The 72089-nt window shown below is 43.2% G+C and overlaps 2 protein-coding genes across 2 annotated transcripts in view; one reads left to right on the plus strand and one right to left on the minus strand.

Annotated features, from left to right (window-relative positions):
• ASIP (agouti signaling protein) overlaps window positions 1–6403 on the plus strand; it is a gene marked incomplete at its 3' end in the record, with an annotated part of 7072 nt that extends 669 nt beyond the window's left edge. Inside the window, exons 2-3 of the mRNA XM_082007265.1 lie at window positions 4502–4563; window positions 6227–6403. Of these exons, the coding sequence (XP_081863391.1) occupies window positions 4502–4563; window positions 6227–6403 (239 nt within the window). The remainder of the gene's footprint in view (window positions 1–4501; window positions 4564–6226) is intronic.
• A 13297-nt stretch (window positions 6404–19700) lies between these two features.
• Window positions 19701–47077, minus strand: AHCY (adenosylhomocysteinase; the record flags this gene model as incomplete). The annotated part of the gene is made up of 10 exons (XM_082007464.1): window positions 19701–19832; window positions 22946–23140; window positions 28966–29083; window positions 30002–30089; window positions 30944–31151; window positions 34038–34150; window positions 40335–40487; window positions 42352–42427; window positions 45032–45222; window positions 47050–47077. 10 exons carry the CDS (start codon window positions 47075–47077, stop codon window positions 19701–19703), a joined length of 1302 nt encoding a protein of 433 aa, XP_081863590.1.
• Between the last annotated feature and the right edge of the window lie 25012 nt (window positions 47078–72089).

Here is a 72089-nt window from a genome sequence, read left to right on the forward strand (position 1 = left end):
TCTTGTGGCAGAGAAATCAACAGTTCTCTAAGGTATTAATATAACCTCACTTTACCTGTGTGCCGAGCTAGCCTCAACCAGGGAAAGAAAAAGAGCACTGCAAGGGAGAGCCAGAGGCCATCAATTTACCCAGGACAGGACCAGCTACGTCCCTACCGTTACCGGCACAGGAACTACCGTTACGATCTGGCCCGTTAGGGAAGAACCTTGTTCGAGCAATGCTTAACTTTTCTTCACTAAATTTTTTCCTGGTGTCTGCTCTAGCTCTTCCAATGTAATTTAAGCCAACTTTTTTTCTTTCAAGGTATTTGGGGATAATTAACTGAAGAATGTCATTCATAACTGTGTCAAATTTTTAATAATTCAAAAAATAAAGCTTCTCTTGTTTAGCTCCTTTCTACAGGCTTTTAGGACTTTCGCCTAAAGCAGGTTGGTTTCTTACCTTGTTTCCTGTATTTTCTCTGCACTCTTGCTCAGGACAACTTTTCTTTAAGGAGAAACAGTTGTCCCACACATGCAGTTCCAATTAAATCTGAACCTCTGAATCCTGAGTTAACTCAAGGTTGTTTAACTGCAAATTTATTACAGCTTGTGCTGTTCTGCAACCTCCCAAGTCATGTAATTTCATGGTCCTTGTGATCCTAGATGCCTTCAGTCTCACATTTCCAATATTTTTTTAATTCCAATTAAAATCAGAGATATAAAATACATTCCCCCCAGCTGATTTCTCTACCTTCTCACAAAAACGTGCCCTTGCCTCACAGCTGGCAGGTAGGCTATGTCATGCCACGTTGCTTTGCCAACAGACGTCCAAGATGGTAAAACTCCCCTAACAGTGTCAGGTCCTTTTGGTTTGGGTGGTTCTGCAAGGCCTCACAAAAACCCTTCCTCCCTTTCCGCCCCGTTTGGTTGTCTGCAAGAGACACCTCCTCCCGCAGGAGCGGAGCACCCGTGGACCCTCACCGCTCCGTGGTGAAGCCCGGCTGCGCTGCTTTCCCATTTTACAGCCAACAGAGAGGTGAAGCAATTAGCCAAGGTAAGAAAATAAATCCGCAGCAGACTAAGGGGCTGAATCTAAGCAAACAGCATGTCCTCCGGCTCTCCTTTACGCTCATTCTTCTCCTACCTGCATACAAACAGAATGAACATTTGACGCTGCAAATGCAAGAAAGAATTCAAAAGAGCAGATCTTGGCACAACACTCACCTCTCCTGCCGTCCGCTTGTCTTGGCTGACTGTTCCAAAAAGGGAACTAGAGATGCAAAACCACTGTCACACCACTGGCCAGGGCTGCACTCACTTTCCTGGGGCATTTACAGAGGTATCCCGAGGCCTTTCTGCAGCCCGTTTGTTCGAAGGCAAGAGGCCAGTCCGATCCTCCACTTCCCCACGCCTAAAGAAATTTGAAAAAATCCAAAGTGAGTAGTAAAACTGAGATAAATCATTCCTATTTTTCTCATCCAATAGAATCTGACCTAAGTGTAGAAATAGTTTATTTTGGAGCTGGAATGGCACATGCTCAATCCTTGCCGGTGTTATTTCAGATAGCAAGTAGCCACATTGCCTCTCTCTCTTATTATCTAAAATAACTGAATTATCACTTGGTAAACCAAGTATAAATAAATTGAAAGCGTGCGTTAATGCATTGTGTGTGAAAAGCATTTGAAAGTCCCTAGCCATGACCTCTCAAATGGGTGGAGGAAGGAAGATGCAGGAGAAAGGACACGGACTGACGTTGGTTTGGGGTTCGGGTTACCAGACCAAGGGACCTCCCAGCCCTGCTGATACCTCCCGCTGGGAGCAGGAGGATGGCAGCAAGCTCATCATCTTCACTGAAGTGAGCTGGGAAGACCCTCGCCTGTGGCCGGGCAGAAGCGGGAAGGACAGGGGCAGAGGTGGCTCCTCCGGCGCTGCCGCCGCTCCCTCCGCCTGCAAAGCCCCCGCACCGCTCGGGGCAGGACGGAGCCGCACATGGTAACACTTACTGTAAGACTGTCGTGGCAAAAGGCTGCCAGGCTGGTCTTTCCCATCGCCGCCACAGAAACAATTCATTTAGAGCAAATATTAAGAGTGCTTAAATAACCGCAGCCTTCTCTCCCCTCCCGATGCCGTCAATTTCTTCACGAATTACTGGTTAGAGTTTGTCAGGCTGACATACATAATCCATTTTTTTATAAGAATTTCTGGTCAGCTTGGATCAAACATTTTGGATAGAGCTTCCCATCTCAGTGACATTTTCTTATACCAAGACCTGTTCCTTCGGGTTGGCCACACAGAACAGAGGTGAAGGTGCTCACGTTACAGCTCGGTTTTTCAGCGTTGCTGTAGCCGTGCTTCCATAATAAAACTCATTTGCAGTCAGCTGTTTAAACACCTGTCAATCAAACACCGCGCTCATGCTCAAAAAGTCATATGCTTGGCTCGAATTCAATAAAGCCCAAGGCTGGAGTTGAATCCCGTCTTAAAAGGTTAAGGAGAGGACTTGCTGGCGTCAACCTGTAAAATGTACAATCATCTCATACATGTTTTTTATAGCACTTCAAGTCGCAGCTGTATCAACAGGAGTTAGAGGTGCGTGTTACCAATATTTTCAAAGCCTGTATTACATTTTCCCATATCATCACAGATGAGATCTGTAAGGAGCTGGGCAGCTGTTGAAAACACGGTAGGTAGAGCATAAGGAAAATGGGATGAGAGGCCCGTTGGGAAAAGCTGGTGTTTTACCCAACCCAGACTAACTACAGAAGAGACAATTGCAGCACTCGCCTGTCAAAAAGAAGCACCTCTACATTTCCATCTCATCTGCCCACTGGGCATCGTTTTCTTCTTTACCGAATTCCCTGGAATAATTAAAGTGCGTTTACAAAACGCCAACGTTTAAATGTCTGTCTGATGACATCATATACCCTTTAACTGAATATTATCGAAACAATTTTATAGGCGAAGCAACCCAGGCAATTGTGTACAATTGTACTATAGAAAGTTAAATTAATGTAGAATTAAATGGCTTACAAGCATCTTGGTTACCATCAGAAAGTTTCAAAGGGCAGCATGACAAAGCCAACGTAATCTGTCAGCTGGAGCTGGATCTAAACCACTAATCCTAGTTAGTGCAATGCCTTTTTAAAGACATGCTTTTATTAAGTGACAACTTTACACGCTCAAAATATAGTTTTGCCTCCCACTGCTTCTTAGAAATGTATAACCCTAACTAAAATGATGAAAGGATAACAAATTAAACCCCCCAAAACAGGCCAAAATGTGTATTCTCCATTCTGTAAATCCTGGCAATTATTAAATATTCAAAAAGATATTGACAGCAAATTCTGGAATAGACAAGGAGCCACCATTCATCAGTGGGCATTTTAACTTTTTTATCCCAATCATTCATTACATACCGGTAGTGCTTATTACAAACCTCACAGACGCAGAATGAAGGTATCAAAAATACCATAACAGATTAGGGAGCTGGGAAGTGTCTCACACTTCAACAGTCTTGCTGTGTTAGATCCCAAGACAAGTCTTAGTCATGGAGTTTATATATAGTAATAAATAGCATTTACACGTTTATATATTTAAATTTTATAATTATATATAATCATTTAATAATATTATATATAATTATATAAATAAATATATAATATTATAGAATACTATTTTTATATTTAATAATATATTAAAATCTATATTTATATAATACAGCTGATAATAACAACAACTGCAGTAAATGCTATCAGCCCTCAAGGGGTAATATAAGGGAATTCACAAATAGTAGTGATTTGATCTAAAGGATGAAAAAAAAAAAACATTGTTACACCAGGCATAGTCTGAACAACCCCCCCTAAATTCACCAGATCCAAGATTCAACTCTACAAATATGCACAAACCTTTCAAAGACACAGGCACATTAATGAAACACCTTTGCAAGTGACTGCTTGTAAAACAAGATGGCAGGTGAAGAAGGAACAAAGAACTGAAGAATGAATGGTGGCATCATACAGATGAAGAGTTTATGCCAAATCAGCAAAGAGTTTTTTGCTTGTGAAAACCAGCATGCACTTATGAATTCCTGCCAAATTTATGCAGGCAACACCACCTTTTACCAGAAAAAAATATGGAATTCTAAAGGTTTTTCCTATGTTTGTTCATCTGACTAATGTGCATAAGTACCCCTGTCTTTTACACAGAGACCTTCAATTTCATTTCTCTCAAATTATTTCCCTCGTTCGCATCTGACCGAACGACGTGTCAAAAAGCCCTCCTAAAATACAAATGTCAGTGCTCTTCTGCTTCGCACAAGCAACAGCGATGGCACAAGTTCAAGACGTGCTCCGCATAAGTGAGGATGGTTCCTAGAGAGGAACGTCTTCACTGCAAAACATGCAGCGATGAGGTGGCAATGCAGGTTATCTGCCTTGTCTCGCACAAAAATAGTAGCAAGCATCTCAAATAAATAACTGTAAAATTGATTTAATATTTTGTTGTGCTATTCTCTTTCAAGATTTAACGAAAAGATCCCAGAAAGTCAGCAGGAAAGAGGCAGAGAACAAGAAATCTTCCAAGGTAGGTGGTGGTCCAGAAAATGTTACCGAATTAGAACGGTTTATTACTTCTATAGTTTTCCTCAGCGCATTTATTTGCAAGGCTTTTACGGCCATTCCCCAATTTAAATGATTTACATACAGTTTGAAGTTCTGAACGCTGTAAAAACAGTTGCAAAACATTAATGGTGGAAAGGGAACTATGTGATCTTAGATCAGTTAGAGGTTATTGTTTGGGTTTGGGAGGTCTTGCTGGTTTTGATTTTTCTTTTGGTTTTTATAGTGCTTTTTTATGCAAAAGGTACTTTAACCTTAAGCTGGTTTAAGTATCTGTAAAATTATTTCGGCATCCACCATAAAGAGGTATCATTCCCAGTCACACTCGGTGGGTTAACTGTACAGGCTCGGCAGCCCAGGGGCACAAACTCACTGTCGGCTGATTTTTAACTGCAGATGCCAAAAAATTAAAGTAGAGGCGTGCAAATAAGTTGGGATTTGGTTGAAAATGTTAACTACTCATTTTATCATATCAGTAGATTCAGACCCAGAGGCCTCGAATGTGAAATATTACATGGGCTGGACGCCTATATTTTAAAGATTATCTAGAAGAGTAGAAAATAGCATTTTTACTTTATTTTTAATACGTCATGATAGCCGTTTATAGCCAAACCAGTCATTGTTGCAACCAAAAACATTTAGAGATCCTTCTTTCCCTTTCTAATTGATGTCCTGTGTGGTTAACCTTCCTTGAAACACTTCCTAAATTCACGGGATAACCCAGGTTGAAAGGGGCCTCAGGACATCATTTAGTTCCACCTTCAGCTCAAAGCAGGACATTCTCACCATCAACCCTTGTCAAAGTATTTTGGCTTAAAAGCTCCTCGAGCATTTAGAGACCACAGAACATTTTACCTTAAAATTGAAACTCCTGAGAAACTACCAAGTTAAAAAAGTGCGTAGGGTGCCTGGAGCTGGAGGGCTCCAGAGATTTTTCCCAGGTCCCAAGCACGTGCTGATCAAGCCAAAGTTTTCTGCCTTTCCAAATCACAGACGGAGAAGCAGCACGCCGTGGGTAGGTTGAGAGAGCTTTTTCAGCTCCCTTACCTGGGTCTGCAGTTAAGGATTCCCATGCACAAACCTGATGCACAAAGCATTACCGAGCTCCAAAGGCAGCTTGACAAACCAACCGTGTGATGTACAGCATTGCTCAGTCACCTCCTCTCTCAGCCTCACAGCTCAGGAAACAAAGTGGGTACCAGCCCCACAGACTGACGGGGAAGTTTCACTCCTTCATTTGAAAAGTTTGGGAATCCAAGGGTAATTCCTTACTTTGTCTTACTGATAATGTCGTCGTCGTTGCAGATTCTCCTGTCCCTTTCTTTGCTGCTGCCACATTCTTCCCTACAGAGCATTTTCCAACGCTCTGTCCAGTCATGGTTCTAATTGCCCAAAATATTGGGCTCATGAGGTTCACCATTTTGATTGGTAGGTTGGTCTCAAGCCAACATTTCTCATGATCCAGTCCCACCACATCGCTATATTGCTACTAATATAGGTCTCGTTGCTAGAAACCACCTACCCATTTCAAGACAGAAGCTCACGCATTTCACTTTCTTTGCACCTATGCTTTATTCTGACCCATGCTCATTTTACATTCATAGGAATTTTCATGTTTTTTCTTCTAGAAAAATGCTGAACCGAAGACATCTCCAAAACCAAGGCCCACACCAGCTGCTGACTGCGTGCCAAACTTCAAAACCTGCAAACCACACTTGAATTCATGTTGTAACTACTGTGCTTTGTGCAAATGCCGGATTTTTCAGACCATATGCCAGTGTCTAATGTTAAACCCCAAGTGCTAAGCCAAACTGGGAACATAATAAGGCTTCTGTCTTTAGCTTCTCAAGTGTATATTTCAAACTGCCCCATAGCAATCAAAGTAGAGAGCTTTGAAGCTGGCAGCTTGGAATTACTCCTCTTAAAATTAAATGGACAATTTTTTTTTCATGGGGTTAGTGCTATCATAAATGGTATGTTTCTTCAGGGAGCAGACAACCAGGGAGATTGACACTGAACAGGTATTTTTAGCAAAACTGACCTGCATTTTAAGAACAATTCTGGGTTCTTGTTGGTTTGGGGGTTTCTTGTTTGTTTGGGATTTGGGTTTATGTTTTTGAAGGGTCATAGTAAACACAAACTGCAATATTGTCTACCTGACACCACAAAACCTGCACCAATGGCTCACAAACGGCCACGCTAAAACAGGACTGGTTATTCCAGACCCAAGCTTGGGTTTGCCCACAAGGACAGCACAGCGCTAGCTTCCAGCACAGCCAAATATCATGCTGAAAACACAGGTTTCAGTGCCAACTCCCTTTTCACACGTGCAGCAAAAATCAGGATAAGAATTTATATAGGTTATTCTACCTGAAAAGGCAGATGCAAAATATTAAGGCAATTTTTTAATAATCCCCAGCTGAGCATCAGTACATCCACCTCCAGGGCTTTTAGTCATTCTACCAGTAACCAGTATCTTCAAGGCGTATAGTATACACACATATTTGAACCCTGAACGTATCTGCGCCTCATGACTTAAAAATCAGATTTTTTTTCCCCAGACGTATCCATAGGAAGAGTCCTCAGTCCTTTTTCTCCTGCTGCCAGGGACATACTGCACATAGAGCCCAAAAGCAGGAACATGTATCCAGGACTTCGAGGAAGAAAGGAAAGATCATCAAAAAACAAATGTGTATCCCACATGTACATCTTGAAGAAAACCATTACAAGCAATCAGTCTCTCTTTCTTTGCCCATTCTTATGATGGGCAACTCCAGCACCTACCCCAATCGTGAATTTAGGTGGCAACCTCCATGTGCTGCATGCAACCAGTGACCACTGTATCAATACTTAAAGACTCAGAAATAGCTCTGAAGGTATAGATGAGGCTCAAGGCAGCAACAAACAGGTGTCTAGAACACATCTATTCTCTTTTTCTTGAAGCTCTTTGGCTTAATCCTGAGTTACCCAAGATGGCACAGGAGAAAACCTGTTCTTGGTTAAACTGCCAGGATAGATGTGGTAGGCTCATAGTAGAGCAAGGAGGGAGGAGACCCAGCAGCTGTCCCCAATATCGAAGACCCTGCCAGACTCCAGCTCTTGCTTTTTACCTCCTCTGTTCTGTATCTACAATGTCCCTCTCCCCCACCCCGTACACTTTTTTCTTCTGTGGGCCTTTCTTGATTTTAGTATTTTCCCTTCATCCCACTGCTACTGCCAGTCACCACAGGAGCCATGTGCACTCCTGGGGCCAAAACCACGTCTTCCACGTTCGCTCCAGCTGCCTGCTAGATGACTGCATCAGTGTCCCTACCAATGCTTTTCAGCTTTCGCAACCAGATAATTTCTAACCATGGATTTCTAGTCCCAATCCTGAATTTTCTAATGCTCTGTGCGGGTGTAATTGAGAGGATATTTCTTTACTGATTTATTTCTATGCACAGCTGAGGGCCACAAATATCTTCCAAGCAGGTAAAGATGACACTCTAAAGGGGCTCAAGCTGTATGAACTTTTTTTCCCCTTTAATAATCAATCCAAAGTTCAGAGCTCAAAACATAGGTCAGATGTTGACAGAAATGTTTATTCATCTTAGATATATATAGAAGACAGAGATTAATCTAAGAAAGTGCCCAAATGATGACAGGATGTCAGTGTGTTCCTTATCTTTTATAAATACACCAGCTGTCATATATGATGCAAGCTTGAATTCTTTTAAATGTACATATGTATGTCTTTTAATGAAATATCCAGGCTCAGGAATCTGGAAGCCATTCAGTTATGATGGAAAGAGGATGAGAAGGAAGAATGAAACATTACAATGGGCTTAGGAAACATAATTTGGCCCCTTCTTTTACTGGGTAAAGATGTAGGTTCATGTCAAGCTCTTTCAAAATTCTCGTAACTCTAAGAAATTGTCCTTGGTTGATACTAAAATCATATCAATAATCACACAACTTCTCAAGTGGAAACAATATCATTTTCTTACCAGAATGTCCAGCTGGTCAAAAAAATTATATTTTACCAGGAGGAGGAGCAGGAGGTTAGGAAAGGGAAGGAAGGAGAGCCAGAAATCAAGCAAACAGCTGTTCTCTAGACAGCAGCTCCTGCTCCAGCTTTGCAGAATCACAGAACGGCTGAGGGTGACAGGGACCTCTGGAAGTCATCTAGTCCAACCCCCTACTTAAGCACGACCACGTCCAGACAGCTTTTGAATATGTCCAAGGAGGGAGGCTCCACAAGCTCCCTGGGCAACGTATGCCAGTGCTCAGACACCCTTGCCATTAATTAAAAAAAAAAAAAAAAAAAAAAGTGTTTCCTGATGTTTAACTCTCCCCAGTACGTCCCTGTCTCTCTTGTACTGGGGACCCCCAAACTGGACACAGCACTTCAGGTATGGCCTTACCAGTGCTGAGCAGAGTGGAAGGATCACCTCCTTGACCTACTGGCAAGAGTCCTCCTAACGCAGCCCAGAGCACCATTTGCCTCCTTTGCCGCAAGGGCACATTGCTGGCTCACGTTCAACTTGGCCTTCACCAGGACCCCTTTTCCTCAAAGCTGCTTTCCAGCCGGGGTGGGCCCAGCGTATATCCATGCCCAGTTGTTCCTCCCCAGGTGCAGGACTTCGCACTTCTCCTTGAATTGCAGGAGGACCCCGTCAGCCCCTTTCTTCAGACTGTCAGGGTGCCTCTGGACGGCCGCCACCCCTCCCAGTTTTGTGTCACCTGCAGACTTGCTGAGGCAACGCTCTGCCCCGTCATCCCACTCATGAACAAAGACGTTAGCCACAGCTCGCGGCCGCCAGCTAAGGAAACAGAAAGTGCCGAGACCCGCAATGAGGAGCCAGAGACACGGAAGCGGAACCGGCGAAGTAGAGGATGGCGCATGTATGCGATGAAGGAAAAGATTCTTTCATATGAGAATGACAGGATCTGTTTTTCAACACATATGCACATACTTTTTAATATAGCATTTTATATGTAGTGCATTTTGACAAATTTGATTTATTACTAAGCCTTTTTTGTAACTAGAATTGATTAGAAAGAGGTTATGCTTTCTTTGCCATTCATCTATCACACCAATGACATATATAATCAAGTACTCTGGAATTGCTATTAGCCTTAGTGACTTTACTTTTCTGGGTAAAGATCATGAGGTATTGATAGGATACAGAAATCAGTAAAACATGTACACCTAATATTTGCTTCCTCTATTTAGTTTGAACAGATATTTACATTGTGGAGTTGTTTTTAAGTGTAAGAGTTCCTAAGCGACCTATCTGAAATGTCACCAGCACACAGCTGATAAAACATATGCACGACAAAGAGTGTTTAATTTTTAGTTGTCACATACCAAAATGTCTGCACTGAAAACTTACTGGAATTCAAGCTTAAAGATAGACCCAGTAATGCTCCATGACGGAGTCATTTTGCTCCTAGAGACTAATGGAAATTTTACCCTAATTACAGCTTAGTAGGTTTAAGCACAAATAAATCACTATTGGCTTTTCTGAATATTGCCTATCTTGTGTGAATTTAAAACAGATACTGTAATTTCCCAAAGATCTGACATGATTGCTTATTGTTACACTCAAAGACCATAAAAACAAAGTTTATCCCAATGGATAAAATACAAATAGTAGAATTAACATCTTAACGACTATACCAAACTTAGCTTGGAAAACAATGAGGTGTTTAGAGCTAATTACTGAAACTGTCTGGGAGACCCCAGAAGGAAAACAAACAACTCCCCATGTCAGTCTTTAGGATCTTCTCACAGAAGGAAAGATTTGATGGAAGGTAGAACAACTTTTTCCAAGTTCTACAGATGAGTCAACAGTATCTGTGATGTTGCTTTGGCTGAGGATGATGAAAGATTCAATAGAGTCCCTCTGAGATGCAGAGATAGTGCTAACCTCATGATGAAATGAATTATAGGAGAACCAGATGTGGATTTGTATAACCAAACTGAGGAGCCGAGGAAGAACTTGTAAATGCCATGCCCAACACTAGCTCTGTGGGAGCTCTATTTTACAGTGCAAAAATTATATCATCTTAGTCCTACAGCAAACATGCTTCTCGGAGTATTGTGGGACGTGCTATTCATGAGACGCTGCAGTGTTGGGGTCACTCACTGTATGGGTGTAGACACTAAGTGACATCCAAGGCCAATTCAAAAAAGCATTAAATCATAACATTTTTCATCAAAGCATTTCAAGTTGAATTGGACCCTTCTATGGCCAGAAATGACTCTATAAACACACTAAATAGACCAGTTCAGCTTTTGTTCACAGCCAGCATCCTACTTAGCTCAGACACACATGACTCTGAGTTTCAGAATCAGGGCTGAAAAAGAGAATAACTAAAACCAGACTCCCCTAACAAATGCATAAGCACGTCACATTTTTTTCTGTCCACTTCTGAGCTCTGAACTGTGACCCTTCTGGGCAGGCTTTTCCACACAGCAATCTCCAACACGCAGGAGGAAACGTGTGGGATGGCCTGCTATCATTAGTGCATTGCAAAATCCCAATTGCCACTGTAATACCTGGAACAGATTGGCCACAGACACTTAATTTCCAAACCTGAAAGCGCACAGCAAACAGCTGCTCGTTCCCAAACAGAAACATAATCCTACAATTTTTGTAGTACATTTAATAGTTGAAAAGAAATAATTGCTTCCCACGTCAGAGGCGAACCTTCTCAAGCACTGTGGGGACGAGGCAAAGTCCCACGTCACTTTTGATGGGTGCCCCACCAAAGGCAACGAGGGAAAGTCCCCCAGCCTGCTAAAGGCTACGGTTAGGAAGTCACAACATAGTCACAGGAATGCAGCTGGGGGCACCAGAGGTGGGCCCACACGTGGGCAGTGCTGAGTCTTGGCCCCCCATGAGCGGTTCTTTTGTCACGGTCTGCACAATCTCCACTCTGAGCCGTTTCGGCTTCCGTTTTACCGGTACCCAGACTCCACTAGGTAGTTTTCAAGGGCATCATCAGCTCCCATCAGCGCAGGCATAATGCCAGTACATTGAACAATGGTGAGAAAAGTCTTATACCTAGAGAGAACTCGGTGGAATTTTCTTCCCCTTCCCCAAATTACCCCGATCGGGGGACCAAGACACCCAAATGTCAGCCTGGCACGCCGGGCTAGTTTAGGTTTTTCTGGTCCTCCAGAATCACACACGTGTCTTCTGCTTCTTGCACAGTTATATCTGAAGGAGGTAAGAGGAGGGATACAAAAATTTGCCCCCCACCCTTATTTTTTTTCCCCTCTGGTAACTGACTGCCACAAAAGGACCAGTGCAGTTCGTAAGTGCCCAGCGCCAGCTTCGACACATCAGGAGCACCCGTGCAAGGCTGGCAGATGTGACATGGGACCTACGGGAGACCCTTCCCATCTGGAGCGGCAGCACAAGGCCAGAGACACACTAGGCTGCCCAAAAGAGCAATCAGTCACGCTCAAAGTGCCCTTCTTAAATTTGTGGTGCCTGCAGATTACTTTCTGAGGTAATACAAAGATTTTATTGGCAAACTTCTCAGATGATATGCAGATGGCCAACATATGGCTCAGTCCCTCTCCCAGAAGAAAGGAGGTTTAGTCATTTCTGCAAGGTTTTTCAGTGAAATGAAAAAATACTACAATTTCTGCATGGCATATGCACATGTATTTCTATCCAGGAAATCCTTTGAGATGAAATCCTGGCCCGAAATGTGGGAACCCTAAAATGGCTGTAATACTGTCATAACACAATTCACATGTAGTGTTCATTTAATACATATAAAGGCAGGAAAAGACAAAAATATACCCTCTCTGGTGATCCACTTCAGGCCCCTTTGAATCAGTGGAAATCTTCTATTGGCTTTAATATACTTTATTAAACACCTTCATCATCAGCCTCTACCATCAGGTGGATTTAGCTAACAATAGTATTCTTGTGGTATCCTTGCTATTTTTGGCAGTTTCCTCAATTAAAATGCCATTTGTGATCTCATATGGGCTTCCCTTCTCTCTGTGCATCTACCTCAAATAGGTAAATGATGGTGTTATACAACTTGTAACAGTAATAGCCAGAAATCAACCATGAGAATATACAGTCTCACTCTTCCTTGTGTTCCATAATAAACAAGTGTGGCACTTTAAAAAAACCATATAAATTCATTAAAGGCTAATTGTCTTTCACCTATTGGTGAAATTCTTTACGTCTTCTAGAATGGAAGTGGGAGCAGATGCATTTAAAGTAATTCAACAGCCAGGGGTCCCGCACTCTGAAAAGGCCTCAGAAATATTTGGCAGAGCTAGACCACTTTATGCTGGAAGGTTTTAGTATTTAAAAGAGCTCCTTGCTATAAAGCCGTGATTCAATTTGTACTAATTTCTCCATTTGGGAAGCAAATATTTGGAGCACTAAATGAGCATGCCAGATAGTTTACTTCACTCTATTCTCTTCAACTTGTTCAACATCCCTCCATCACTACTGCTTTCTTCTAAGTGCAAGGGTTTGGTCAGAGATGCCGTTCTTTATCTAGTTCTCTTTATCATCAAAGTGGCGTCTCGGTGGCAGGTCAGACAATATCACAGGCAAAGACCTTCACTACCAAAAAGGGTCAAAAGGACTTTGTATCCAGTTGTTAATAAAATACAGATAGGAAGCAGGTTTTGGAGGAGAGGAAAAACAGGACCGCCAAATGTTTATTCTGAGTGGAAATCAAGTTAATAATGCAATGCAGATACCTACAAGAAGCACTCGCTCAAAACAAAATCTGGGTGTCAGCCTGATTGCTAAGCATTTAAAGGTGCTTCCAACATCTGCAATATTGCAACTAAGATGCTGTTCTGTTTACTTCTAACACACGGGGAAAAGGAGCACATTGCCTACGAATGTGGTCCATTTAATATTCCCTTATGGAAATTATTTCCCAGTTGATGAAACCAAAACCAGAGTGCTACAGAAAAGTAACAGGTTTGCTGAAAAGTGTTTCTGGACTCTACAGATGGAACAAGAAGTAAAAAAATTGCTATAGACTTTCTAAATACTGTAAAGAGTTCAATCTCTCTGCTATGGAATTTCAAGGAATTAGATGAGCAGAAGGGATGTCAGTCTCCATCCCAGTTCAAAGGATGAAAGAACCTTAAACCCTTTTTGTTTTCATCCTATTAACTTCTGGAAGTATTTTTCCACAGCGCTTTTTTTTTTTTTCTTCCAGTCTTTTGTTTGTTTTTGCTTTTTCTAAGTTGGCATGCAGACCACAAGCACTCATGAAGCGTTAGTGATTTTAAAAAAGGGGAAAAAAAAAAATCCTAATTGTAATTGATGCTTCTTACAGTTGTGCAAAGTTGTCCAGTGACAAACAATGCTACTGCAAAGACTACTGAGGCTTTACAGTGTACATTTACTACATTCTATTTATCTTAACAAAAAAAGCCCCAAAGGCTAAAAACCACAATTGGCTTCTGAGAAATTTCATATCATCTTCAAGAAGAACCACTGCTATAAAAACAAGCTCAGTCATGAATCACAGAGTCATCAGTGGAACAGTCGTTTCCCCATCCTTTGCTCTCCACTCGCAGTGATCCATATTTCCTAAGGCTATCCGTACGCCTCCACCAATCTCCATTTCACAGAACATCTAACCGTGCAAAAAAATAAAGAGCAGGACCTAGCAAGACTGCATTGCAAATCAGTCGCTTTTTAAAAATCATAGAGACTAGTGTATCTGGTTGAGATAAATGGAGAAAAATGTACAGCCGGTACTCTCCTGTCACTTCTGACTGAACAGTGGAAGGAAAACAGGGGCAAGTGTTGCCATAATTAAAGGAGAATAGTATTTTCCTTGGTAACAATAAGGAAAGCATTAACAGAAAATGAATCTGAAAGACATTTGAGAAAATACGTGATTAGTCTTGGACAAATCAGAGACCTGTCTAAAGACTAGGAGTGCAATCCTTCATCATTAATTTCATTTCACCACCAGGTTCAATCATCTTGCAGGGGCAGACTGCCAAGACGACAGTGATCATCACCATCCTGGGACAGCCTAACCGCACTAAAGACAGTGGCCTGGCGGAAATTACTGAAGATGTTAAAAAATAAACTGAAATTGGACATAGCATTAAACAAGAACTTTTCCCAGTGTGACAATCAGGTCTGGTTTAGCACTACTTTATTACTGGAGGGGTTGGGGGGGGGGAAGTGTATTTTTATTCATTTATTTATTTATTATTACTGGGGATCTACTTAAAAATCACTGTTAAATTAATAGCTAGGAATGTCTCCGTTTGAGGAACAGCTATTAACTAGAGTGGATTTAGACATTTCCCAGTTCTCATCCAGTGGTTGCCAGTATTTAGGGGATAAGGGAGTGGGGGGAAGCTGTAAATCTAAGTCAATTCCTATTTTATGAAAAAGAGCACACACCACCTTTCCACATTCCTCTGACATACCGTACACACCTTCCCAATTTGGACCTCATTTATGCATGGTTGGAAATCCCACTTTTTATTTTTGCCTTTCAAAATGAGCCTGCAAACAAAATTGGAGGACAAGGCTGATGAACTGGAAGGCAGGGCTGCTCTAAGACTTACTACCTTTGCTCAGCCTGGTTGAGGACATGAGCCTGACAAACGCCACAGTCGAGCCGTGCTCCTCGCTGCTGTGGGACAGCCTCCTCACGGCACCTTTCACAGAGGACACGTGCGAGCATACAGTTAGGTGCATCATCCTGCTTGCCTGTACACCAGACCTGTTGAGTTTCACAAATTTGAGTACGAAACTTGCATTTGTTCCCACTTCACACGCTCATCCCTGCCCGTGCACAGGTCTGTGTATTTGCAGTATGGTGCAATGACCCATCTCCCCCAACTCTGGGATCCTGTGTGCGAGATCCAGAGAGCCTGCAGCTCACATCTCACCCCATCTACGTGACATCTGCTGTGCAGTCACACCAGTGAGAAAAGCTGTAATCTGTCATTGTCATATGACTCACCATGCCAGATGTGGGATGCCATATGAGCCAACGCATGGGGTTTCAGCGCTGAGGAGAGGGCACTCGCGAGCCTCGACACGTACAGATGTTAGGCTCTCTCCAGTCCCATTGCTCTTCATTCATTAGCTCCTGCTAAAACCATTGTAAGGTAATCACAGTGGGACTGAATCTATATTCAGGGAATCAAGATGCTCAACCTCAGGCTACACTGAATACTAAATTAATTGCACATCGATTAAAAAAAGAGATAAAACAGCTAAAAAATTAGTTGTAAATGATTTAGTGAAATTCTTGGTGACAGCAGATGTGCTTTTGCCCATAAAAAGCAAACAATAAGGCTGAGTGATTTCATAGAATCATCTAAGTTGGAAAAGACCTTTAAGATCATCAAGTCCAACCGTAAACCTAACACTGCCATATATTTACACCGTCATAAAACAGGTACTGGTCGTAGCATTTCTTCTGCAGGCAGCACTAAACTACAATTGCATTGCAGGGAGCGGGACAGAAGAACAGAAATTCTGCCAATGGTTTTATTAGGGCCTGTGTTTGATCAAGTCCTCTTCAACCAATAAAAATAGAAGATCTAGCAGAATATATTCTGAATATAAATTTTATATTTTATCAACTCAAACCACGTTTCAAGTCAAATTCCCACATTGTTAACTTGCTCAAACTACTGTATTTTCAGCAGCAAATCAGATTTTCATGAGCTTGATCAATGAAAATGTTATGCTAGGAAGTTGCTAGACAGTTCTCTTCCTTCTCGCAGCGATGCTTTAGTGCCCTGGCCTAGGACCCTGCAAAGCAGACAAGATGTTTCAGACCTGGTCAAGCTGCTGGTGTCTGAACACTTCCCTGACTCGTCTATAGAAGCACCATTTTAAAGTCTCTGGAGCTTGAACAGGGGCTAAACAATGTGCATTTGTATCGGGCTCTCCAGGCGTCATTTTGCACATGATCTCTCACTAGAAATGTATTTGGAAACTCAGGAGCTTCCACCCCTGAGCCTATTTACCAGACTTCCTAAGAGCTCCAACAACCCAGAAACACAAGACCTCAAGTCTTCCAAGGAAAAACAAACATACGTATGAATATACAGACTCAAATAGATTTCTCTACACTTTAAACACAGGAATTCTGCAAGCAATCTGTAATGAACATAAAGAGAAATGTGGAAAAAAAGGTACTGACCCAACATACAATATGGCAACAAAGCATCATTAACACAGAACCACTGGTGACTAGGTCCCACTCAGAAACACTCTTGATAAATTTTCCCTCCCCCAGAAAAACATTTCAAACAAAAGCACGCAGTACTGTCATAACAAACTGTATGTTGATCACCCAATGGCATATGTATTTTAGGTATTTCCACGGTGCCAGCCAGTCCTTTCATCTTTAACTTCCGAGAGACTGCAATTCTTTGGGAATTGAGGCTGACGTTTTTGGGTTAAGTATGAGAGGACAGACCAACTCAGGTGGCACTGTGGTGGGCATCCGAAAGACCACCTGACCAGAATAGCAAGTAGCTGAAAATTTCTTCAGATAGCTGGAAAAAGTCTTTTGATAGGAAACCCTGGCAGACTTCATCTCAGCCACTCTGGCATCTGCTGGAAGGGCAGTAGGTTTGTGCACAAACAATCCAGGAGATTTATGGAGACCATTGAGGCCAATTTCTTGACACAGGTGGTCAATGAGCCAACTAAGGGAGATGCTCTGCTGGATCTGTTACTCAAAAAAACCCCAAACACACCTGATCAAAGATGGAAACCTGAAGGCAGCCTTTCCCCCAGAGACTGTGAAGTGTAAGGTCCTTGACTGCCCATGTAGTAAAGCAGCCAAACATTATCCAGAGCTGTACCAGCAAAAGCAGAGCCACCAGCTCAAGAGAAGGGAACCTTCTCCCAGGTTTGGCAGACAGATACCTGCCTCCAGTTTTGGCTTCCCAGTATAATGACAACATTGACATGGCTAAGAGCATCTGAGTACAGAGGGCCACCAAGATGATCAGGGGACTGAAGCATAGGATGCACAAAGAGATTAAGACCTCGGTTTATTCAACCTGGAGAAGGTAAAGGGGGATTTATTGCTGCCTGTGACTACCTAATGCAAGCATGTAGTGAAGCTGGAGCTAGGCCCTTCTCAGAGGTGCACAGGCATGAAATGAGAAGCAATGAGCATAGGCTGCAACATAAGAAATTCCAGTTACAAGTACAGAAAATACTTCCATCTAGAGGGTGGTCAAATACTGGGAGACAAGCCTAAGGAGATGGTGATCTCTGTCCCCAGAAACAACTGAAACTCACCTGTGCAAGATGATGTCCAACCTAATCTAATTGGCCCTGGTACAAGGACAGAGATGAACCAGAGACCTCCAGGTGGCCCTTCCTAAATTACTCTATGAATCCATGATCCAAGTCCAACAGCAAAATTACAACCCTGTGCTTCAGAGTAGCAGATGTTCAGCTGAGAAATGAGTTTAGAGAAGCCAAAGCCCAGCTAGAGGAAACTAATGAAGAGTAAGGACATCACCCAGTCCTTTTGTTTTTGTATTGCATTTGTTCTACTACAATGACATTTTCTATCATTATTCTCTGCCACATGCAGCTGTTTGACACATGACCACCACCTACATTTAGGCATGTACTACAACTGTGTGTATCTGTGTGGAGTTTACTTAATAAGTTTAAAGGAAAAACCCTTTGGGATTGTTAAAACTGGTGCTTTTTAGAGGTTGATGCAAAACAAAGCAATGGAAAGAGTTGCTTACTGAGCAACAGCTTGTTTACTCATCCCCTTTTTTCCTCCTCCAACAGTTCATGCTCTACACCACCTGTTTTAACTGCTCACTGACATCACACCTGGTACTTGGGCATGAATCTCAGAGCACTTCAGGCATATTTTAGCATCATACCAAACATTTCATCTTTTTACATCCAGAAGCAGAGGTGGCTTGCTGTATAATGTTGAGTGAAGAGTACAGTGGCAAGAGAGGACTTCCATTTGACTTGGAGACAAATCTGTGCAGGCAGAGAGGAAGAGTGTTCTTCCTGTAAGATTCAGCCCTCCAAATATTTAAATAACCTGAGGATGAGCTTTTCCCAGCTCAAGTATATGATGCAGGCTATCCACAGCACCAGCTTTTGCCTGGAGAAACCCCATGTGGATACATTAAATATATTCAGTAGCTTAAGGATCACACAAAAGTAAACAAACCCACAGCAAAACCAAAAGCATCTCACTATAAAAAAAACAAGTCAGGCCACAGTCAGATCTTTAATAAAAGCACTTTGAGCCAGTGACAAACATGATATAGCAGACATGGCAACTCAGAAAAATCAAGTTGGGGGTAGAAGCGTGCTGCTGGTGCTTTCAGAGGATCAAACAAGGTCCCTCAACCTAACCATCCCTCAGTAGCTTCTCAGCTGTTCACAACACACTAGAAAGCTGCTAAAAAAAGTCACTCTTGCCTCACACACCTCCTTGAGTCAGTGTGGAAGGAGCATAAAAGGGTCTTTGCTCCAACCAAAACCAATGGAGTAAATTAACCCAGAAAAAAAACTCCAGCTCTAATCTCCAAGTAGGAGATTAAGTTGATTTTATAGGAAGGAGACCAAGAAACCTATACTCCTCCTCACTTCCTCCAGTTTCACAATATGCACTTCAGCTAGGGCACCTTTGTGGAGAGAGGCCTAACACTGCCAGCCTCCTAACAGGATTCATCTAATTAGAGCAGGGCATTGCAGAAAGCATCTCTGAAGAAACCGTTCCCCATCTTATTGGTTAGTCTGTTCAAAGAGGCTGTCAGCCATGTGTTTGACAAGACTATGCATTTTCATTTAGCAATCTTCTGTCCTGCTCTCCTTATTGGGACATTAGGAGCTAATAAAAGGTGCATAAGATCGTTTTCACCATGACATTAGCTAAGTAACCAATTCTAATTCCAAGAGTCAGAGTGACCCTCTTTCACTAACAAATAAGGCCCTGAAGCTCCCTTGGTAAGGGGAGGGGTTCTGCAGCACTGAAAGGAATATTGTTCTTGTTCTCAGAAGCCCAGCACACGCAAGAGCTTTGGAAGGTTGTATCCCTGCACTTTGGTCTTTGGGTAGTGCCACCTGCTCAGTATCTGTAGTGGTCTGGCTTGAATGGCCCATCTCTTGATAAGCCTAGGTATTTGGCCTGCTTGTCACTCAGCTTTGTCAGCTTCACACACAGTTTATCCAGATGAGCAGCAGCCACAGCTTCATCCAGCTGGAAAAGAAAACATTGAGACAAGAATATTAGCAGAACAGAGTCCTGTTAGTTCAGGAAGTCATGGTCAATAGTAAGAAATGAATATGTGAAAACCGACAGCAGCCCCAAGGAGGGCTTAACAGACTGACCCTGATGAACAGTTAGGCAGCTCTTTTCCTGCCAATATACCCCACCCACTTGAGTGCAGAGGCAGCTGTTTTGAGCACAGATGGAAAAGCATCATGCTTTTGACAGAGTCAAGTTAAGCTTAAGTGAGACAGACAACTCATAATCAAGCAAGACAACCAAATAATCAAGCCCATTTTGATCTCATTTACATATTCACATCTATCCAACAAGAACAGAGATCAAACTACTCAGAGATAAGAATATCCAGTTTGGTAGAATGGTAAAATCCCAGTCATGTTTCCACTACAAAGACACCTGGACATACTAGATTATCATCTTACAATTTTAGGTAAGTTCTAATACTGGGGCAGGGGAATGTATCTCCTTTCTAGATATCCCATCTTGGAGGTACATGTATTAAGAAGTTAATTCCAGAATCATTAATTTGGCAAGAATACTATCTATTGGCATTGTCTCAATGAAGACTAAAGCCAAGGTGGGCTGTAGGACATAGGCTCAGAAATGTTGATGTACTTTCTTTATCCCAGAGGTGTCAAGCAGACACACAAATTCAAGGGACTGAAAAACATGTAAAGTTACAATACAGGTAAGTGCTATACAAGATAGGTGCAGAACAGTCAGAAAACAAACAGTAAAATGGCAAACTAGCTGCTATGTCAGAAGGGAATGTACAGCCATAAAAGGTATTCAAAGACAGAAAGGACAGCACTAAGAGGGATCAGGTACTGCTGAGTTACAATAGAAGGACAAGTTTGACCACCATTTGCCAGGGAAACAGATAAGGTAGTCTAAATTCCAGCAGCACAGGAAAGACTGGCAATATTTCCCCTATACTAGTTAAACAGATGTGAAAGGTTGCAATATATTTGAAGGGCAACAAATCAACAAAACAATCAAGAGCCAGATCTTCAGCTTGTGTGCACCAACATGTCCTAAAGGATTCAATAACTAGTCCTAGATTTCCCGCTCAAAGGGAGCATAGTAACAAGCAACTACTCTGAAGTAATCCCATTGTAATGAACCAGGTAAAAAGCTACATCTGTACAGAGTATAATTCACTGCAGCTCAACCTGCTCGTAGAAGAACTGCCAACATCTCTTAAGAACCAACACAGCCGAAGATGTACAAGACAAAATTTAAAGCATAAGATGAAGTGGTTGAAGAATATGGAAGTGAATCATGAAAGCTACCAAACACTACATAAGAGTCAGGAAAATCATGAAAGAAAGAAGAGCTAACTGGAAGGACTGTGTTTAGAAGGGCAACAAGTATTTAAGCTCAGTAGACCCTGCCAGAAAAAAAAAAGAGGGTTAAAAAATTAAGTGCATATCTGGTTGACTAGACTGACATGTGAAGATCTGATAGGTGCATTTCCAGCAAGTTTAAGACAGATTATATCCACTTGAACAGGAGATGAGTCCCTGATATTTCCCACATCAGGTTCTCAAACTGCAGCAGAGAGAAGTTGTTCCACAGCTGCTTCAGCCTGGGGACTTCAAGCTTTAGACAAAAAGGTACACAAATTTCAATGAAGGTAAGCTGACATTCTTACCTTAAAAATCAGACAAAACCTGACCATAAGGATGGATATAAGATTTGGTGCCAAGAACATGGACACAACAGTTTGTCTAGATTTCTAGGAACACACACTGCAGAAATGTGTGCATGTTTGTCACAGCTGATCAAAGTGATAGTCTTGCAAAGAAATTGCAATATAAGATACTTGGTAATTCTTAAATTTTATATTTGGACCTCAAAGCTACTACACAGAACAAGGAAAGATACTATTCAGAAAATTATCAGAAAAGCTTTTCTGCCCATCTTTTGTTGGTTCTAACAAGGCAACTACTTTATTCTTTGAAATCCTCTATGGAGTGCAGAGGTTAAAAAGAGTATTTTGTCACAGTATATGAACCTGAGAAGATCACTGCCATATGCTCCACTAACATGCAACTCTAACTGATCAGGGAATTAATTCTCATTTCCAGTTCAAGTATGCTTACTAAAATTGTTATTCAGGAAGAAGCCACATTAGCAACATTAGACTATCATTTTTGAGATAACTGTCAACAAAATTTTTCCTTTGAAGATGATTATGTGTCAGCTTGCTGATCAACTCCTACATTGTATTTCTGGTATGCTTTGCCTGATCATTAACGGATGTTTTTGGAAGCTTAAGTCCTTCAGCAAACTCTTCATGAGTAAGCCCAAACATACACATTCTACTTGCCAAATGAAAAGTATTTTCACATTTAGTCTCACACCTGGTTGCATTCCAAAGGCAGTGGGATTCAACTCCAGCATCTTTTTCAATGACCATCTCAAATTCTCAGGCTTGTTTTGGAAAATTAAAACCAGGTTAGTTTTATAAAAGAAATTTGTGAGTTGTGACATGATCCAGATTTTTCCAAGAACAAAGAATGCAGAGATAAGTTTAAAGGGAAACCGGAGGGAATCTGTCATTAATATTTTATGAAGCTATTAGGACCAGATTGTGATAAACTCTACTCAAGCACAAATGGGACCCAGACTATCAACCACAGTAAAAGCAATTTCTAGTTTCACTCTAGCTTCAACACTGCCCCCCTAGACTTTACCACTGGATAGGCATGTGAAAGGTTAATGTGAATGCTGACATTCAGCAGAAGGAACAAGTTAATCAGGAGAAGCCCCCTGACTACGCTGAGGTAGCACAGGGCTTCCCAGCACCTTAGGTAAGAGCCCCAGGTCAAGCCAAAAGGTGACGGATGTTCCTATCGCACATGACAGACAAGTCCCAGTTCTGCAAGACAGGTTATCCACAAAAAACGGCCCACTTCAGACTGAGCATGACCACGCCAAGCAGTCTGAGGGACAGCAGCTCATTGCAACAACAATATTCAGTAGGAAAATGAACTCAAGCACAAACAAAACAAATCTACACAATCACATCTGAAGTTGGCTTCCTTACAAGCTTGCATCTTTCTGCTATTCTAACTCACCTTCTTTGGCAGGAAATGGACTCCAACAGCGTATTTGTCACTATTGGTCCACAGCTCAATCTGTGCCAGCACCTGGTTGGTGAAGGAGTTGCTCATAACAAAGCTAGGGTGACCCATGGCACAGCCCAAGTTGACCAGTCGGCCCTCTGCTAGCAGTATAACATGACGGCCATTCCTCAGTGTATAGCGATCCACCTGGGTGGGGAAAAAGCAAAAGCAGAGTTGATGTCAAGGTAAGAGAGCATTTTAAATCATGCAAAGCTTGGTGGGCTTTCTTCCCACATCAGTAATTCAGCAGTGGGCTTGCAACACAGACTTTGATTACACTTGAGGCACCGCTCCCTCAATTCCCAGCCAGTGCTAAGCCTGTGGCTATTCTGGACTTCACACAACATTAACTTAGCACCTGCTTCTTATTTAACCAGTTACCCAGTTGTTCTGGTTTTTCACATGCATGTTGTCTCAGATGACTGTGGTGGAAAGCATGCTGCTAGCAGTAAAATGCAGTCATATATGCCTAATTTATCTGGTGTGGAGACAGAAGAGAAGTGGGAACACCTCTGCATGCAACAGTCAAGAGCCTTTGCATCTAACACAGGGGTAACAGCCAGAGTCCTCAGCCTGCTGAAACTGCTCCCCTGTAACTCTTCCCACTTCCATAAGGCCAGTGCTTTACAATATAATAAACAGCTGTCATAGCTTCTGGTGTACCCTCCTTTGCTCTCAGGGTGCCAAAGACACGGGTCATCCACTCAGACTGATTTCCAAGCTAAGCTGGGGGCAAAGGACTCTGCACAGAGAATCAAGTCTCAGATGGGCTAAGGAGACGGGTCTTCAGCTGTATGAGAGAGTCCCACACAATTCAGAAGATAACGTCACTTAACATGTGCCTCAACTGTCAGGCCAGATTGGGCTCCTGCAATGTTAAAGTTCACTCTGCTTCTCTCTTCCACCAGTGACTAGCTCTTCTCTCCCCTGCCTTCACCCCTGTAGGAAGTTACAATATTAAAGCCCAGAATGAGATGCCAATATGGCCTATAAGTTAGAAAAATAAGCAATAAACACCAGTGAATATTGAATATGTCACGCTGAGCATGTGGGAGTAGAGCAAACCTTTGGAAAGACTTAAAAGATAATCGACTAAGTTTGTCAAAGGTTAATGCTTTAGACAAGTACGTTTATCTTATACTGTCATAGCACAGCAACTGTGAAAGACCTAAAAGGCTCCCCCCCACAGCTGTATTTATACTTTTAGTCTCAGAAGTTATTTAATATGAAGGAAAACACACATCACTTTCAGTTTTATTCTTAGAGCTTTGGCCTGTAAGTTAAAAGCCATGCAGGATGAAGCTTTAATTGTTACAATACCATCTTCTGAAAAAATATCTTTGTGCAGGTCCTTAGCAGAGATATAGTAAGTAAATCAATACAAACCATTTTATTAGAACAGGTATTTTGCCTTTAGAGCAGGTCTGTGCCTCTACCTGTCTTCCCCAGCTATGCTTGAATTGCAGCACTATTTTTACTTCTTGGGTTCATATAACAGAGTATTATGTTTTCAGCACAACAGATGCAGACAGTAACCACCTCAAAGAGAAGCCCTAAATAACATTAATTTCAAAAACAGTACAAGAAGGTAGGGTTAGTAAGAACGCTCTCTAGTGAGCAGTTGCAATATTTCTTATGGATGTTGATTCTCTATTATGGACCACCAGTGATAGTGCTCAGTCCACCCAAAAAATACCGTATGGGCTAGCATAAGATTATAGGAGGAAGCGGCCAGAAAGCAGAACACTAAAAACCCTGAGAACAGCTACAATATCACTTATATTAAACATTATATTTACAGATCAAACTACTACAAGGTAGCAGTTAAGTAGCATTTCAGTTTTGAAGTCTGAATCAGGTGGTATAGGTGTCAAAATGTTATATCCATGTAATATCCACGCAACTTGCACCTGGGACAGCTGCTGGCTTGTGCATGAAATCACGTACCTTTGGCAATCTGCTGGCATGACTTATTCAATGCACCAGGTAACACAGAAAATGCAAATTAATGTCTTTGCACAGAAACATACAAAATAGTAGTGGTACCAGCAGAGGCTTAAGTCAGTACTGTGGAAAAAAAATCTCACCTATGGGCAGATAAACAGGCTGATTCAAAAGCTCAAGAGATTGCTACAGAAGTAGAATTCAAGTTATCTAAGCATTAAGTTTATCTCCACACATACACAAATGCCTCCTCCCTTTCCCCATCACCATTTAGCTTGCTCTGGACTTTCTGGCTGCTTTGCACTTCCCTCCACACCACAAAATGTGAATAATTCATTTTCAGAGTCAAAGTTCATTGATCCCACCTTGACCTTTCCTTCCCCTCTAGAGTTGAGCTTGTGCTACACATAAGTAATACCAGAACACACTGAGCGGGACTGCTCAAAAAACCTGCCAGCTCTTCAGTAATAAGCCTGTTTCCTCCTTAACTGTACTTTGAAAGCAACAGATGAGTCAGAATGGCAGAATAAGACATTTTCTTTTCCCAAGTATTAAACATCTCTTACACCAGCTCACCACTTGTAGATGGAGGCCGTATGGTACTGAAAACTACCATGCTGGACACTTTCATAATTACTCTGTACCTCTAGCTGAAGTCTAGCAACCCTTAGCTCTGGTATTAATCCTCTGATCAAGAGACGGATGTCTTCATAGGTGTATAAAGATTTTTTGCTCTTGTACTATATTCCTCTCCCTGCTACAGGATATAGAAAAAAGCTTCCAGGTCTTAGCAAAAATCTGGATACTTAGAGAGTTACTACTTGGTATTATAAAACACAGGACACCTCATCCAGAACACCAATGTTAAAAAACATATGTTATTCCAAGGATAAGTGCAAGATCGCACACCTTCAACACAGGACTGACCTCCCCTTGAGGGCCCCAAAAGACTGGGGACAAGATGACCACAGAAGTGTCCCTTTGATGAACCTGAGGAACAAAACTGAGAAACCAGCAATGGCCTAAGTGGCAAACTGATAATCTTCTTCCCAGATTCCAGTGTAAGAGCAATTCTATCAATTATTGTAATGACTTATCACTGCTGCCCTGAGAAAGGTCCCAACACATGCAGACAAATTCCCATCCAGCTGGTGAGAGACAGAAACTGCAGGGTACCTCCTGGGAGCTTCTTTCTGCACCTGAAGTGAATGCATGTCCTGCAAGCATTAAGCAACTACAGAAAATTACTCAATGCCTTTTCATTTGTTCCAAGCATGGAATTTGGGGCTCTAAAGTCACATTTTGCCTCCCAGTCCTGCCTCTTCCCCTTTTGAAACAGATAAGGTTTTAGGATGTGTATTAGTCCACTCCTGCCCAGCCACCATGGCAATCGGGCACAGAGAATGAAAATTAAGAATAGGAAGCTTTTACACAGCAGAACTTGTTCACATAAAACCTGCTCAGCAGGCACCTCTTCACCTTGTCATGCAGATCTGAAGTCTTTAGGGACAAGAAATCTAAACAGACACAAAATGGAGCACAGGGGTATACCACTAGCACAGTGTAGCTACATACAGCATTAAATACACCAATAACAGAGTCCAACTGAAGATTCAAACTAGTTAACAGTGCTTCAGATTCAATGCTAGACATCAACAAAACCAAAGTACTAACCCAAGACAGGGACCAGCTTTTCTTTGGGTTGGCAATGTACCATCTATAGGCCATCCTCACTCCAGTAAAGCTTCAAACATGTGGAATGGCGACGTAAGATCAAATTTAACTCTAGGTACATCCCATCTCCAGTGGTAACCAGTAGATAGGTAAGGAAAAGTACAAGAACAGCCCAAGGGTAAAGTGCCATTTTCCCCAGTAAATACTCTCAGCTTCAGCTATCTGTGCATCAAGCGGAGACAGAGGTTGTCCACTCAGGGCTGTCAGACATACCTTTTACAAACTTCAGCTAATGGCTTTTAAGCAAACATATTTGTGACACCCACAGCAGGCTGGGCAGCTATTTTCACAGCTTTTGCTCTGTGAGCAGGTATCTCCTTAGTGTCACACTGAACATCCTGCTTGCACCTGCAGTGGTTTATGTAACAGACCTGAGAGATTCAGGGTAGGAGGTAGGTCTTCAGCATTAAACCATATGGACAACCTTGACTCTAATCCCATCCTTTTGAAAAGGTAGTATTCTGGTTTTAACCAGAAACTCGTTACAGTTTTCGTACCTTGGACTAGTCTGCATCTCACTGCACCTAATACATGTGACAGACTGGCTCCTTCAAGACAGCATATAAAGAAAAAGGAACTGCCTCTGCCAACAGTGACACAATTTTTCATATGGACTTTAAGAGTCACATTGAATGGCCATGTGCAGGTAGTTTGTATGTTATCATACTAACACCCAATTTAGCCTTCAGTGTTTACTTTTTGAGCAATCCCAGTTTTAGTTTTAAAGTCTGAGCTACCAGAAAGCAGGCAGCTGGCTGCAGGCTCCTCTAGGACACGAGCTGTTGAGCAAAGTCAGCTCCACACTAAAGTCACAGAATCACCTGGGTTGGAAAAGACCTTTAAGATCAAGTCCAACTGTTAACCTAACACTACCAAGCCCACCACTAAACCATGTCCCCAAGCACCTCATCTATACATCTTTTAAATACCATGGGCAAGAACAGAGTTGCATGTAGTGAGAACTTGAGGGTCTAACTTCATACCTAGTTGAGCCCACATAGTGTCCCAACAGCACAGAGGATACTGAAAAGACTCTCAAAACTGCTTAGTAAGTTCAGTGTGGGTGGCCAATAAGCCACAGCAGAGTTATGCAAATTGGAAGGGCAGATTGAGATCTATTAAGACATATGCTTGGGTGTGGTGCTTATAAGGAAGTAGAAAACCTGTCCCAGAATCCTGCTATCAGCAACCACACTCCCTCTTTAAAAGTTAACTAGAAGTCCCATGCCGAGTCAGACAAAGCCTGGTTTCCTTCATGGTGTTCACCCTCAGTGCTGGTGTTACAAAACAGTTTTGATTTAGTTTAATTTTGTTTCTGTTTTAGAACACACAGCTGAAAATTTGAAATTTTATATCCCTATTTTCCTGTGTAGCTACAGCCGTAGCTTGAAGTAAATATATGGTGGGAATGCAAGCTGAGCAAGGATAAAGCATCTCGTCTGTCTGCCCATGCATAGACTTCTGGTCTACACAGGTTTCTAAAATGAAGCCACTAAGTCTGGAGGAGAAGTCTGAGTTTGGCAGAGCTCCTGATAGGCTTTCCTAAGGCTTCCATCTCCGACTAATAAAAAAATGCTTTGAAAACAGACATGTGAATGTTTTCAAACCTTGACAGAATCCCAGAATATATTCCCTTGAGATTCACTCTAATCCTGGCACCCTGCACCAAGAGCAAGACTTTTCTGGTGCACAGCAGTATACGAGCAAGCAGCTTCCTAAGAGGAAATTCAGATCCGATAGCAGGCAATCTATGAGCTCTGTTATTAAAAAGTTTTATACGGCCTCTAATGGTCTGTTCTGTATTCATCATCTAACTTTCTTTTTGAAACTGAGTTTGTTTTCATCTGGAGGCTATCAAAGAAAGCACTTTTCCATACCTCCTCACCATACCCCAAACAAAGCTGACTTCCTGTATAGAATGAACTTGATGCAGTTAATTTTCTACACAACTGCCACTAAGGGGTAGGCTCCTGTTTATCAAGGAAGTAGAAACACATGGAGAAAGATGTACCATACCAAGTGCCTCTAGCCAGAGGCCACACTGTACCCTTGGGTACTGGCTGGAACCAATTGCTTCAATATCAACACAAGACTGACATGTTGGCATTAGCTTGTTCCAGGTTAATCAGGGAAATGCAGAGCAGAATCTCCATTCTCATCAGTCCAGAGCAACACTGGCCTCCCAGAAAGCTTGAAACAAAGTACCCGAAGAGAAAGAGCTCCCTTTCTGGAAACAGACATGGAGTAGCTATTGCTTCTTTCTAGCAGGAGAGCTTGTGCAAGGGCTTTCTCACCTGAGGTTTAACATTCACCGCCTCTACTGCATTTTCATTCAGCCACTTTGCATCAACTTCCACATCAAAATGGCCAATATTACACACTATGGCATCATCCTTCATCTGCTCAAAGTGCCTGCAAAAAAAGGTTGTATCAAGAATTAATGCACAAAAAAATTTTTATTCAGCACCATGCTCTGGTCCATAGCTCTGCTCAATGAGAAATGAGAAGTGCCTGGCTCACTGTCTGCATTTGACTCTCACAAAAGATGTGAGTCTGGTAATCCTCCAGGCATGTGAAGTCTGCTGGAAAAAAAACTCTCAAGTTTCTAGGGAAGGACATTTCCCCAGGATGTAAGAGGTTATTGGAGAGAAAATATTTTCCCCGTATGGAAAGTAAACCTATTTTGGTATTTCATTTTTGACCAATTAAACTACAGTTATTCTCTTTCCCACACAGAAGAAATTTTCTTCACAACTTCAAAGTTTCCAGCAGATTTACATCTCTAGAGACTAATGGCCTTATCTCGTCCCACTTACTCTCATCTTCCACTACAACATGTGGAATCATAACAGCAAAGATAGGAATGAGTCTGTGTAGAGTGGAGGTGCTATAAATTGAGATCTAAGAAGCAATAACAAAAAATCTACAGGGTAGTTTGAGAACAGGCTAGTATCAAGTCCGCTATGTGTACTCACAGATTGAATCACTTTCAACCTTTCCCCATCTCCTTTTCTGTTCACATTTATGTGTCCCAACACAGAATTTAGCTCTGATGCTCTCATTCTCCAGAAGTCTATCCCTCTACACTTTTTGTTTCTCCATTATTACATGCTGTAATACAGAAACAATTGCAACATGGCAACATCCAACAGAACTGAAAGACCAAAACCCCAATCTCTCACTAAATGGATGCTAAATTCTGATACCCAGAAATGAGACTGTGTGCTAACCCTCACCGCAGTGCTGACAAGTTATGATTGTACTTAAAAAGAAACCAAACAATCTAACCGTACAGGTACACTTTCACTAAAGCAAGTGGCTAGACCATACCTGCCCTGAACAATGTCTGTGCAGCCAGTGGTGGTAACAAAGATATTGCCTTCTTTGCAGGCCTCCTCCATGGTTGTAACTTCATAGCCTGAAAAGAGAAACGGTTATTCCTCTACTCAACCACCAGCACTTGTTAAAAATGGGCTACAATATTACAAGTAGAAAAGTACAGAGAAAGAATCAGTAAGAGAAGTCTGTGCCAACACCTAGCCTATGGAGGGTTCAAGTTAGTGGGCATACTTGTCTTACTAAACACCAACACAGCACAAAAATATCTATCCCTCACCTGTTTCCAATATCTAGATCTATACATTCAATGTCTTATGTCCACAGGTGTAGCTTCTGTCACAGCACTGAGACTGGATTCAAGGGGTCAAATTTGCAAAGGAAAAGTGCACACACAACACCTGCAGGTTCTAGTCAGGTAGGAATGGAAATGGGAAAAACTAATACTAAGAAGCAGAGTTACATGAGGCAGCCACAGAACAGAAGGAGCACAGCTTCCAGAGCATGCCATGAGCACAGCTGGAAAGGCAGAGAGCATGGCATTGCTCTCCAAAAATCCACTGAAGGTAACACCTGGTGTTTTACTGTGGAGATATTCTAGTAAAGTCTTAACCCACAATGCAGGTTAGAGTTGCACAACTTGAAGATAATGAACCCCCCTCAAAATCATGCTTACAGCATTATGAAATTGTGGCCTTACCCCACTACGGTCTTAGTATCCTTAACTCCAAGCACATCTTCAAGGCCTATACTAATAAACTCCTTCCCTAATGGTAAGGAAAGAATTCCTACAGTTAAACTGGAGACATCTCTACCTCAACAGCAACAAGGATGAAACCCACAAACTTTCTTGGCCCACAATCATTTATTGCTCTATACTGACATGCAGACACCCCCGTCAGATGCATTCATTTCTGCATCTCCTTCAGTTCTCACCTTCCATGGCTGCCTGCAGTGCATTGATGGGATCAATTTCAGTGATGATGACTCTGGCTCCAAAGCCCCGCAGGGCCTGAGCACAGCCTTTGCCCACATCACCGTAACCTGCCACGACTGCTACTTTTCCAGCAATCATGACATCTGTAGCACGTTTGATGCCATCGATGAGGGACTCTCTGCAACCATAAAGGTTATCAAACTTGCTCTGCAGAAGAAAACGGAGCTGTTTCAGAACAGATGAAAGTCGCTCAAGTAAAAATTTCTTAGAGGAACAAAATGGACTTATATGCAAATACTACAAACCAAGAGACTGACAGTCAGCTAAATACTTTAATCACAGTGAGGGATGAAAAGAAAATAATCTGGTTTGATGTTTTAATTTATCCAGTTTTAATCTATATAGTTATACCAGATACAGGCTTCAGCACACCCTTGAGAAACTTATGTTGTGTCTACTGGCTAAGACTTGGACATGTTAAAAGCTTGTTAGAGGTAACCTGAATTTATCAAGTAAAAACACAAACTCTTGCGTACAGAGGTAGGTCCAAGTTCCTTAACCAGATGTTCACTAGTTCACTGCTGCTGTTGACCAGACAATGAACTGAATCAAGTGCCACAGGTAGGCAAAAGACATCAGGAGAATATCTGGCCAATTGGTTAGCACATATTCTTATCTTTGCAAGACACATGCACCCTGCAGAAACAGCAAGCTGCCCACATCAACCATGAGAAGTTGGTTCCTGCAGCCCAGGAAAAAAAAAAATAAAATAATCACATCTTCCCCCAGGAACAGTTATACTAAAACTGCCAGACCTCACCACTGCTCAGATACAGAAAAATCCAGCAAGCAGCCATTCACAATACTGGTCACTGCAACCAAGAACCCTGGATTTCATCTCTTAACGCCCCATCACACAACATCCTCCTACTGTAACATTAACACATGAGCTTAACAGACAGACCTCCAAATCAAAATCCTCCTGCTAAGTCAGATGTCCACTCCACTGGGGACTCCACTTGATCCACTTGAACATCTTCCTAAACTCAGAAACACATATTGCTGTACTGATTTTCATAACGCTCCTTTTTCTCCTTGGGCCCTTTGTTTTGGTCAGCAAGATGGGCTGTATAAACAGATTTGATTATCTGAAGAGTTACAGAAGCCAAGAATTTAAAAAAATCTGGCTACCACAGTTGGGCTATGCTGCCCAAGGCAGGGGTATAAAGAACTCACCATTCACAGCAAAATTCTGGTCTTAAAGCCTGCGCCGTGCTTTCTACAGCCTTAGGTGACTAATCATTCTTGCTTTCACTTAACACAGTTAGTGCTCTGTCTGCTATAAGCAATCTTAAGACTGCATAGCTAGATGTGAGTTGGGGCACTAATCTTTCAATTGGCACCTACCTTGCAGCTATGGCTCATGCCATTTATCCTGTGTAAGATGTTACAGTTTGGTTTTTCAGTCTACAGCTTATAACTAAATTTTTTATAATAAAATAATGCAAAGTCCATGTATAAAAATATTGCAGCTATGACTCCAATGCGTTATCTGAGCAAGTTACACGGTACAGTGGCATACAGCTCCCAGCCTCAGAAGCTGGACAAGGACTAATGTGTAAGAAGTTACACGTCAGATCCAGGAGTTCCTGACTCAGTGCCTGTGAGTTATCACAGGCACATTTGCCATTAATATTTCAGAAAATCTGTGTTACCCAGCCTTCAAATTCCAAAGCTAGTGCTAGTTGGTAATCCTCTTTCCTAGTCCTCCAGCAGATTTTCCTTGCAGTATAAGCCTTCTTATGGACCATTCAGCATGGTCAGATTTGATTCCTCAACACCAAATCCCCCGATTGCAATCAAAGCCTTCCAGGTGCCTGTGCATTCCCATGCAGGCAAGGTAGTAGACTGCCACATGCAGACATCTGTCCCACACAGAAATACATTTGAGTGGCAGGAGGGGAGAACAGAACTGGATGCTGGCTGGCTTCTCTCCAAATACTGGTATAGGAACCTGGCACTAAGTGAAAGTATCGAACTGGGAGAACAGAATTTGTCCACTCAGTTGCATGTCTTACTGGTAACTGCAGTTAGTACAAATCTTTTACTACATAAATACCAAACAGTATTTGTAAATAAGCACTTGTTTGGCACTAAAGTGAGCTCAACCCAAATCCACTCAAGAGGCTTTAGAAACATGTGATCTCCAAAACTACTAAACAGCACTAGTAGTTGTTACGCAGGAGGCACAAATGCAGGTGAAGAGGATACAGAAAGAAGCTTCTTCCAAGATGAACTGGATTCCAGCCCACTAGCTATGAAATAAAAATGTCAGATGCATCTTTGAGAGCACAAAGGAAATACTCTTCAGATAGCAAACTGCAGAGAAAGCAGGCAAAACAGTGAGAACTGCCATGCCCAACAGGATAATGTTAGTACAGCAACTTGAAATAGATTTAGCAACTAGGTTTAAAAAGCACCTAGATGCATAAACCTTAAGTATGCCTGAAATTCCTACTATCATTCATCTGCATCCAAAAAGCACCAGCACCCTTTAAACATCATTCTCCCTCATCCCTCAATTCACCAGGAATTGTCTTGGGAAGCAGTAATATAGCTAAGCAAGGAATACATACCTCCTGTCCTATCCTTTGCAATTACTGCTCTCAGAAATACCTTGTCAGATCATCTGACCTTTACCAGCCACAAGCTCATGCAAGTCACACTCTTTTCCAGGTGGCACCTGCTACCCACCCATGGGCTTTAAGCTACTCAGAGTGAGGACATGCCCCTTGCCACAGGAACTGGCTGTACTCCAGGAGCCATGATTTCCAAAGGTGTTTTCACATCAAAATGCAAAAGAATGCATGTCCTTAAATACAAAAAAGCCCCTGATGTTCTGAAAACAGGGTATTTACAACGGCAGGTCCCATTAGAGACATCATGGGCTCACTTCAAGGATATGATGAAAATCTGTTCAGTAACAGGTCAAGAATAGCTCAGTGAGAAGGAATACTTGCACGGGAATGACAACAGCCCAACACCAAACTGGTCAGACAGCAGAACATAGCAGACGGGCTCTAGCTGCATTACCTTGGTGACAGAGTCATTAACATTGATAGCTGGCACTTTCAGGGTCCCATTGGCCTTCATCTTGTACAGGTTGTGAACTCCAGTGGTTGTCTCTTCTGAAATACCTCTAATTCCTGTGAGGAGAGTAAAAGGATTCACCTTAGAGTTAACACTGCTGCAAACCAACACAGATGCTGGGAGCATCCTCCAGAGGCCTAGGATAAACAAACCCTTTTAAACAAACCTAGGTTTTTTTAAACAAACCCAGGTTAAACAAAGCCTTTGCAGGAAGCAGGGAAGAGATGAGAACCCTCATTTGGATCCTCAAACAGTAGTTTGAAACTTCAAACCAGTTTCTCCCCCCACAAGGCAATTAAAAGAGCAGGACAAAATATTCTTTGGAAAAATGGAATGGACCAGCTCTAGACCAGGGAATCAGGAAAGACCCCACTCTAAGCTTTTTCCTCACAAAATGATCAAAAAAACTTTTGCAAAAAAGGCAAGATGTTCACCTCAGTTATGTTTCTCCAGCCTAGCCCATTCTCACAAGGTGGCTTGAAAGGAGATGACACCTAGATAACCACAATTAAATCTAAAGCACTTGGATCAACTGAAAAAAAGTTAAAAAAAATCAAATACACAGTTCACCATTCCCAATCCTCATGTTGTAATCAACTTCAGCTCCAATTAAACAGCTGACACCCACCAAAATCTGGATACTAGCTACATGAAACTTCGATTTCATGGGTGTTACTAACACAGTCAAAATCATTATTTTAAATATATCCTTGTTTGAAAACAGTGCAGGAGGCAGAGACCAGAGACAAAGAACTGTCTAGAAAAACACCAGCTTCATATAATGGACTAAGAACCTGATAACAGAGGAACTGTCATGGGGTTACCTGACTCTACATTACACCGAAAAGCCAAAGCTCTGAAGGCACCCCCTGCTTTAAGGGTTCTAACTCTTCTTGGACCTTTTGACAGCAGCCAATTGTTCAGAAGTGGCACCACTGCACATGACTTCTGGATCTCTCTCCTCTCTAATGTCTCAATATCACCTCATTGTATATAAACTGTCCCATTGCTATACTGGGCAACACCCTGATTCCTTAGAAAGCCTATCTGCACAAAGAGGTATGCAATTTATGACAATCAGAATAAATCTGAAACTAAACTATCCAGTCTGGCTGAATTTCCACAGTAGAGGATATGGTAATTATGTTTTTTAATGACTGGAGGCATACCGCAAAACAATTATTTTGCTCAAGTATGAACTATTGGAGGAAGATAGAGGAATTCTGCTAAATCAGGCTGAATCCACCAACACGAGCAACATCTCTATACAGAGATCCATGTGGCACTTGGAGCTAATTCAGATTCACAAGAAAAAGGAAAATATGAAAACAATTAATATCAAGTTCTACATATACAAGAGATTTATGCAGAGAAGATACTGCCCCTCCAGACAAGTGGCCTCTCACATTGACCTAACAGAATAAAATTGAAGGATGCTTGTAAGCAAAATAATTTTACAGTCATTTTGATAGAAAAACCTCTGAGAAATAAAAAACATTCATAAATTGCTCTGTTCGGGCCCTTTTACTGACGAAGACGTGACAGCCCAGGTTATCCTGTGTGAGTGCACATGAACAGACAGAAATTTAGTCCTTTTTGTATAATTTTTCTTAGTTCTCCCTTACTGTATGATATATAATCACTCCTAATTCCTACATACATTTTTATCTACGCTATCCACAGCGTTCCTAGTATTTCAAAAAAGTAAGCACTAGTCTTCCCATTTCACAAATAGCAAAAGCAGAGGGGCCAAAGGACTAGCTCAACATCACCAGCCAGCAGCAAAAGCAGGGCTCTTAAACCACAGCCTATGCACCCCCTCAGTAGCCAATATTACTTTAGGGATGGGCAAGTGGGAACCAACAATAATAAACACCAATAAAATCCCCAAAAATGTGTTTGTTAATTCTGGGTATCGAAGTGTCCAAACATCACTAACCCCGCCAGCCACCAGGACCTGTGAGAAGTTCATGGGACAGGATGAATAACTGAAGAATCTCCTCCCTGAACAGCACACAGAACAGACATGGCTGTTGGGCAACAGTGTCAGCACAGCCCAAGCTGGGAACAGGTACAAAGCTAACGAGATCGGCACCTCCAGTTGAGCAGCTGGCTCTGCCCACAGAGGACAAATGAAGGGGTCAGCCCCCCAAGGGGCCTGCAGGCTCCAGGGAGGCTCCTGGAGGCCAGAGCAGGACCCCCTGCAAAAGCACTGGAGGGCAGGAAGGCCAGAGCATGCATTTCAGAGCCACAGGTACCTACACCCTCCAGGCACCCAAGGGGTGCTGTGCCTCCCGCGCACGGCTCCTGGGAGAAGGCACGCAAGGGCTTTTCCGCAGCCCCCAACCCTTTGCGTTTCAGCTGCCCAGCTGGGACGACAACGACAGGGGCTCAGGTCACCCCCCAGCAAGGGGAGGGCGAAAGGGAGGAAAGGGGAATACCAGATTTGTATCAGAGCTCAGTTAAGTGAGAAGGAATAATGCTCGTTAAAGTGATCTTCGAAGCTGGCGGCCCGAGCCCCGGCGAAGCGCGGCCCACTGCCTCTCCCCCCGCCCGCATCCGGGAGACACGCGCCGGCGCCCGAGGGCTTCCCGCCGCCGAGCTGGGGGGGGGGGGGGGGGCGCGCGGCACAACACCGCCCCCTAGCGCCGCCACGCAGGAGCTGCCCCCACCAGCGTCCGCTCGCCACGCCGGGGACCCCCCAGTCCCACCCCACGCGGGGAGACGCTGCTCCAACCCCCTCGGCCGGTTCCGCCAGTCAGGCCAGCGGCTGGCGGACGCCGATTCTGGTTCAACCCCAGCGGCTGCAGACTGAGCTAAGCCTCCATGAGCTACAAGAGCCGAGAAGAGAGACAGCAGCAGTTTAAACCTCCGAGTGCGATTCAAAGCGGTTTTCAAACCGGAATTTGTACAGACGTCTCAAGTGAGCCTAAGACAGAGCCATTAGACCTCCCTTTCACTTTCCCGGCCACCAGAAGCTCAGGCAGTCTGTGTCACATGAAGGAAATAAGACCAACACCCCTAGAAAGAAGCAGAGCTCAATTAGGCTGATTTGTCCCCACAGAAGTCTTTCATCGCAGACCTCGCACAGAGCCTTTGGTAACTACACTCCCCTCATGGTTATTTGCAGAGATCAAGTTCAGGCTTTAGCATATTTAGGGCTTGCTTGGAGGGGATGGGACAGTTTAAAGAACATTGCCTGGTGCACAGTGAAACACAGCATCTGTAGTAAGTCTCCCAAAAGTACTGATTTTCCAGTGCAACTAGCCTAGATCAAGTACAAACATCCCCTTGGGAAAGAAATCCGTGGGATTGAGGTCATGACAGACACCAGGTTCAAACCTGCCCTCTTTCTGGGTCTATCTGGCAACTAGGAGACACACTCATCATCCTTCAAATCTCTCCAGGCTGACATTTCTAAGCTTAGCAGATTATCTTTAAAATTGCACTAAGTGAACCTCACATCACACACAGCAGCTGCTTCCCTTCCCCGAAGGCCACCCACCTGCTGCCCCCAGGTGACATTTATAGCTGGTCTAAAATAATTTGCAGCTCTGCTAAAAGAAGTGCTGCCCACACCACTCAATTTCAGTGCCTGAGGGACTCAGGGGAAGAGAACTGCAAAGAGCCTACAGCAAGGAAGAAGTTGGATTAAATTGAAAAAGCCTTGCTAAACACCCAGACCTGCTTTGCTCCCCTGTATGTCTTAGCTGATCAATGAACAAGTCTGCATCAGTGGACCACAAATGATCCACTCTTCTCCATCCTTTCTCAACAGTAGTCTTCTGCACAGATGTCAGAGACCTCCCTTGCACGAGTTCAGATGACTTCCTCCTTTGTTCAGTTCTAGTTTCCTTCCTCCTACCTTTACTTATCTTGGTTTTAAGGGCATTTAGCGGAATAAGCCAACAGTACAAAGGCTATTCTGCCCTCTAACAGCAGTCACAATTAGGGAGAGGGGAAGCTTGCTGAGCATTTTCCACACAGCTGTTTAATACATCTCTTACTTGAAGTAGACTTGAATGAGCCCTACTTTCAACTCTTAGTTGCACACCAGGACTGAACTAACTTCTATTTAAATTAGAAGCAGCTGAAACATGGAAGACAGAGCCTTCCCTTTGAAATTAGCCCAGAAAATTTGTCCAGCCTTTAAACAGCAAATGGCACTTTCGGCTGCTGCACGCCAAGATGTCTCCTGCACTCACCTCACAATCCAGTCTTTCCACACAGTATGCATGCTCTGCTAATGTTACTTTTGTCCCACCTCTCCCCCAAAGAGATCAAATATCACCACAAGCCCTTAGGATATATTAGCCTCTTATCTTCAAAAGATCTTCATACAAAAAAATGGAAGCCACACAGGTTCATTTAAGCAGTCTTTGCAGCAAAAGGCTAAGCAGAGAGCTCATTTAACTGAGATCAAGGCTCTACTCAGTGGGTCCCATTCTGGAAGTTTTGCTGTTTCCAAGGAGCAGTGGACTAGAAGGTAAAACAGATCAAGTCCTGCCACCCTCCACAGAGATCAGTCTTAATTAGTTTACTGAACTGCTTCAAGGAGGCTTTTCAACTAGTCAGTGCAGATTAGCGCACACATTTTGGCAAGGGAAATGTTGACAGGTATGGCATCCTGCCTAGACTCTTTAAAAACACAGTGGAAGAGTTATTCCTATGAATTCAGGAAGCAACTCCAGGCAGTAGGGATGTTTCTTATCAATGGCAGACTAGACATGGATGCCAAGACAGGAGACAGTTCAACAGCCATTGCCCTACTGCACCATACTATACCAGTCCCTTCCACACCAGGAGCACAGGACAAGTAAGAGGGAGCAAAGGGCTGGAGGGGAGAAAGAAGCAGACAGCAGGAGGGCTGGAGGTGTGAAAGGAGCTCAGTTCAAGGACCCCCAGGAAAAGGGACACTAACCAAGATGCTGCATGCACATGGCAGGGAAGCAACCGTGCAAAACAAAGTATGAACATTTTTGGCCTCTGACAATGCCAGGAAGATGGGGAGGCACAATCAGTTGTGGTATCCCCTGGCATCAAATGGCCAAAAAGCAAGAGGTCATGAACATCAGAGGCAATCTAGAAAGCAAGAGACCTTTGATGGAAGAGAGGGGATCCCACCATGGCTGAGCAGACACCAATGAAAACCTCCCACTACAGTTTAAATAACACAAAGATGTTGACTGTTGGATTACTAGTGACATCAGATTGAGGGTGAAGGAAAAAGTGAGGCCTATCACACAGAAGTTTATTCTCTTCCTTGTGCCCCTACCTGCACGAGTGCATAGATGGGGAGCAGCCCCAGCCTCCTCCCCTCATACAGCCTATCTATGTCCTGCCACCTTCAGACTTTTTCCCCATAGCTTCCTCTTAAAGCAGTGCAAGAGTCAGAGGAGAGCTGCTCCAGCAGGCTTCTATAGCAGGCTCACCTACAGACCAAGCATCAACATCAGCACATCCCACTGTATCAGTTTATTTTCCACTCCATATCGCCATCCAATTTTCTTCACAACACAGATCAAACATGCCCTTTAGCAACACTGGCCATATGGGCTTGCAGCAGCACAGATGATGGACACTGGCAGAGCTAAGGAGGATGTCATACTTGCCAGGCTGCTACTGAAGGTCATGCCAAATTCCCTTCAGATAAATCTTTTTACATAAACAGGTGCCAATAACACCACACTGATCTGTTTTCAGTTTTACTAACTTACACTGAAGTTAATGAGTCAAAGCAAGAGCCCCAGCTCTGACTCCATCAGCATCTTCACTGACATAAACTGGAGTTAATGCCTTGTATTCTATGTAAGGTAGAAAACTGCTCCCTTTCCAAGAAAAGCTACGTGTTGTCATGACTTCACCCAGAGGTGCACTACAAGGATGGGGAAGAAAAAGCATTAATGTTAAAAATACATTAAGCAATTCTAAAACACAGCCCGTTCCAGGAAGCTTTTGGCAAGTCAGTAGTACCACTGGTCATTCTCAGGTAATGGGCACTGAAGGATGGACAGGTCACTGTGGCTTGTCTGCTACAGAGCAGAGATGGAAACAGCTCCTGCAGGTAAGATTCTGGTCTCAGACTGTAAGCAATTTTCACAGACTCATTCACGGCCTGTTTGTACATGCCTGTCCCTCTTCCTCCACCCCTTTTACACAAGCAGAGAATTACCACAGAAAAAGACTGCCTAAACAGCCTCCTAAGCAGAACTGTGCCTGACAAAACAAAACACAAGTCACCTTTCAAGAGCTGTGGGTATTTGGTATGAACAAGGTTGGTAAGATCTCCACCATCATCCAAAATCATGTTGAGGGGCTGTCCATCCTTGAAGTACAGGGTCTGCTCAATGCACCACAAATATTCCTCATCGGTCTCCCCTTTCCAGGCAAACACTACAAGGGAACAAAACACACACAATTAGCCAGTTTCTTACTCAGCATGTAGTAAAGCAGCCAAAGGAAGATTTCATCAGCAGCTCTTAGTAGCAGAGACAACAGACAGATGATTATCTGTGCCTGCAGGCCAGAAAATACATTTGCATTAAAAAAACATCTCAGAATGAGCAGAAGTGAAATCTCTTTGCCTTCTGTTCCAGACCACTAGCTTGGGTCAAAATTTTGAGAACTCACTGCTCTCCTTATTCTTCTTCCATGTTAAGAGGGAGAAGGCAAAGCAAACTAAAGCAAGCTCACATCCACAACACCCCACCTGCTCACCTAATACACCCTACACTGCCAGGAATTAGAAATAGCCACTGGATATACTGATACAGTGAAATAAAAAACGCAACTATAGCATTCTCTAGCACAGCAGAAAAGAGGGACTAGACTTCAGCGTGAGCTAAGCACCAGACTACAAACTCTACAGCAACTTGGAAATTAAAGTCTAGTCTCTAGCACAGTGCTAAAATCACGCTGCAATGCCTTGTCTGCTCTTATTAGGGCATATTTCTATATCAGTACATCTACCACCATCAACATGCTGCAACCCCTAGCATGTTGTATCTAGCAGTATTTTTGTCTTTCCAGGCATTTATACTGGCTTCGTGCCATACTTGAGCCTCGGTGGTACTCAGACATTAAAACATGATTTATATACCCCAACATTTGGCTAAATTGTCATGTTTTTACCAGTTACACAGAAAACTAACTCTTGAGCCATGAAGAGCCAGTCATGCAATTGCCCCTTCTGAAGAAATGTGCCTCAGTATCTCACACTCTATCCAAAGGACCAGCATTCCTCCAAGGTCTCCTAAGTTCAGTATGTGAAGTGCAATATTGACAAGAAGAGCAAGTTCCACAAAACAAGGATACCAAGAGAATAGGTCAAAAACTTAGACAAACACTCCACCTGTAAACTGCTCTTCAGCTGAGTTTTGGCTGTTGAAAGCCATGAGAAAGGCAATATCCTAACATCGGATCTAGAGATTGCCGCCTGGTCCTTTGACACCATGTGCTGAAGATGTGCAGAGGAGGTGATGCCTGCAGCTAGTAATGCCAAAGGAGCTGACAAAGGGACCATTTTCTTCTGTTGCCTTAGAATGGACCACAGCTGGGGAAAAACTTGTGGCAATAGCTAATTATAACAGAAATGAAAGATACCACCCAAAGCAAAGAACCAGGCTGCCAGAAATCAGATTTAGCCTCTGCCAACATCCAGGCTCAGGCCATGCAGTTCCCAACACAGAAGTAACAGCAGACAGCACAACATATTCATAGTGATCCGCAAGGAATTGCTCTTTATTGAATGGTGACACTAACAAAACAGCAGCATCCTGATAAACTGCTTCAGGGGTACTAGGCAGCAACACAGCTGGCCTAGCTCTACCCTTAAAATACCTTGAGTATTGACCTTGCCACTGCAACAGGGCACACTGCAGTTAACATCCTCTCCCTGACCCCCATTTAGCACGAAGCTTGCTGGAAAGCACCAAACACCCCCATCTACACACACCTACACACCAATCCACTTAATTAGTCAGCCCATTCAATCATCTTAATGACTTACAAGTTTACAGCTGGTAACATACAGCCAGGCTCTTTCATAGCCTACCACCAGCCACTGTCAGGAGTGCTACACATAGTCTGATGCAATAGGGCTGGAATCAAATGTTCTGTTTTGTAACAATCACTGCTTTTGATGGGCTATTTCTATCCTGAAGCTTGTTCAGAAGAGCTTGATTTGTACACAGTTTGATTTAGCTAGAACAGGCAGTACAGTCCAACTCAGAGCCAAATTCTAACATGGAAAACTTACCAGGGATACCAGCTTTTGCAATAGCAGCTGCAGCGTGGTCCTGAGTGGAGAAAATGTTGCAGCTTGACCATTGTACCTGGAAAACAACCCAAGTTTTGTTTGCTGAACAAAGTTCTGAGATATCAGGCATTCTCTTCCAGATACAGAAGTTAAAAATGGAGCAAGAGCAGAAAGGCATATTAGTACAGATTCCTGCCTTTAGCAGTAGCTCTGCAAAGTTCAGGTGAAAATTAAGTATCTGACTAAGCCAGGAGAAATAACATCACTTTGGGACAGAATGTAATTCAGCCATCTCCTTACTCACAAGAGCTTCTGCCAAACAACCAGACCTTACATTCAGGTATAGATCTCCAGGAAGCTCAGAGTAGGGTGGGTTTAGAAAGTTTTGGTCAATAAAGTTCAGATTTTCACAACAGCCACACAGTGAGTGTCCACTGAGGGATATGGACAGGCAGCAATACACCTGCTGGCACTCAGAAGAGTCAGAAAAGCAGCTGACATGCTAGACTTGATCAACAGGCATTCTCCAACATTATGCTCACCCAACTCCCACTCTGTGCTCCAGTCAAAGAAGCTTTTCCAGCTGAGCTAAGCTTTTTCCACACAGATTTCATAACTAGGCTCAGGAACCTGGAAAAGCAACAGCATGTTGCTGAGTTGCATTGAAAAGTATCTGCATACCTACTGCAGCTCCCCAGCAGGCACAGAAACCACCACATCCTAGAGTCACACGAGTTCTCACTCTGTTCCCTGCAGGGCTGACTGGCAGGTATTTGCATATTTATTTGTAACAGACCTTGAGAAGAGAGGGCAACAAGGCATAATCCTTCAGCCTGTTTTCAGATATTCATCCCACTTTATCAATAATTGACACTTCAAAGTAAGGGCTGTAATAGGAAGCACCTCATCTGAGCCTACACAACCAACACTTGTCAGTGAAAACACACCTGGAAGGAGCACAGAAAAACTGAATTCATGACTTTAAGCACTGCACCTCCTCACCTGGGTTTTTCTAAGCTCCCTCTATATCAGTACAGACAGCATCAGGAAGTGTCATGAAATCCAAAGTACACTGAATACCTATATATTGTTCACACTTCAAGCACTTGATACAAGACATAGGCCACTTCAACTCTGCATCCTCAGATCTGTAACACCAGTTTGTGATAATGGCACAGACCCTAGAATAACTGGCATACCTGATGGGCTCAGAGCCTAATATTTATATCACTGGTTATCAAGAGGATGCATTCTTATTACCATTTTAGAACTTATACTCTGAGGCAGAGTATTTACTCTATCTTTGTTAACCTAGCAAAAAAGGGATACCAAAATGACTATGCTGCAGTGAGCTTACATCCTCATTATATAGGGTATGGTTTCCTCTGAGTTTCATTCCTCCCTCCCAGGCACCAAAGTTCTGGCAGAACAGATGAACCAGGGATGAATGTGAACTCAAGTCAAAACCTAAACTAACATGAAGGTATAAGGACAAGGAAGGAGCTAACACGACCAGCACACATCTTAAAGGCACTTACGCTCTGCAGGTACCTCCCTGAATGACTTGGATGAATCCCACACAACACTTGGGGTTGTGCTTAGACTAAACCAGCCTGGCAATGTCTAAGTAAACACACAGCTGCTGCCTAGGCCAGCCATACTGGGATACAGCAACCAACAGGAGCAGCAAGGAGCTTCCCAAATTTCAATGGCTTTCTTCTAAATCTTGTGGAGGGACAAGAGTTTCATACACAGTGTAGCTTGAATAAAGCCAGGACTGTACCTCCACAAAGCTCTCCTTCAGCACTGCTCCATTTGCAGCCGTAGAACAGCTCTGGACAGCTAAACTTCAGGAAGAAGGAATTTCAGATCACATAGGTACTTAACATAATCCATCATCAAGTTGCAGTCAGCTCCTGCTCAGCACACAAGCTATGTGGATTGTGCTTCAGATGCTTGGCTCTTCTCATGCCTTGTACAGTGAACACTCAGCTGTGATGTCTGGACCGCATTCAGCAAGCCAGGCAGAGGACACAATGCAGTAAATGGCTTATCAGTATCTCAGCTTTTAATACAGCCAGGGTAACTGGTCTGTAGTCACACAACAAATTTAAAGTCAGTGGAATCCACAGCCCTCTATCACTGAACCACTCTGCCTCCCTGTTTTTTTCCTGCACAGCTCAAGGGCCATCATGAGCTCTCAGAAAGCTTCATTAGTTTTTGCTGACTTTTCCAGGGCATCGTGTGGTTCTTAATACAGGCTAATCTGTGCTGGAGGCAGTAACTAGAGCTTCAGCACTACCAGCAACAGCACTGCATGCCCAAACACAACACAATTGCGTGGGAGCAGCTTTCAGCACCGCTGCTCAGGGTGCCGTATACACAGCTGACAGAGCTGCTGAAGCCAGCAACCCAGCCCAAAACAGGCACTCATGAAGACACAGTTTGTCCAGAGGGAAGACACATACCACATCCCAGAGGTACATGTAGTACAGGTGACAAGCTCTTTGCTTAAGGAAAGAAGACATAATCCATCCACCTGGAAACTGCAGCATAGTCTCTTCCAAAAAGTACAGACATTTGCCAGTATCCCCTAAGGTAGTTATATAAGCAGAAGCAGTGCCCCAGGCAGAGCATTACCTAAGAACATTTCTGAAGGAGAAACTTGAAGACACTTTACCTCAGCTCCCAGCTCTATAAGGGTCTCTATGAGAACTGCTGTCTGCACAGTCATATGAAGGCAACCGGCGATACGTGCACCTTTCAGCGGTTTTGATGCTGCATACATCTCCCGCATCTTCATCAGCCCTGGCATCTCATTCTCTGCAATCTCAATGGCCTTGCGACCCCAGTCTGCAAGGCTGATATCAGCTGCAAGAGAAGGAGGACAGGTGTCAGAGTTTAAATAGCTGAGACCTTGGTATCTGTTCACACACTTGTGGGTAGGCATGGGCTGCAACAGCTGAACTGAACACCCAGCAACAGCTGGGAGACAGAGTTGTGGGAAAAACAGACCCTATTCCAGTTACTCCCTTCTTTTTTACTATGGCACACAGGCTTACAAACAAGTTTAGACCAAACCTAACAGCCCTTCTGAATAAAAGTGTGCTCCTGTATGAGCATGTTAATCAACTGTCATCTAGTGTGCAGACATCATGAGGCCCATTAATTCAGTAAGCCCCAGCCTTAAGCACTCCCCTTTACAGATACTGCCCAAGCATCTGACACTTTCTATAGAGATTTACTTCCACAGTATTAAGACCTGCATGTGGGGGGCCCTGCCCGTATGGCAATAGCTTCCCCACAAGAGAACACCCATAGTATGCTCCCTGCCCCGTGCACCAGGAGCTGAGCCCAGCCCAGCTCCCCTCTTAAGAGTAAGCTGCAGGGTTCCTACCCCCTTGGATCCATAAGGATTATTTTCAAGGCACCATAACTACCCTAGTTACAAGTCAACTTCTGCCTTTGTAAGAAGGATCTATAGTAAAAAAGTTCATGGAAAATTGAATAAGAGAGACTTACAACAGGGTAGCTGGGGATAGAAAATACTGCATTCACCATGGGTGTCTGACTCCAGCCTTAAAAAGGCAAGAGTCAAACAGCTAATGCCTAGGTGCACCACTTTGTGGCGTTGGCCAACACCAAGTGTCCCTCTTACTCTGCTAGCTGTTTCAGAGGAGCTTTCAGAAGCTTACCATCTCACTTGGTCAGATACTTTTCTTTCACCTACCTCATGAATGTAGGCCGTTTAAAAGCACTTGGGAACCTCCAAGTCAGACTGCCGCATTTAATACAGACCTACAGCTAATTACCTTTTGCTCCAGAACGAAGCCCAGGGGCCACTGAAGCTATTGCCTACACTTTAGCAGCCTGGTGCACAGCCTTTACACCAGCAGAGGACAAAAAGCCCAGGCAATGGAAGGACCACGGAAACAACTATATCAAGGGCAGGGGTCTCAAATCTTACCTCTCTTAATGGCTTGGTAGTTTTACCAGAGCTGCTTAAAACTATATCCTGTAGTATTTTAGGTTCATAGCCTCCAAGGCATATTATTTATGAATCTGAGCCTTATCGACTAATCTTCTTCTCTTTGAACTTAGCCTTCAGAGAACACACAACACTTTTTAAAAATTAGGGGGGTTGTGGAGTTTCAGGTCTACAAAAAAACCCCACCAAAATCTTTAGGGAAACGTGTAACATGAGTTCCAAATTCAAAGATACTTTCATAGTGGGAGTGAAAGCCTGTCTCCAGCAAAGGGCTTCTGGTGGACAGTCAGAGCAGCAAAAGGTCCGCGCAGTGGGCTCCGGGGGCAGGAGAGCAGCAAAATCGCGGGTGGAAACCCCACTCGTGCCGTGGGAAAAGCGACAGCAGGTTCAGAGAGCTGGAGCAGCCCCCCGAGGCCCCCTTCCCCCGCGGGTATTTCAGCAGCACGGATGCAAACGCAGCCCTGCCCCACAGCATAGAGAGGGTTTTCGGCCTGGGCGCCCTGCCTACACCGCTGCCCGCGCTCCCCGCGGCGAACAGGCAGCTGCCATCTTCTCCCGCCGCCGCATCCACACGCGCCACCGGGGCCGCGGGGCGCGCCCCAGCACGGCACAGCCCCGTAGCCCGCCACAGCGGGAACAGGCCTGGCGCTTGCCTCGGCCCGCCTGCGCGGTCCTCTGGCGGCTCTCCCGAGGCCGGAGCTCGCACTCACCCACTTTGTACGGCAGCCTGTCCGACATGCTGGCGGGCCGCGGCAACCGGCGAAGGAGGAGGAGGCAGGAGCGGCCCCGGGAGCGCTTTAAGTAGAGGCGGTGCCACCGCCTGCGTGAGGCGGGGCGGGGCGGGGCCGCGCCGGCACGTGCGCGCTGGGGCCTGGGCGCTTGCGAGCGTGAGGGGCGCCCGCCAGCCCCGGCCGCCTCCTGCCTCCTCCCGGCCGCCTCCTGCTTCCCCGGCCGGTGCCGGTGCCTGGGTCATCCCCAGAAGCTGCCCCTCCACCCCCAGTACCACAGTGGGCTCCAGGGGCAGAGGAGGCAGTGAGGCCCCTGGCCCACACCAGGCTGTGGTGCTCACCACAGTAGTGCCAGGACGGGCCCTGGTCCCTGGTACCAGACCTGGCCACGGAGCCACTGTGGGCACTGACAGGGCAGCACACCCTGCCCCAGTCTCCTGGGAGTTCCCTGAAAGATCCCATGAGTTCGTTGGTATAAGCAGTTCCTCGGTGGCGTGCAGACCCTTCACTGCAGCAGGGCTGGGGGCAGCATACAACTGGCACTGAGCCTGTCGGGCCTGCCAGGCAGGGCAGTGCACTGGTGAGATGCCACACAGACAGAGCCAAGGCGCAGCATGTGAGTCACTCTATCTGCCTGGACCTTGGACTTGGCTGTGGCCTGTTCCTCTTTCCAGCCTACAGCCGGTTTGCCAGGTGCAGGGCCAGAACACTGCGGACAGGCCTGCTGGACCTTGCCCCCCAGCCACAGCCAATGCCCGCTGCACACACAGGAGGCAGAGCCCAGCTTCAGCCTTGTCTGGGGGTCACAGACACATTTGCTCCTGTCCTAACATCTGAAACAGGTTTTTCATAAGCCTCAGTCATAAACTGGGGTGTGAACTTTGCAACCAGGTGTTACATACCTTTTCTTTTATCTGTGAAACATTTAAAAGTGAAGATTTCCTCATACTTACCCATAAATTCTCACCAAATTATTTTCACAGAATCTCAGAGTCACAGAATCACTAGGTTGGAAAGGACCTTCAAGATCATCAAGTCCAACCATTAATCCAGTGCCACCATGTTCCCTAAACCATGACTTGAAGCGCCACATCCACACGTTTTTTGAACACTTCCAGAGATGGCGACTCCACCACCTCCCTGGGCAGCCTGTTCCAATGCCTGACCACCCTCTCAGTGAAGAAATTTTTCCTAATATCCAATCTAAACCTCCCCTGGCGCAACTTGAGGCCATTTCCTCTCGTCCTATCGCTGGTTACTTGGGAGAAGAGACCAGCGCTCTCATCGCCACAACGCCCTTTCAGGTAGTTGTAGAGAGTGATAAGGTCTCCCCTCAGCCTCCTCTTCTCCAGACTAAACAACCCCAGTTCCCTCAGCCGATCCTCATAAGACTTGTGCTCCAGTTTGAAATAATTCTCAGAGCAGGGTTCACCCCAACACCCCAACTCACAGTGCTCCCCATAAATGAGGTTCAGTATTTGTTATCTGAGCAGTTGATCTTCAGTGACCAGTCCTACAGTGAAGTCCCAGTAGTAAACCCGTAGCCCTACACATGCAAGTGGTGGCGTTTGTGTTTGATACTCAGAGAGCTGCAGGCACACCGGCACACTTGATACCATACCAAGCAGTTCTGTAAATCAAAAGGTGCCCAAAGGAGAAGTATGTCCATTCCCCTGGGACAGGTTCATCGAAGCCAGTCATGCTTTCACTGGTTTACATCACCAACAACCTTTTTGTCACAGCTCGAATGCACTGGCTTGCAGCAGCAGGACAGGAGCTTGGGCTCTGGCAGTTGCCCACCCACCCACCCGGGACGCCGAAGTTGTACCGCTGGCAGATTGCCCTTTCCACACGCTCCTGCAGGCGTGCCTCTGCCAACATGCAAATGGGGGACTTCCCGACAGCCCCGCGTTATACAGTGTGACCTAAGGGCAACAAAATGCTCCAAATGTGCCTTGGGTGACAGCCTCCCTAGGAAACCTGATCATCAGTTTATCAATTGTAGTCAATGTCTTTATGCAGTAACCCACAGCAACCCCTACACATAAAATGTCCTTCCTAAATTAATGAGCAAGGCCAGAACAAAGACACCATTTCATGTAACTCCCACTAATTTCAGCTCAAGGCATACTTCCCTGTGAAGGCTGAAAGGGACCAGCACCTGACTACAGTTAGGCCAAGGAGTGGGTGGCAGGAGCTGGCAGTATTACATCAGGACAGTCATGCTAGTGTTGTGGTTTGCCCTGAACCCCTGATTTAGGAGATTAATACCTCATAGCACTGCATTATACTACATCTGAATGTACAAGTAGTCAGTGCCTAGACTGCTCATATACACCCTGGTTCTTTCATTGTTGCTGTCACTAGTGGATTTGGGACAGCAGATGGCACAAGATAGGCACAAAATGGGGGGAATAGGATGTAGTGAAGAAGGAGGAACAGGAAAAAGAACAGAAGAGTGCAAAAAACCACTACCTAAAAGAGTACATTAGCCAATAACAGGATGTTATTCATGTTATACAACCTGTGACTGTTTCATTTACTGTAGTAGTTCAAGGAGGGAAGTTCTGGGTTGTAAATTTAAATATCTCACAGTCACTGAAAAGCTGTGAAACCTGGGGAAAAACACTTTTTTAAAAAAATGAGAATATGACATTTCTTCAGAACTATATTTAAAAAAAGATTGGGCTTACTGGTGTGGCTAGGGAATACTGTAGATTTCAAGACTAGGAGAAAACATCAGTCTAAGCTTCTGCATAATACAGGCACAGGCACAGGCACGCCACACAAAGCCAGTTAGTTTCTTGACCAGGGCAATTTATACGTTATATACATTATAAGAAGGATTTTGTGCAATCTGATACGTTTTTTTGTAAAAAGAATACCCATGATTTGTTCAACAGGGTTCTCACATGACAGTGCACTGGGAGTATCTGTGCTGAGTGTGAATGAGAAATGGGGCGGTTGTTCACAGGACTTCATTTGCCACAGTAGGTAGAAGATGGGTGTCAGAGTGGCAAGAATGGTCTGACAACGCAGCGCTGTGGGAGCATGGAGAACTGGGTTCCATCCCTATCATAGTACATCATCCCCTTGTGGTGCTGGCTCAGTCCCTTAGGACAGGCTTTGCATGAGTGATCATTAATTGCATACTCATTTTCTAGGTGCTTACGGCAAGCATCCTCTGCTCTTTCCTATTCTTTGACCAATGTTCTGCCAGGCGGCATAGACTGAAGACCAGGGTACCTCACTGACCTTAGAAAATGCAGCTCATTGACAAATACTCTGACAAAACAAACACTATATGTCTCAAAGTGGTACCCACAAACAATGAGAACATTTGATGTTATATTCGGTACCTCATTTCACACTTACCCATAAACTGCAGACAATGATTCCACTTTCCCACAAACTTACATACACTTTGCAAAAATAAATTCATTTCTGCCTGTGAAGCACTATGATATTGTGGTGGCAGCATTCAGGAGCACCCTGTATTAGGAAACTAATGTTGTTTTACCTTGCATAGAGGTCTGATGAGGAGTGAAGAAGAATTCCCATAGCGAACGATGCAGATGAAAAAGGTGTTGCACTACTGTTCCAGCTAGCACCAGCCATTCTGAGCAGTGAGGCAGGTACAGTGTTTGATGATCCAGTTAGAGCACATCACGGTAAATGTCACAAGGTGTTTAATGAAGGTTGTAACAGTGATGCTATCACTGGCGTCTTCTAAGTAAGGTGCTTTGCTCTGTAGCCTTTAACGCTTGTGAGGACCCCAGCCAGCAGCTGAGGGCTGCAGCAGCCTTCTCACATGCACGCTGGATGACTCACACGGCTAATTTAGCTTAGCAGGGGTCCCATGTGGACTAGACCCCTTGTTGTTCATGCCTTAAATTGGCCTTTAATACAGTGCTGTTACGGATAGCACAGACACATACAGTACTCACAAGCATGTTACAGCTCATGCCGCAAGTAAACTCTCCCTACCTGCCTCAAGCATAAACCTTGAAACATGTATTGCCTCATGTGTCTGCACAGTGTCCTTCACAATGTGATTTCCTGCTCACCATCATCTTGTGCAGCAGTAGAGCATAACACCACTGGGATGTAGTTCAGTTAATACTATCTCCATCCACAGCAACATTTATATTACTGTAGCAAGCCTTGGCATTATGATGATCATACCATTTGCCCCAGTGATATTAAATTCAACACATTCCAGATTCACCGCAGCTAACTTTCTCCTCCCGTCTCCTCAGTAAAGACTTCTGCACTTTACCAGGTCCTGACTTTGTGTTTGTGGTATCATCCACTTTGCATCATTTGCTGCCCAACAGAGGGCAGAGAGAGCCTTCCTTTTGACTTCCCTGTGAATGAGGACTACCAACATTTAAATAAGAGTTTGGTATGATCAAGTTGGTGCCTTTTGGGAGGAGTATGGTTAGTCCAAGGGTTGAAAGGAGGCTATGTTTTTCTTGCAAGAACACTAGAAATTATTTACTTGTGAACATGCTGTCTGTACACGCAGTGCAAGCATGAGCTGAAGCAAAAGCTAGAAGATAATAAATGAACTGGTGTGAAGGGAAGTTTGGGCTAATTTTACCTTTTGCCTCCTGTTTTCCTTACAGTCCCAACGAGATAAAAAGCACCAGGTTTTGTTTCTTAGAGGAACCCTGGGGCAAGCCAGCCTGTTACACAAGAAGTTGGTTCAGTCCCTGAGAGCCCGAGGCTCTGGGTTGGCGGTAAGTCAGTACAACATGATTTTCTCCTCCCTCTCGCAGTTGTAGCAAGCATGAGCATAACATGAACTGAGGACCAAGCCCTGAGCCTTGTAGAGCAAGTTTAACCAAGTAAATTCTCCCTTAATCCAGTCTGGGAAATTATGAGCACTGCACCTGGTATGTTAATGGCATGCGATGGGACTGGTACAGCAACCTTCCTGCCCCTTGCTGTTACTCACCTTAAGTTTGCAATTCAGCTGCCCAGTTACTTAGTGCACACTGAGCATAAGAAAGGCTGGATAAACTAAATAAAGTGAATGTTCAAGATTACTACTCAGCAAGGGATATTCAAAGCCTGGGCCTATTAGTTTCCTTGCAGTCCAAGACCAGAGGTTTGGTTCGGAAGTGTAATGCTGTAGCTCCAAGGGACAGAGGGACTTAGTCAAACACACAACTTGACCTCTTACTCAACTGGATTGATAGCTTGGGTTGTTTTGTTCTTTTTATTGGAGGGCATTGGGGTATTCTGGTACAAGGGACTACATAAGGTAAAGAAGGTACAGACCCCTGAAGCTGCTACAGACTTTTAAAGAATTCACAATGGAAACCCGTTCATTAGCTTTATTTGGCTTTGGATCAAGCCTTGGGTATTTAAAGCATACCTTCTCCCTTTGTATTAGTTTTGACGTTACATAGCTTTTTATCAGCATCTGTTCTGCTCTGAAACGCAAGCTGATTTATGCCAGAGCAATTTGCAAGGAGGTAAACCACTCAGGGGATGTGTCAGCCTTTCTGATGTAGATAATTGACAACTGTATAAATGAGGGAGGTTATCAGGGTGGGACAGGAATAAACCTGGGTATAAACAAGATAAAGGCTCCCCCTCTACTAGCATCTCCATTTCAAAAAGTCTCCTCAAAGAGCCTGGCAGAAGCAGGCATCCAACTCACCCTGACACTGAGCAAATGCATGTGATGCCATCCTTTAAGAGTCCTAGAAGCAGCATCCAGAAAGCAAAGCCATATGTGGGATCCAAGTGGTGCCTGTGGGTGCCCTGCATATCTGCCATGCTGTCTCACTGCGGGCCCAGCTGACCCGAAGGCTGCGTGCAAGGTCTCTGTGTCGATGAGAGCTGGGCAGTCAAAAAAATGCATGGTGTGTTTCAGATATCCCAGCACCAGCATGATATATCTTTTTCCGAAAACTCCCCAGCAGATTTACGGTATCATGTTCTTCAGTCCCAGGGAAAAATAATGTTCCACCTTTTGCATGGGGAAGAGAGAAACAATTTTCCCAGTATCTTGTCCTTCCTTTAAAGCATCTGCATATCTTAGTTGTGTCATTTCCGTTCTCAAGACACCTAATCACTCCCTCCCAGTTCTCTGATTATGCACTGTAGAGCAACTGAGTAATAAAATACTTAATTAAAAAGCCACATATCTTTGTTTTACCTTTAATTAGTTTAGTCGTAAATAATAATAGTTTCTCACCAACCTGAGAGTTTCGTTCATTAACATCAGATAACAGGAAGTAATTTATCTTTTCCTACTGATACTTTTCTAAATCCCAAACAAATTAATCAATTCTGATTTTAAAGTCAATTAGAAATAGATACACTCTGACACCACAATGTTATCTTCATGAATGAAATCATTAGTTCAGACTCTGATCATAAGGCAGCACAACAAAGATTCTCTTTTTAGGGATGACAATTTCAAGATAAGAAGTCTGATTTTAAAATATAAAGCATTGCTGCAATAATTACCTAGTTAGCAAAAAGCTCCAGAAGATTTATTTATAAGAAGACTTACAGTTTTTTATAAAGTGCTTTGAAATCCAGTAATGAAAAATTAAGTGAAAACAAAATATTCGTGCATTTTTAAATCACCGACTTCACAAAGCCTTAAGTCAGACAGAAGTGTTAAACCACAGTTAAAGATTTAAAATAGCTTAGCAGCTAATGGATGCTGATGACATCTGATGACTATTCAACAGCCATTGTGTGATGTTTGCTGGGGGCTGTGTCTAGCCCAAAGTGGGTAAGCATTCACACTATCAAAGTTCCTTCCATGGAGAGATGGTCACTGTGGTCTCCTCAGTACCAGGACCAGCTTTATGTTGTCGACTTACATAGTGTTAGCAGACTGAGGTTCTAAATGAAGGTGGACAAAAACCACAGTACCTCAGCAGGACATGGGGTTGACTGCCTAGAATGCAATTTGGTGGAAAAGGTGCTGGGGTCCCGGTAAACAAGTTGAATAGGACTCCACCAAGTGTCGCTGCGACAAAGAAGGGCAACTGCAGCCAGGGCTGTGTCATCAGGACTGCAGCCACCAGGGTGAGAAAAGGGAACCTTGCTCTTTATTCTGCAGCAGTGAGAACCCATCTGCTAGTGCTGGGTCCAGTTTGAGCTCCCTGGTATAAGACAGGCACCGATGTACCAGAGTCCAGGAGAGGCTACCAAGATGGCCAGGGATGGAGCACAGGACATATGAGCAGATGCTGAAAGAGCTGGTTCTGTTCAGCCTGGAGAAGAGAAGGCAAAGGGGGATCTTACTGCTGTCTACAACTGTCTGATGGGAGGGTGTAAAGGAGATGGAGCCATACCCTTTGCAGAGGTACACAGGGACAGGATGAGGGACAAGAAGCAAAAGTTCCTACAAGTGAAATTCCAATTAGATATAAAGAAAAAAAAAATAAGCTGTGCGGGTCATCAAACACTCGACTACGGCATGAAGAGGCTGTGGGATCTCCATCCCTGAAGGTATTTATCTCTCAACTGGACAAAGCAGTGTGCAACCTTATCCAGGTGGGTCCTGGTTCAAGCAGCAGGTGGACCTAGAGGCCTCCAGAGGTTCCTTACTACCTAAATTATTTTGTATTTATGTGATGCTGTCTGGATTTTTGTGTTCTTCACTAAAATTAAAACAAATAAAAATCATTAAACACCCAGTTCTGTTTCTAATTCTGACAGCGACTTGCTGTGCAACCTTTAGTAAATCATGTAATCTTGGAAAGAATAGGTTTGTCTTATGTGAGGTCAATGGGGATCTGTTTGCTGAGAGTGAAAAAAGGGAGTGAATGGAGGCAGGATCTGTTTCAGGAGAGGGAATCCCGTACTCCAGGGATAGCAGAATGATAAAGGTGTTCAGCGCTTCTGTTATGCAGTCTAGTCCCAGCCCTCTAGCTGAGGGGACCTAGGGCTTTGAGGTATCAGAGAGCAATCTCCATTTATAGACTCCTGCTCAAAAATCTCATAGAATCGCAACATTTTAATGATCCTGCAGGATTTTTTTATTACCATTATATATGAAAGATTCAAACATGGAAGTGATTTACGCAACTCTGCCATACAGACCCTTACCCTCAATGATTTCCCAGTCAGCTCCCAGCACCAGCAGCACTAACTTAGTGTGCTAGTTCTGGCTGTAACAACACAGTTAAGACTGTATTAGTGATTTGAATATTGTTACTTACAATAGCTCAACTGACAATAAATGCCATACATATTTTGCCACAAGAAACAATCTCTGTCCCAGTGACCTTGAAATTTGGTTTGAACTGAGAAAGAATGGAAAAAATATTACGAATCTTATTAAATATTATCTCTCCAAAATTAACTCCCAGAAGCACTGCTTGACATATCAAACCTAGGAAATCTGAAAAGCTATAAAATATACAAAATTTTGCTAAAAAGCTTTTGTACAAGATCATCCTGCACAGTTGTAGTAAACTTTCCTAATCTGTTGGGGTTCATACTAGTCAAAAGAAAGTTATGACAGGGAATAGCAAAAAAATTCCATCCTGCTCAAGTATCTTGTAGTTATAGAAAGTATAGGGGAAAAGAAAATAATCAAGTAGTCTCTTCCTTTCCCCAAATAAGCAAACAAAAGAAAGGTAGAATCATGGATACTTAGCTCTTCTGCCACTCAGTTCTGTTCATCTGTGCTTGCAACGTTGTTCTGGTGTTAATTCATTACTTGTTGTTCCAGTTCACTGGTAGGCCATGATTTTTAACAGGAAAAATGATCTCTGAAAGAGTGTGAATGTGAACCTTGCTCTACGTTCATCTCGTCCTGAGCAGCATAAACTAATCAGTAGTCTGTGCACCTGGAATGCATTCTTTGTCTCATGAATTTTACAGAGCAGATAGTGGCAGTGGAACTTGACTTGAGGCATCAGGAGCTGAAAAATAAAGGGATTAGGGTTGCTGGGGTTGAACAACAACTACTTTTCCAAAATGCCAGTTACAAAAGGAGAAAAAAAAAATAACACAGAGGACAACTTAGGTGGTATCCTTGAAAAGAGGCACTGAATATTAATTCACATCTGCTTTAGCAACCTTTACCTTGGAAAACTAAAACTCAGTAAGACAAAACCAGACACTACAAATGGACACGCTGCCCTAGGGATATATGCACATCTGTTGAATTCAATGGGAGTAACACATATGTGTACTTGGGGTAGCATTCTGCTTCTTCCTGCAAACACTAAACTTCTACTAAAGTTAAAATTAATTCAGACAGCTGGGGTAAAAGGTCATAGTACATCTAGCTGCAATGTTCCTAGAGTTTTGGGAATCAAACCACAGGCAATCTGCAAAAACAAGCCCAACGTTATGCACCAGCTGAGAGACAGAACAAATACACTGTAAAGGAAACCCAGATGTGGAACTCCAGCTGAAGGCAGCCTGAGCTTTACTGCCCTGCCAGGACAGGAAGCTGCAACAATGGACGAGAGATAACTCGTTATGTAGGTGATGCATGAGAGAGAAATTTCTGTTAAGTGAGCTTTGCAGAACTCATTTTTATTGTTATTAATTTGAATGGGCCATTTAAATATGGAACTGTAAATATATGTATATGTGGTCAAATATCTTCAAAGGAACGTAAAGATTAAAGGTGCATGGAAAAGCTTTGAAGGAAAAAAAAACCCTCCAGAACTTATTTCAGCTGTTCAATTTGTTTGGTTCTTATTGGGCTGTAACCTTGGCTTGAAACTTGCTTCCCAGGGACACGCACCTTTCTGACAAAGCCACACACTTCTGACTTTTCAGTACTCACAGGCTCTGACTGAGCAGCCTATATTGTTCTGTGCTGGAATTAAAGTGATTCCTGTGCTTGAAGTTATGTGCGTATGTACCTTGGTCAATCATAACTGCAGATGGCTAACTGGCATTGAAATGTGTATGTTATTCTGTTAGGAGAAAGCAATCATAGAATCCTAGAATCTTTGGGCTGGAAGGGACCTTTGGAGGCCATCTTGTCCATCCCCCCTGCCATGAGCAGGGACACCTTCAACTGGATCAGGTTGCTCAGAGCCCCATCCAACCTGACCTGGGATGCTTCCAGGGATGGAAACATCTACCACTTCTCTGGGCAAGCTGGGCCAGTGCTTCAGCAGCCTCACTGTCAAAAATTGTCCTTCTATCTAGTCTCAATCTGCCCTCTTTTAGTTTAAAACCATTACCCCTTGTGCTATCACTACAGGCCTTGCTAAAAAGTCTGTAGGCCTCATCAACAGAAACACTCACTTAATTGTAGCTGTGGGATCTTCATTGTTGGCGTTTATGTGTTTAGTAGGGAAGACAAGATGGATTTTCACTTCTCAACTGGTTGTAAGAAAATGCTAAACTTTGCACTTTTAAAGTATGTAGCTTTCCTCAAAAATTAGTGAGGATATTCTCCTACTCTTTGGAGAGTTAAGGCATCCTTGTAACTTCAGAGGAGCACTACCTAGCCTGCAGGGTTGCTTTGATGAGCCATAATTTTTACTGTAGTGTGTGTATACATATATATATACACTTAGACACACATACATATATATGTATACTCTGTGTGTGTGTATATATATACACACACACACATAACTCCTTTCAGGCACCTGAAGGTTGCCCCAGAAGGTTGCTGTGGGAGGTGTGGGCATGACCAGGCCCAAACTGCTCCCTGCTGCTCCGGGCATCCTCACCGGCGCACGGGCAAACCCCAGCTGCGGCCTGGGAACCGGGTGCTATTGCGAAGTGTTCCCGTGAGCTTAGGGCCATGGCCCAGACACACAAACCGCAACCCCCAGCGAACCGCTGGGCAACTACCGGCTCCCCTGCGCTACGACCCACCCCGGCCCTTACGTCCCGGCTGCCGCTCAGGACACTATGGGCATGCGCAGCACCTGGCGCGGAGCACGCCGGGACTTATAGTCACTGTGCGCCTGTGGCCGCTGATCGACTCGGCGCGTGCGCGCATGCTGCCCGACTTTGTAAAGTCGCTGCCTCAGGTTGGGCTCGGACCGGCTGCCATCTTGGCCGAGGGACGGAAGAGCTGCTACGCCGCCGTGCCCGGTGAGCGCAGCGAGGGTCCGCGCTGTGGGCAGGGCGGCAAGGAGGGGGTGGAGGCGGCGGCGGCAGCGGTGGGGACGGGACCCTGTGAGGCGCAGCACAGCGGCCCCGCCGCTCTCCTCGGCTCTGGGCGGGGGAGGCAGGGGGGCGCGGGGGACCCCGGCGGGCGTAGGCCTGGTTTCTTGAGGGGCTTCTCGCCCCCGGGAAGGCTTCGCTGGAGAACGCCCTCCTCGCCGCGCTGCCTCCCCGTGCCCCGGCGGGGGGTAGCTCTTTGGGCCGGCGGCCGGGCTGGGACGGCAACTCCGTTCCTTCCCCGGGGCACGGGGCGGCGGTACTGGGAGCCTGGCGCTCCCCTGCGAGGGCTGCCCGGCCCCGCCGCCCCTTCTCCGGCGCTGCCGGCCTGCGCTGCGGAGCCCCTTCTCCGCTCCGGCTGGTGGAGGCACCGACCCGGACCCCGGGCCGGGGTGCCCGTTCCCCCCAGCTCTACGTCTCTTGTTCCTGTTGTCCCCGGCAGTATTTGCTTCCCCTCCCCGCTCGGACCCTGCCATCCTTTCCAGGCTCCTTGTCGCTGAGATCAGCCTCCAAAACCTTCGCCCTGTTAGGGCCTTGGGGATTCGCTCCCGTCAGAGGCTTGGCTTTCCGGCAGTCGTTCTGTAGCCCAGCCCTCTTTCCAGCCTTTGTATCTAGCCCTCTCTGAGGAGCGCGTCCCCTCTCTCCTGGGGTCTCCTTCCACGTTAGGCTGCTGCTGCTGCAGCCCCTTTGCAAGGGTTCGCTGCCTTTGTCTTGTCAGGGTACAGCCGTGCCCTTGAAGTGATGTTGCCCCGCGATGAAGCATGACTATAACTGGAGGTTTATACTAACTGTGTTCCCTCTTGTAAACACAGCAGAATGGCCACGCTGGTGCCACCGCTTTATTTTGGAAACACGGACAAGTCCTAGCTGTTAACTCTCCCGCTTCCAAATAGGGTGTCTTTGACCTTGTGTGGCAATAGTATCCAGATAAAAAAAGAAGAAGGTGTTTGAGGATGCCTTTATCTAATTGGCTCTGATTATCCAAGAATTCAGCTTGTTTTAATAGCTGTGATCTGTGATGTTAAATTGACAAAAGAACTTCAGATCTGTGTGTGATGCAGAGAGAAAGACGGATGTAGCATTTGGGATATCTATTGTCACTACTGTGGCATCCTTTACCCTTGAAGCTTCAGAAAATATCCCCAGCAAAAGTTATCTTTATAGCTTAGTTAGAATTGAAGAAATCAGAAACAAGGGTATTTTAGACTGCCTTTTCCCTATATATTATTCTTATTTTAGTGAGTTTCTCATTGTTTTGTTTGGTCTTTGCTACCCTGTGACTTACCCTTTTCAAAGAGAAAAGGAGAGAAATCGGGACTGATCTTTTTAAGATGACAGTATGTGTTGAGAGAGTGACAGTAGTTCCAGCTATTGCTTGCTTGTATTTACCCAAAAACGGCATAGGTGTTTAAGAGTGAAACACGAACTACAATCCGTCTTTGGTTCTGAGGATTAAAAACATCTTGTTTGAAAAAACAAATTCTTTTCTCTCTTCTTACAGCACGAGTCTAAAGCAGTTCTACTTTAATAACAGTTACATTGCTCTTTGCTACAGTTGTTTAAATCTGAACTTGGTCTAGTGTGCATTCTTAGTTGTGGTTTGGCTGATGGTTTTAATCACTACACTGAATGCATCCACCTCCAAGTGATCATTGGAATAATATGCAGCATGCTGATCCAAAGTGAATTTTCTTGTCTTTAAAACAAAGAACTGATAACAGTGCATGTGAAAGATGCTGTTGCAGTGGAAAATAACTGAGACTTCTGAGTGCTAACTTTGAAAGCTACTTACAGATTAGACAGTTATTTTGGGTCTTAAGAGAGAGTGGGAGAAGATTATTTATATTAATTCATTAGTTAAGCAGCATCACCTCTTTTTCTTCCCTGAATTTTCTCTTCTTTCTTAAAGTTCTGTTTCTTCTGTGGTGAAACAGACCTGAAATATGAATTTGTCTTTTTTCTTTGTTTCTAAGTTTCAAGAGGTTTGGGGAAGTTAACTACAGATTTAATACGCTAATAGGAAGACAGGTAGTAAAGTAGCATGATGTTTCTCTTGTAGAGTTTAAATTAATCATTGTTTCTAAGAAAGCTTGCCTTAAGAGTGCTTGAAAAATGTTTTGTGAGAGATCTATGAAATTAATTTTCGTCTATTTTACAGCATATGCAGTAGATAAGTCGTTTGTCAACAGCATTATCAGTTAGTATCAGTTCATGATAGCATCTAAACAAACATCTTTTGTAAATTTAAGCTGTTTAAATAAAGTAGTAAATGTATTCAACCATGTAAAGTGCTTTTCATGTTGCAGCAAAACCAATTTGATTTCTGCTTGAAAAGCAAGGAAAAGAGTCTAGAGCACGGGAAAACCCCCTTGCAAATGGTAACGGTGAAGCTTCCAGGAGTGCTATCACTGATACTGTTTATTTTTAAGCCTGTTTGGCTGTCCAGTTATGTTCATGTAATGTAATTTTTGTCAGTCTGCTGTACTTATATGTAATTGAAGGAACTGCTTTGTGCCCTTACACCTAAGGAAAGCAAATATGTGTGCATAACCTAGAGGAGAGTATTTGCCTCGGTTGCTTACTGTTACTGTACTTTGCCCAACTATAGAAGCACTTTGAAGTGTGTGCTCGCCTCAGAAGAGGAAGTAGACAGGCCATGATTACAGCCTAGCTTGGGAGGATTTTGTTTTTCTAGATAGTCACATTTTACTGTCTTATAAATTGAGTATTTTTAAAGGTTTTAGGCAATCCTTCTTGGGCTTGTTTGACTCTTGCCTGAGCTAATTCTGTGTCCACATTTTGGAGGGGGAAGGGTAGTTTTTCATCATCTCCCTCACCTGAAGAATAAAGCAATAAGGGCTCGAGCATTTTCTGTAAGTACCTGGCATTCAGGTTTTACTTACTGTAGTGCAGAATTGCTGCAGTTGAAGGATTGATCTTTTTCCACGTAAGAATTGCGAATTACACTTAATAGAAATGAAGGCATTGTAACAAAATGGGAAAGAGCATTTTAAAGAAACCAAGGCCCTGTTTCATATGACCAGCTCTTAAGTTATGCCTGGAATTTCTACTTTTACTATACTGGGGCATAGAACAAACTTCCTGCTAAAACATCAAGGGCAGATTATTTTTTTTCCCCCTCTGAGGAAACATGATACTAGATCTTGTTATGCTGGTTATTCAAATCATTTTTTAAAACTTGGCAGTATGTTAATATGCTGTTCCTTTTTTTAAAAAAAGAAGTTTTATTAGAGTCCTCCCATTTAGAAACTGATAACACTTGCCTTCCACCCACCTGCCTGAGCTATTCTAAACTGTGCTGGTAGGAGAGGCCTATTGTTTCAGTCAGGAACAGGACTACTTACATGTTTGCATTTAGATCATTGATTTTGAAGTTCAGAGCTTAGACTCACATGGTATTGTCGTTGAGCAAGAAAAGGCCTATTCTCTTTAGGTAGATTGTTAAAGTTTTATTGTGTGGAACCCTGTTTCTCATCAAGAAGAAGTGAAAGTTAGGTGACTTCCCTTTTAACTGAAATGTGCAGATCTTGGGTTTTCAGTTGGGTAGGTCATGGAGCTTTCAAGAAGAGGGTGTTAATATCAGCCTCTCTAAAATCTTCATTGCTTTCTATTTTCTGGTTTTTTGTAGGTCAAGCTTTTTATCAAGGATAGCCTTTAGACATACTTGGTCTCTATTAGTATTAGCTAGATACCTGCTAATCTTTTTCAAGTTTAATACTAAGGAAAAGAAAGATCAGTTAAGGTTTAAAGCAATCTTGAATAGAAAAAGACATAGTAAAGACAGGCCTATAATCTGGTTCTGATTTATTCATTAATTCATCAAGTGGATAGCCATTTGCAGTGAAATGTCCGTCAAAAATATAAAATTTGTGTCTGGGAGCATGTTCATTTCCTTAAAAATAAAATGGGCTCTTTGCTTCCTTCATTTTCACATGATTGTGATGGAACCTTTGCCTGTGCCAGTCATTCATAAGTGGTTACTGCCCATTTTAGCTTTGCATCTCCAGTACAGCGAAAAAAGCTAAGGAAGACTAGATGCTGAGCAAGGTGAAGAGCATGACTGAGACACAGAAGAGTGGATTGTGTTAATTTTTAACATGCTTTTTGTCAGTATCCATACCTAGTGCCTGCTCCTATCTCCAGTGCTAGCTGTCTTTTAATTATATATTAATAATCATTACTCTTGCTTGACAGTTAGAGTGGTCAGATCCAAATTTTTATTTCTTCACTGCTGGTTTCATAAACATTTGAATAGATTAAGACCTGCTGCTCCAAATACTGCGTTTGTACTTTTATGACACCTTAAGTTTTTCCCTCCCAGTGCCATGGACTGCTCTTCTCTTGATTTATTTGCAGAGCAGCTAGATGGAGTGAGTTCATTCTTTATAAAGATTCCTCTACTTTAAAGTTTTTTTACTTTGGCTTTTCAGAGCCTGAATTAACTGATCTTTGGATCACTCTGATAAATTTCTCTTCATAGGGCTTGCTTCCGTTAAGTGTGTGTGTGCCTTGCATGTATATGTATGTGTGTATTTCCTACTGCTGTAAATGTATCATTTCAGAGACTATATAAAAAATGTGGCAATTACTATATATTAAAATGTTCGTAAGGCAATAATGTGTTTGGTCTAATCTTTAACCAGGCTTGCTAACTTCTGTGAAAGTTAGCATATTTTCACTAGATTTTACCTGAAGTTGAACACCCTTTCCTATCTATTCAAGTTAAGACCTTCTGGGGCGATCCTGCATATGAAGGGCACTTCACTCTCTAAAGGAAGTGAGAAAAAAGAAAATACAGGAGCTTAGAAGATAAAAAGTAAGTGTGACACTGACTTTGTTTTTTGTATAAGGATAGCAAGGCTGGTTCTGTTCTTAAATATATGCAATTCATCCAGTGCATGTGTTGTCGTCAATGATGCAGTCCTGAAAGCAGCTTCTTATTCCAGATGTTTGAAGGGGAATAAGGTGTATGATAACGGGAAAGAGGCGGGAAATGCTGAAGGTTTAGGAAAACAATCTAACCACTGCACTCTACACTGAAAAATTTTCTGTAGCTATCCAAACAACCTGTGTTTTCAGGCTTTTAAAGGATTGCATTATTTAGTAAGTACTGGCCATGTGTAACATTTCTAATTCCATTTAAAAGTGTTCATCACCTAAAAATACAAAGGAAAACTTATGATCAGTGGACAGTACCCTTACACATAATTGGCATACTCCATCTTGTGCTTGTTCTATTGAGCTTACCAGTAAGACATTAGAATATCTTTTTTGTCTTTTGCAAACACAGCATGTGCTGAATATTAGAATGACTAATTTCCAGAGCAATGCTGCATTTGTTAAACATTTGCCTGAACCAAATCTAGTTCAGGTCAAATGAATAAGCTATCACAAGGCAATGGTGTTCTCATTGTTCTTCTTTTTGTGCACCTATCGAAGCAGTGTATTTAACCCCTGTTCTGAAATCTAATTTGGGCAAGTGGATTTGCTCTGTGTGGAAACCTGTTGACATTGCTGATGGTTTACTTATGTGTTCTCACTGGTTTTAAGATTTTAAACATAGTCCTGTGAGGTGTGACATATCTCTTTTTTTCCTTTCCCTTCTTTTCCACCCCCTATCAGGCCCTCAGAACTACAAGACTTTTATGGAATTTGTGACAATTTGAGTTATTAAAGCAAAAGATAACTGTGGTGGGTTGACCCTGACTGGACACCAGGTGCCTACCAAAGTTGCTCCATCACTCCCCTCCTCAGCTGGACAGGGGAGAGAAAATAAAACAAAAGGCTCATGGTTTGAGATGAGGACAAGGAGAGATCACTCAGCAATTACTGTCAAGGGCAAAATAGACTTGACCTGGGGAAATTAGTTTAATTTATTACCAATCAGATCAGAGTATGGTAATGAGAACTAAAATCAAACCTTAAAACACCTTCCCCCCACCCCTCCCTTCTTCCCGGGCTCAACCTCACTCCTGATTTTCTCTCCCTCCTCCCCCTGAGTGGCACAAAGGGACGGGGAATGGGGGTTGTGGTCAGTTCATCACACATTGTCTCTGCGGCTCCTTCCTCCTCAGGGGGAGGACTCCTCACACCCTTCCCCTGCTCCAGCACGGGGAGACAGTCCTCCACGAACTTCTCCAATGTGAATCCTTCCCATGGGCTGCAGTTCTTCACAAACTGCTCCAGCCTGGTCCCCCCACGGGGTACCATCCTTCAGGAACAGACTGCTCCAGCCTGGGCTCCTCTCCATGGGGCCACCCGTCCTGCCAGGAGCCTGCTCCAGTGTGGGCCTCCCGTAGGGTCGCAGCCTCCTTTGGGCATCCCCCTGCTGCAGTGTGGGGTCCTCTCTCCAAGGCGTTGTGGTTTAGCCCCAGTTGGCAACTAAGCACCATGCAGTGGCTTGTTCACCACCCCCCTGCCAGGTGGGATGAGGAAGACAATCAGAAAAAACCTCATGGATTGAGATAAAAAGAGTTAATAAGACAGCAAAGGAAGAGGAAATAATAATAACAATATTACTGATGAAGGAATATGCAGGAACTGGTGATGCACAACGCAGCAATTGCTCACTACCCGGTGATCCATAGCCCATCCCTGAGCAGCAATTCCCACCCCCGACCAACTCCAGTTTATATACTGGGCATGATGTTACCTGGTGGGGAATATCCCTTTGGCCAGGCTGGGTCAGCTGTCCCGGCTTGTGCTCCCTCCCAGCTCCTTGTGCACCTCCCCGCTGGCAGAGCACAGGGAGCTGAAAAGTCCTTGACTGAGTATAAGCACTACAACTACTTAGCAACAACTTAAAACATCAGTGTGTTATTAACATTATTCTCATACGAAATCCAAAACACAGCACTATACCAGCTATTAGGAAGAAAATTAACTCTCCCAGGTGAAACCAGGACACATGGGTCCACAGCTTTTTTTTTTTTTTTCCCCTGTTCTTAACTCCGTTATCCCAGAGGAGCTACCACTGTCACTGACGGGCTTCGCCTTGGCCAGCAGCAAGTCCGTCTTGGAGCTGGCTGGCATTGGCTCTTCGGACATGGGGGAAGCTTCTAGCAGCTTCTTAACAGATGTCACCCTGTAGCTTTTGTCAGTGTTGTGTGTTTTGTGTTGTGTGTCATCCGTCCCCGTCCCCCCCCCTAAACCTTGCCACACAAACCCAAAACAATAACATTTAAGAAAAGTCTTGTTTTCGTCTGGAATGTGAATGTCTGAACAAAATAATACTGTCCTGATGGTGTTACTACAGGTGAAAATGCTTTCAGCCTAATGTGTGTTCACCTTGAAGCTGTGAACTTCCCAGTGAACCGTAGGTTTTGAGTGTAGAAGATGCCAACAAAATGAAATTCACAGTTAAGGGTGGATGATGTGGGAGCTGGGGGGGGATGGGACTCTTTGTAGACAGTAAAGATGGGGATAGGATTTATTATGAGAAAGCTATAGCATAGCCTAGGATTTCTTTGCTTTTTGGAATTTCACTTCCTATTTTTAAATTAGTAAACTGTATTTTGTATTTCTGCCTTATAATCAAACACAGTAAGGTTCTTATACATTACAAACAAAATAAAAAAAAAGTGAACAAAATTTAGAGGAACAATTGTCAGAACTTCTCACGTAACTTAGACTCAGGGTTTGCTTCTGGAGGAATGCTTTGCTGATTAAGAAGATCATTACATAGCATTATAACCCTATGGACCTATACTTTTACTCCAGTATGTGAGTACTTTTTTTGGTTTGTCACATAATGCATGGACAGGTAAGCTGTGACAGGGTGTATGTATGTGTGTTCACACTGAATGACACTCGTTGTATAGAGTATTGCCAGGGCATGCGAAGTATGCCTATTTTATTTAAAAAAAAAAAAATTGTTTTGCAGTTATCAGGGGCTCTGATAACTCACTAACAGGTCAGTGAGTGTCAGTTTAGCACTAGAACTGGCACAAAGATAGGGAAGGACTGTGACTGGGAGGAGCATAAGGGGGAAGGTGGGACCGCTCCTTCAGCTGTATCAGGCTGCCAGAGTAGAATTCACCATCTGCGCTCCCCTGATAGCTGGAGCAACTGTATTGCCATGACTCTTATTACACAGTTACCTCTGGCTCGCTGTCAAGTTTTAGTTTAGGACGCAGTTCTAAGCTTCTTCACAGACCTGTAGCCTTTAAGTTGTATCCCTGCAGTATGGTGATTCCCCAGAATTGGGATGGTTGTGTTGTCCACTCCTGGCTATGCTTTCATGTCGCCATCTGATCACTTGCGAAAGATTCCTAGGAAGCAGGTGATGGACTTCTGTTGCAATTAGAAACATGGAGGTGATTCCTCTGGAACTCAAGATTTTGCTTGTAGCAGTTTGCAGTTTTAGAAGACAGTGATGCATAGTAGACTTCCAGGTATCTCAGTATTAACATAAATAATCTCAATTTTTTTCTTCAGGAATGCTCATTTCCATTCCATCTTTTGGATTTGTGTGCTTTACTTTAGTAATGTATAATTTAGGTTGGAAAGATGCAACCTTTATTTCTGGCTGGCATTGAATTTAGCACATAGGAATATTACTTCATTTTGTTGCAAGTACTAAATTTCCAGTTCTAGTTTCTTTGTTTGTAACGCTTAACAGTATTTAGAGAAGCAGCTTATTTGTCCTGTGGGGCAATGTATGTATATTCATACCTTGATAATTAGTTAACTGTAAGAATTTCAATGCATTGGCTATAGTAGTTCTTGTTTTTACAGTTGAGTGAAAGTAATCCTTCCTGAATCCAGAGGAACTGTGTCTTATGCCATCTAATTTGCTAAAGCAAGTACAGGCAGCAAGTGACAAAGAACTTTCTTTTTCAAGCAAGTTCAAATAATCAGCAAATTTCGGGTTTGTGGTTGTCACTGGTAATGGAGAATGATTCATCATTTCTTTGAGCCTTGCCAGGTTGAATTGTAGATCTGTGCAGTCTGTTTTGGTTTGGTTTGTTGCTCAGGTACCTACAACAACAGTCTGTTTAGCAAGATAGTTTTTAACAGGCAACATCATTTGCTAGTATCTTTCTTCTGATAATTCCATGGCCTTTTTTATCTGTGTCCCGGGACCAAAGAAACAGAGGTGTATCTGGGGCTCTCTTCATTGTTATGCCCCCAGAGGGAGGTATCTTTCTACACATGTGAGCCTTCATCAGTGATACTGAACGCCCTTGAAACAAGGTGTGTTGTGTGCTCTACAGTTCTGTACAGAACATACTAAAGAATCATGTTTAGGTTAATGTAGATGCCAGCTTTATTATGCTTTTGGAAAATATATCTGCTAGATTTGAGTCTTCCAGGTGACAGGAGCTGGTTTAGGTTCTGTGTTTATAGACTACTAGTGAATGACAGCGTTTTAAAAACATTCTTTAAAACACCTGTGATAGTGGGTGGAGTTGTCCTTCTTGGTAATGAATACAGGTAATAGTGTAATTTAATGGTCAAGCTTGCTGTTTTTTTTTTTTTCCCATTCCTCCCAGAGTTAAAAACATTATGTAGATTTGAATAAGGGTGTGTATGAACCATTGATAATGAAATGTAGCACTGAGAATGGAATGGGGAAATATGCTGAATCAAGCACTGAGCTGTAAACAAGAAGGAAAAACTGTCTGGAGATTACGAAATCCCCTGTAGATGCTGTCCTCTGTTAATAACTGAACATATAACTGGTTCTAAAGTGACTTGTTTAAAAGATGAAAGGTGAATGGTGAAACAGAAGGTGGTGGCCTTGTATTTTGTTTTACTGTGAGAGTTTATAATATAGAGATTACTTCTTATTGATGCTTCAAAAGTAATGCCTTTGAAATACATTTTAAAATAGCTGTAATACAAAAACATTAGTTTTATTCTGATGCCAAATCACAAAATAACCAGTCAAATTGGTTAAAGCTGAAGCGTTTCTCCAACGTTCTAGTTAGTATCTACTAATATCAGTCTTTTATCTAGTTAGTATCTACTAGTATCTACTATCTAATATCAGTCTTTTATCTAGTTAGTATCTACTAATATCAGTCTTTTATCTCTCTTCCCATGAGCATCTAATTAAGTTCTGCAGTTTCTGAAATTTGCTTACAAAGGGTAATGATTTCTGCCTTTTTAATTGGAAAATAACATAAAACTGTGATCTGAACTGTATTGCTATGTGGGTGTTTCTGTAATAATGAGATAGGGGGACTAAATGTATGCACTGGGAAATGTGAAATGAGTGAAAATTAGTGGATATGTTAAAGCCATAAGGCTAAAGTTGTAGAACAGCACATGGATGGGAATTTATCAGCTTGGTATACAGCTATATTATGCCTCCATGATGGTTATCTGTATATATCATTGGGATTTTTGGCAGCATCATTTTTGTTTGGTTTTAGTATCATAAGTGAAACTCCATTGCCATTCTTTGCCACTGAGGATTGGATTAATTTTATAGATACCTAGGAGAAACTTTTAGAAACAGTTAGAGGATCAACATCCTTCAAGTGACACTCCAACCCGAATTTGTCACACATGGGATATTTTTAATGTAAAATAGAGTAATTAGTTTGATTGAAAGTACTGCAGAGATTGGGACAGAGGCTTTATAGATGTGTGGGAGAGATATGGAGCAACATATGGGTAACTGTCCATATTTGCTCTGGAAGGTTATCACTATATGAGTTAAAAATGAAGGAAATTCTTAAAGGTATGAACAGTTGGACACCTGCCAATAGCAAAGTAAAATGTCTTTTTGAATAAACAGAGTATCAGCCATGTTATTCAATGACTTCCTCATCCCTGACATGTAAATAATAAAGGGATACCACAGGTTCAGAGGCAGTGATATGTGAATGTTTTATGAGGATTTTTATCAGGGCAAAAGAAGATTAAAATAAGTCAGGAAAGCAGTGTGCATATGAAGTGTACAATAGGATTCTTTCTCTTGGGACAGTTGAACTCGACCTTGATTTTTGCATGTTTGTCAATGTCATGTTGCCTGATTGTCATTAATTGAAGCTAGCTAACACTTTGGCATGTACAGTCTTAGATGTTTTGTAGAAGATTGACTCAAGCTGTATTGCTTTGTTCTTTGTAATAGAGAGCAGCAATAAGGTAAATGGAAGTAGTTTTTAAAAGTGAGAAAAAAATACCTACTGTAGGCTTGTGCATTGAATTTTAATATAGGACTTGGGAAAAGATGTAGAAATTAAAGTAGGTGGCACTGAAAATGAAGATTACTGAACCTGAACCAGGTGAGTGCTGGCTTATGCAAGCCTTTCTATTCAAACAAGTAAAACTTAAGTTGTAATCAATAGCTGGGCACTGAAAGGGAGCCTCAGTTTGGAAAAAAAAAAAAAACAACTATATAACCAACTTGATAGATGTCTCTTTAGAGGTGGAATCTGCTACAAGAGAGAGACCTAAAGAGAACAAGCAGGAAGAATGGGACAGGTACAACAGGAATGATTGAGTTTGTTTTTGGGAAGTCGAAGAATCACAGAATAATTGAGGTTGGAAGGGACTTTGGGACATCATCCTGTCCCAGCCCATCTGCTTAAAGCAAGGTCAGTTAGAGCCATCAGTAATGTGTTCAGTGGGGTTTGGAATATCTCTGAGGATGGTGACTTAACCTCTCTTGGCAAGCTTTTCCACTGTTCAGCCACCTCACAGTAAAATAAATAACTAAATCCCCTGTTTCTAAGTGGAGTTTCCTGTGTTTTAATTTGTGCTTACTACCTGTTGTTCCATCACTGAAAACTGCTGGGGAGAGTCTGGCTTCATCTTCTTTAACCCTTTATACCCACTTCAGGTATTTATACACACTGAGAAGATCCTCCCAAGCTTTCTCTTTTCCAGGCTTGACAATTCTAGTGCTCTCAGCCTCTCCCCATATGTTATGTTCCAATCACTTTATCATCTCTATGGCCCTTTGCTGGTGTCACTCTTGATTTGGGGAGCCCGGAACTAGACGCACTGGCACACCAGATGTGGTCTTACCAGTGTTGAGTAGAGGGGAAGGACCACCTTCCTTATCCTGCTAGTGATGCTTTTCCTAATGCAGCCTAGGATGTTGGCGATGTTTGTTTTTTTTTGCTGCAAAGAAGCATTGCTAGTTCGTGTTCAACAGGACCAGTGTTTTCTACGAAGTTGCTTTCTGTTCAGCTGCCTCCCAGCCTTTACTGGTGCATGGATTTATTCCTTCCCAGGTGTGTAATTTTGCACTTCCCTTTGTGGAACTTTTGTTTCCTCCACATTTGCTGAGGGTGAGCTTGGTCCCATTGTCCAGGTCGTAAATGAAGAAGTTAAACAGTATTGACCAACTATGTACCTCTAGGGTACAGCACTACTCACTGGCCTTTCACTGGACTGTGTACCGCTGATCACAACCCTTTGAGCCTCACAGTTCAGCCAGATTTTTGGTCCACCCCACAGTCCTCTATCTGGCCTGCATTTTGTCTTGTCTATGAGGATATTATAGGGCACGGTGTCAACAATCAGCATCCACTGCTGTCTTCTCAAATACCAAGTCATCTTGTCATAGAAAGCTGTCAGGTTGGTCAAACATGATTTCCTCTTCATAAATCCATGCTGATTAATCCAAATCACCTTCTTGTCCATAGTATGTTTGGAAATGGCTCCTGTGGGAATTTGCTCCCTTACCTTCTCTGGGGTTGAGATGAGACTAACCAGCCTGTAGTTTTCTTGGATCATCCTTCTTGCTCTTTTGAAGAAAGGAGGGACAATTGCTTTTTTCAGTACGCAGGAATGTGGAGAGTCACTCAAAGGAGTTGAGTGACCTTTTAACTTTTACATGGCACAGCATGGGCTTCACTGAGCTCCAACGTAACTTCAGAGATTTATCAGAAATTTCAGTTTTGATGAATGATTTTTCTCTAGTGCATAGAATGAACGGGAAGAGAAACTTCAGTTTTTCAACATCTCTGTAGATGCTTAACACTTCTTGTATTTCTTGTAATACTTCTTGTAATTCATCCTTGTAAAAATAACCATTTATATTTACACAGATAGTGGTACTCAGTCACTGGTCTTCCTTCCACATGAAACAAGTAGTTCTGTGGTCTAGCTCATTGCTTAGGCCTCAGAGAAACACAATCTGTTACTCTATTTGAAGACACAAATACTTTGTGCTTTATGACAGAGCTTTTTTTTTTTTACCTACAGCATTAATCATTCAAGTTAAATAGACATATGCTTTAAATGCAGTCAATCTATTTGACTAAAAAGATCCCTATTATTTACTTAATTTTAACTGCTGTGGTCATGTCTTTCCAGTAGTTTTGCAGAAACAATTTTCTAGCCTAAATTTTCTTCAGAAGAAGGGAGAAAGATCTATCCCAGTGATGGAGAGTGGGAAGCTTTGGGGTTTCCTTCTTATATTTTTATACAGGACAATGTTCTGTGAAAGTGTCTGCTCTGAAACTGTCAAAACAGAGTGAAAGGTAGAAGCCTTGAAACAAAATGACTAAGCATACTCATGCACGAAAATACCTATATCCACATTCACAGAATTAAAGAGAACAAAAGTAATGCAAAAGAATGAGCTTGAGTCAGTGGACATAACTTAGACCTTTGGAGGTTTTCCATATGGCCAGAATGCATTCCAGAGAGGAACAGGTGAAGGGGAAACAGGGAATGCATCTGCATTAGTGTTTTAATTTGGACAAGGAGTGCAATTTGGAAATTAATCCCCTGATTATTCTCACAGACTGCACTTTGATTTGACTTGTGAAAAAAGTTTGGGTCAAGGAAGCTGAATTGCTTTTGGATGAAACTAAACTGGAAGTGCAGTCCAGCTGGTGTGGGACTGCGGGATCAGAGTAGAGCTGTTCCAAAATAAAACTCCAGAAATGTACACAACGTCAGTACTG

This window comes from Phaethon aethereus, assembly GCF_964289735.1.
Source record: "Phaethon aethereus genome assembly, chromosome: 16".
In the NCBI taxonomy this organism is placed as follows: domain Eukaryota; kingdom Metazoa; phylum Chordata; class Aves; order Phaethontiformes; family Phaethontidae; genus Phaethon; species Phaethon aethereus.